The 72,089-nt window shown below is 43.5% G+C and overlaps 1 protein-coding gene across 1 annotated transcript; it reads left to right on the forward strand.

Annotated features, from left to right (window-relative positions):
• The first annotated feature begins 12,573 nt into the window (after positions 1-12,573).
• Positions 12,574-51,748, forward strand: NR4A3 (nuclear receptor subfamily 4 group A member 3). The gene is made up of 8 exons (XM_070595258.1): positions 12,574-13,181; positions 16,379-16,552; positions 18,810-19,774; positions 23,385-23,514; positions 23,978-24,150; positions 34,109-34,308; positions 36,753-36,931; positions 48,489-51,748. The coding sequence occupies exons 3-8, from the start codon at positions 18,812-18,814 to the stop codon at positions 48,734-48,736; spliced, it is 1,893 nt and encodes a 630-aa protein (XP_070451359.1). The 5' UTR covers positions 12,574-13,181; positions 16,379-16,552; positions 18,810-18,811; the 3' UTR covers positions 48,737-51,748.
• The last annotated feature ends 20,341 nt before the right edge of the window (positions 51,749-72,089 follow it).

A 72,089-nucleotide genomic window follows, 5' to 3' on the forward strand; every position in this document is an offset into this window, starting at 1 on the left:
CAATCCAAAAGGCTCCAGAAGAGATGGTGGGTGCTGGCCGGTTCCTTGCTGCTTTCTGTGAAGAACTCTAGTCTAAGGCAGAGCGCCCTGGAGAAGACTGAGACAAGAAGTGGCCAATTAGAACATGCACCCACTTTATGAAGCCAGGAAACAGGGGAGGGAAGGACCCCGATAAATCTTCAGAATAAAATCAAAACCATCTGATGTGACCCTCCTTGGGACAAAGTGTATATACCACTCAGAATGCTTTTGGCTGCAAGTGACAATCACACTGGCTTACACAATAAGGAACTGTATTATCTCTCAGAACTGGAAGTTCGGAGGTAAGGCAGACCAAGTACAATACAATCAGCAGTTCAGAAAGGTCATGGAGGGCTCAGGTTTCTTCTCTCTCTGTTTTGCCATCTTCTAGATGAGCTTCATCCAAAGCCAGTTCCTCTCACTGTCTTAAGCCGGCCTGAGCAGTTCTAGCCATCATATTCAGACATAACATCATCAGAGGAAGAAGAGGCACCACCCCTTTCTTTCATATCTTTTTAGGGACAAGAAACCCTTTCCCGGAGGCACTCTGACCCTCCTCTAGGACTTCCCTTCACAGCTCATTGGCCAGAATAGCTTACAGGCCATTCCCAACCCTTCACTGGTAAAGGAAATGGGATTAACTATGGTTGCTCAGACTAATCCTCTGGGGTGTAATGAATGCTGGCAAGTCAATCACCATGACCATGGGCAATTTAGAATGATGAGTATTACTGTGACATTGTTTTTACTCCATAACAAACCTATAATTCAATTATGCTTGTTTCCATGATCTTAACTATGAGGCAAGTGCTTTGCCTGAGATTCAGATAATTACTCTTTGCTCACATCTCATATTTATCATCATAAACTTATTTATCAGAGATAAAACATTTTATTATAACTTTCTTGTTCAATCTACTATTTTTTTTTTAAAAAAAAAAACCTTAATGCAATATTTTAGAGTAAGAATGGTAAGTAGGTTTGTCTGCCACAGAAACTCCGGCAGATGGAGCTACCTAGCACCCCATCTCAAAGACGATCCAAAGCTGAGTTTGGACCCAATAAGAAATAGTGCCACGACTGATTAGTGATATCTACCACGGACTTGGGTTTGGGCACAAGACACAGCATATTTTTCCCAACTCTGATTTAGAAAAACTCCCTTTCAATAATTCCCCTCCAATGATAATGGATTCCTCTGCTGCAGGGCTTCCTTATTTTTACTGTAGTGGGGACTCTACCTAATCTCCACCCTCACTTCACTCTCCCCATCTAATTTACATACATCTACACATAAGATAAACCAAGTATGAACTCCAAAAATTATTTTACATATAATTTGAGAGTTCCACTAGAATTCTGGAACCGGGCCCCTTTTGTAAGTCCACAGAAAGGCTTGGCAGAATGGCTTCACCCACAAACTGTCTCACTTAAGGGAGGCAGGTGGGGTCTTTGGGGCCCAGGCTGGACGTGAACCAAGCCTGGATTGAGGGACAGAAGGAAAAAGAGAATGGCAATCCACTCCCAGTTAAGATAGACTGGCCCACAGTTGCAAGACAAAAGGCAGAAAGAAGCAAAACCTAATCCTGGACAAAAGTGACTAATCAATAATTGGAGAATGCTTAAATAATGGCAGATTACAAACAGAGTGCAGAGTTTATGTGTATAAAATGCATTTGAAAAGACAGGGAAGGACAAGAGTGGTTATTCCTCAGTGAATGAATTAATGGCTTTTTTTCTTTTGTCCTTCTACTCCTTATCTACATTTTTCCGAGTGTCCTGTACCGCACATGCACTGCCTTTTTAACGAGGGGAAAAAAAAAACAATAAACGAAAATGTTTTTATCTTATCGCTCGATGTTTTGGTTGTTCCAATTAACTTCTTATTGCCTTGTAGTTAAGATCAAGCTTGTCCAAATATTCTCCAATTGTTGGGCAGCTAGATGGTTTTAACTTTTTGACATCACAAGCAACAAAGTGCTCTTGTAGCTGAAAATCAATGTGAAATATAAAAGAAAAACGAGAAAAACTCTAGAAAATGAACCAAAAGTATTTAATCACCCCATAATATACTAAAACTACCACTACTCAAAAACTAGTAACTTAGGATATTCATTTTTTATCAAATCATTGTTTTAACCAAATTGTCCAGTTGACCAGCTTGATTTCAACTGAACCGTATTTGCTCAAAATTGGTTTTGGCCAAAATAACTTTAAATCAAATTGGCATTAGACAAAGAATATACTACCAGCCATCAGGGAAAAGTCTGAAGGCAGAAATAAGAAATAGGATCCCCCAAAAAGGTTCAATAATAAAAACCAGGCAAGATGGCACGATGCTTGGGAAAAGTCTGAAAGAGAAAGATCACTGGGGGCAACAGTTCAAAGGAGAAGGAAGTCTTTTATCAAGGAGCTGTAAAACTAGCCCAAGGAGCTCAGAAAGTGCTAGTAAGGGTATCAAGTAAATTCAGTTTCATCTGCCTGCTTGGACACGCTCCCCTAGGTAGAACAAAGGATAAGGCTGGGGTTTTCCCTATGTTCCCTAGAGGAAAAAACTTAATCTGCTTGAGGTTCAAATTGAGGACGTATGTTTCCCAAATAATTCAGCCACAATCACTTTCCAAGTAAATGAGGTTCTGGAGCTGGCCACTGCATCGTGGGGAATCCAAACCACTTTTCTGGCACATTATGGTTCCCAATCCAAATCAGAGAAGGCAATATCCCACGCTGTCAGACAAAGCAGAGGTGGCAGAAGAGATGAATTTGCAGAGAGGGAAGGAATGTGAATTGGACTGCTCGGAGTGAAGGGCCCAGGCAGTGGACTGCGGGTTCTGCGACAGCGGGTTAGTATGCATGGGGAGCCAGAAGACATCTCTGGGTTGAACAGCCTTCTAGGGAACCTGATCACAGTTAAGATTTCTTTTGGGCCAGTTATTGCTCAATGTGAAATCCTGGAGAGCTCTCCGAGCACCGGGTAATCATTCAAATATTAACTGGCTGCCAGGCCGGTGGTGTTGCCAAGGGAAACGGGGAGGGAGCACGGTGAAGACACCTTAGCCTCTAAGGAAAGGCATTCTACAGGCAGGAAAACAGAGAACTGTGTTTATATTCAGTCACAGCAAAGTAGGTGAGAAAAAAGGTAGATGAATCAAATTCGTCTTGTTTTTGGCAAGAAGCAAAACAACGTAGACACAGACTGCTCACAAATGGTGTTGGGGCAACTGAGTGACCAGGTGGAAAAATAAAGCTGGAACTATCCCTCACACCATACACCAAGAAAAACGGGTCAAAAATTTAAGTGTAAAATGGAAACCATAATGTAGTAGAAGACAATATGAGAGAACTGTTATAACCTTCTAGTGGGGCAGGCTTTTCTAACTTTGACACAAAATCCAGAAGTCATAAAAGAGAAGACGGACAAATTCAACTACATTTTAAAAAAAATCTACCCAGCAAAAACACCATAAGCAAAGATGAAGGACAAATGACAAACTGGGGGCGAAATGTTGCAACTCGTATTACCAAAGGCAGATCTCCATATTATAAACGTGGGCTACAAGGTGATTTTTAAACAACCTCCCCCAAACTAAGCAAAGGATACGAGACACTTCACAGAAAAGGAAATATCAATGGCTTTTAAACATATGAAAAGATATTCAAACTCACTCATGAGAGAAATAGAAATCAAAAATGCTCTAAGATAACATTTTTCACCTATCAGATTGGAAAAAATTCAAAAGCTCAATAAGACATTTTGTTGGCAAGACTATGGATAATCGGGCACACTCATCCATTTCCGGTGGGGGTGTAAACTGTGCAACCTCTATGGAGGGCAATTTGGTAGCATCTAGAAAACTACTGTGAGATATACTCTGTGGTCAGTAATTCCACTTTTAAGAATTGACCCTACTAATATATTTGCACAAATGTGAAATAATCTGTGTAACAAAAATATTTATTGCAGCATTGTTTGTAATAGCTAAAGAGTGAAAACTGCCCAAATGTCCATCAATACGGAACTGGTTAAATAAATGATACTACACTTACACAAAGACGTGGAAGAGATCTCCAAGATATATTATTAAAGTGAAATATATCTTGGATATTTTTCCACTGTTATGTTAAGAACTCCAAGATACACTGTTAAGTGAAAAAAGGCAGAATAATACCTATTAGCTTCCATTCGCACAAAAAAAGGAAAAGGAAAACAGAATTCATATCTGTATTGGTTTGGATATGCATTTACAAACTCTGGAAGGATAGGAATTGAGTAGATGGAGGACAGAGTGGAAGGAAAACTTTTCATTTCTAAACATTTTGTTGCTCGAATCATGTGAAGGCATTACCTTTTCAAAAGTTAAATCTTAAAATGTTTAATAGGTTAAATGTTAGTGGATATAATTCAAGCTCCTAGATTATAGTCTCCATTTGGGCCCTCAGTCTATGAGTGACAGATGGGAGATAAGTGGCTGTCACTTGGAGGCCGTGAATAGTAGCATCCGGAACTGGAAAGCAAAGTGAGGGTTACAGTCGGAAATCTGACGACTAGAACAGGTTGTATATGCCCAGGGCAGAGACATGAAAACCAGAAGGAAGAACACAATCTTGTGACAGTATCATAGCAAAAGTGACACATCAAAATAAAGAGATAAGCCAGAGATTAATTCTTGGGGCTATCTGGGGTCAAAAGGTGGTACAATTCCTTAGGACAGCTGAATTGGCTCTTAGTCCACAACAGACGTCACAGAGCGGTGTAGCTCAGGGGTACTGCCCTCAAAACGGGCAACCAGAAGGCTCTGGGGATTAGGGGCAATGGTGGGACAGGGGAATGTAGGAACAACAGCACGGTGGGGGACAGCTGGCCTTCTCTACTCCTCTCGTATGTCTAACCACTGAGAAAAACTCTCAGAAAAGTTCACCAGGCCACGAGGCTGGTTAAAGAAAGAAAACGGAGTATTCTGAATAAAGCTTCTTGAAAACTGCTTTCACTCATTCATCAAATGTTTACAGAGCTCCCAGCCTGTGCCAAGAACTGCCTTAAGTGCTCAATAAATTCATCCCCCAAAATAAATAAGGCCAAAATAATTTAAACAAAAAGTCACTTTAAAAGATTTAGAGATAGAGGCTTGTCTCAAAAAACTTTTGAAATATAAAGTCACTAAAATGCCAACTGACAATTATAAAATGCTATGAAACTATGGTAAATGGATTTCAAATTGTATCCAGTTAATTCTATTGTTTAAAAAAAAAGTGAAAATAGTGATTTGACATGTGAATTTAAAATAAGACAATCATTTTCAGAAATTACGAGGTAGTTTATCGCAATTTTACTAAGCTTACATAGCATAAATCTTTAAAATATAGCTTCCTATTCTCATGGCTACAATTGATAAAACAGGAAAACATAACTGGAAAAGGAAACAATTCAGAACAGATGTTAGGAAGGAATTTTTCCAGTAGTGAACTATAAACATGCGGAATAAATACTAGAAAATGTACTATGGTAAAAAATCAGAATCAGCTACTAACTACACGAACTAAGCAGGAAACCAGAAACCTAAATATGTAGAACAGGCATTTAAAAAAAGCCCTAAATTAATGGACAAGCCATGTTTTTACTATCCAAACCTGCAATGTGGTAAAGCTCAGGTATATCCCAATGCCTATAAAGCCTGCTCTTATTTATTCATAAGGATGTACCCAACTGCAAACCTAACAAGTTTACAAACCAAATTGATTCCTGCTTGATTTGCCAACATTTTTTCAACTTAATACCTACTTCGTACTTTCCTTTTGACCTGCCTTCTTAATATTTCACTTTCTCAATCTACTCACACTCTAAAAGGCAATATAAAGACCTGCAACCCCCCATCACCAATCCTTCTCTAGAAAACGCAGAAAGGACAGTTCTGCCTCAGCTGCTACTGTCAAGAAGAAATGGCTTATGCCTAGCATGCAGGGAAGACCAGAGAGGAACTGAAGAGGGGCAAACAACAGAATCCACTCCAATAAAGTTTACTACTTTGCATGAAGTCAATTTGTGACTCACCCATATTCGAGTGAATATACAAAAAAAATTCCAAAGCTAAATATAAAATGACTTTTGGACTATCCAGCTTTCTGCCTGTTTCCACGTTATGCACAGGAGAAGGCTGTGAAGCTGGCAGTACATTAACCCTCTCAGGCCACCAAGATCTCACTCAATGACTACAGTTAATTATCATGCAGGCCAGAGCAGTTTAACATAATAGTACTACCATAACGACAAGTGTTACACACAAAAGAGTCAAGAAGCCTCCTGACTGCAGCAATCAGGTAAGAACAGGAGACCAGGCCAGAGGTGACTCAAGATTCACAACTTTTAGGGGCTGGCCCCGTGGCCGAGTGGTTAAGTCTGTGCACTCCGCTGCAGGCGACCCAGTGTTTCGTTGGTTCGAATCCTGGGCACGGACATGGCACTGCTCATCAAACCACGCTGAGGCAGCGTCCCACATGCTACAACTAGAAGGACCCACAACGAAGAATATACAACTATGTACTGGGGGGCTTTGGGGAGAAAAAGGAAAAAATAAAATATTAAAAAAAAAAAAAAAAAAAAAGATTCACAACTTTTAGCCAGCCTAAAAAAGCATTCAACTTTAGAACCTGAAAGAGCCTTAAAGATCATACGGCAAGCACAACCCTATCATTTTAGAGATGGAGATATTAAGGCCCCAAAAAATTAATTAACTAATCCAAGGTTGGGCAGCTTCATGGCAGCAAAGCCAGACCCAGGCCTCTGAGAAACAATCTAGTGCTCTCTGTGAAATACAGCATCCCACTCTTGGAGAAGATGCTGAAGGAACTGAATTTGTACACCTGAGGCAATCTTCTTTTTTTTTCAGAGTTAGGTGAAGGGAAAGGGTTATATGTGGAAAAAGATATTTACTTCATCTATCGACACTAGCTCAAACACAGACCTTATTTCATAGGCATATATAATATCCTGAACAAGACTATCACACAAGACTACTAAGTCTTCTCCCCAAATCACTGTGGTCTCCCAGAGCTTACCAGCGACTGGGGAAAACATGAATACGAAACAATCTTTTTAACCAAAACGCAAGCCTGTCCTATTATTTACTAATGGATAGAAAAATATTAATAAGATTTTAAAATGTTATTAGCACTTACACTATCAAGCAATCTTTCCATCTTGAGTTTTTACTCTTTTCCAAAATTTTCTATAACATAGAAAGTCTTTCCTGATCTATTATATTACTTTTTCTTCGTTAGAGTAAATTTTAGTATTTTAAGTCACATGGGCCTCTCTCTAAAATTTCTAACAAATCATAATCCCAAAATCTCTTTGCCTAGCTTACCTCTGCATATATATACTGCCATACAAATCTATTTAAATATATTTTGGAAGAAGTATGAGATTCAAGAATTTTTATATTTAACTGGTTATACATATACATAGATGGTTCTCAATTTTCTCAACCTTAAGAAATTTTTCAAAAGCAGCTGATATTAACATTTCCTAGCCTACAGCATCCAGTTCATCACTGAAAGTAGCATAAGAGAAAGTGAAAACAGAGGGAGAAAGAAGGTAGAATGAGAGTCAAACCAAAAGTCTATCAGGAAAAAAAAATCATAGCAAATCTTCCTACGCAGATGTAAGAGGCACACACCAAGCTGCATGCAGTTTCCTTGTCTCACCATGCAGCTGTCTGTGCTTGCGGCCGGCTCGCTGACAAGGTGTGTTCATCGGGAGCAGCAGGAGTTGGGGTAAAGAAAACAACTGATGCGTGATCTCATGTGTGTCCATTCTCGCCAAGAATATCCTAGTCCATACAATTTGTTACTTACATCGTGGCTGCTCTCTATTCATATTCAAATTTAGATGTGGGAATATCTTACAGACATTTACGAGCTATGTTAAACTTAGGGGCCACAGAAATCTCCAAGATGTGTGAGGCAGGCTTCTGAAGCTTATCGTTTGACAGGAGAATAAGCTCTGGACATAAGAGCACAGAAAGAAGGCAGCAAAATAAGAACTTAAGAATAACGAACCATCTGAGTTCATTTCTTGAGCTAGTTTTAGAGGACAGGTCAGATTTCAATAAGCAGAGAAGGAGAAGAAGGGACTGCCATAAAAAGGAAAACTAGGAACACATGCGGGATGGTGAAAGAATGTTTGAAGAACAGTGAGGACGCCAGTTTGACTGAGAGAAATTCTGTGGAAATAAAGAGGCCAGGAAGTGGAGGCTTTTGGGTTTTATTGTAGAGACGTTATCCAGCTGCTGAAGAGTTTTGAGCCCAAGAATGATATAACGAAAGTCACATTTTAGGAGGATTAATTTGGCAAGGACAGAATTGATAAGAAGGGATGGTCTGCAGGTGGGTCAGAGAGAAAGCTACCACAATAGTCCCACGTTCCTGAGCCCAGGACCTCAGTGTAGAAGTCAATGTCAACTGAAGCTGCTAAATTTTATACAGACTTCTTCAATATAGTATCGAACTTCTAAACTAATTCTAGAAAATTTGTACTTACACAATTTTTTACTTTTCCTTCCTATTTTCACCTTAGGTAACAACTTCTGGCTTGGAATTTTTATTTCACCCTTCCTCACCCAATCTTTGCATTAAGACGACTCATAGTCATTCTTTACATACTAGCAAAATCAACAGGAGTCTATGTCATTACTTAATCAGAAGAGCATTTAAAGCAATTTTTTAAATCCCACCTAGTTAAATTGCTTTATATCATACACAATAAATTTCCCTCAAATTTCATATTTTATTTTCCAAGAGAAAGAGCACTCTCTTTCTCGCAGACTATACCTGCAAAACCAAAATGAAATGAAAGGTAGCTACCCAGTGAATCTGTAATAGTTACTTCACAGAAAGAGTTTTTAATAGATTGGCTGCCATAAGTATCATGACAGCAGAAACTAACTGCTTTCTTTGCCTTGTGTGTGTAAACTAGGCCACACACGAATGTCCCTCTTCTAGAAAAAGGACCAAACCAGGTAAGTTTTCAACATTTCACAGATTAAGGTAGTCTTATTGTATTTGCTTTCCCAGAAGAAGAGGTTTAATTATAAAGTATCAAGTTTCATTTAATAAAAAAGTCATCGAAAAGGTAATTTAGATTACTGAAACAGACATCTTTCATATGCCTTACAGAACAGTATTATGCCTGATTTCTAGTAAGTCAGACTTTTGAAAAGCTAGCATAGAACAAGAGGTATTAATTTGAAAAAAAGAAAAGAATGACTTATTCAGTTGGAGGTCACCTAAAGAACTGCATATGCTCCAGGATTAAGCAGAGGACTGTGTCCCAGTTTGTAAGACAGCCTTGTCTCTGCTTTCACGACTTTCCATTTGAGTGCAAAAATGTTGCCACTTATCAGTGACCACTGGAACCTCTCCAGCAGGCAGTCCGGTTTCCTACCCCGAGGAGCACTAAGCCAGCTGATTGGCTCAGCGCAACCACACAACAGCCCTCAGCCTAACAGCAGTCAAGGAACAAAGATTGGTGACCAATTCTCAGGAAGGAAAGGATCTAAACGCGGCAGGTGGAGGGAGGGGGAAGCGCAGAATTAACCGACATAAATGTCCAGAAAGACACACCCACTCAAAGAGAGAAAAGCTAAACCTGGAGATATTCAGCCAGGAATGGATTTCTTTTTTTTAAGGTAAACAAGGATATGAATCTAAAAGTGTCACTGAGGGACCCCAGTTCATATGAACAAACTAGGCTAGGAACTTCATAGCACCTTGTGGGCAAGGACCTTAGAAGTACCTTGAGTGGGCAAGGACCTTTTATATACTAACATTTAGAAAATGTCGCTTATTCAACAAATTCATTGAAAGATGTCCTGTTTCCTAAAAACGGTACCTAAATTTAGGGTTCCTGCTTTACACTGATTCCAATTCTGCATGAGAACTCAAGTTGAAGGGGGAATGGGTGAGGTGCAGAACACACGAAATTTTTACAGCATGGAAATAAAAGTATTTTTAAACCTTCTTGGGGGTGAAGCATTGGGCAAGAAGTAATACGTGGAAACTGTCAAGTGCTTCTCTACACACCCACCCACCAGATACCATCGCACCCGGCTAGGGGAGTCTCCCTCTTCTTGCCTGACAGCTTCACTTTCTTTGAGGTCTGGAGCTGGTGATCACACTGGCCCGTCATGGTATTTTCAGTTAACAAAGCAGTTACTCAACAGGGGAAAAAGCCACAAAGGAGCAGAGCAGCTGCTGCTGCACCCGTGATGCAAGTGCAGGATGAGCCCCGGGCCGCCACCGCCGCCTCGGCTCCTCCGTGACGTTCGGGAGGGGTATCCCCGGCTCTCAGGAAGTGGTGGCCGCGGGCGGCTCCGCCCCCACTCGGCTCGGGGCTGGCCGGGCCGCCGGGTGGCAGGACTGCCTGGCCCGCCGGCGGGCGGGGATCACCGTCCGAGACGTGCGCCCGCCCCGCGCGCCCTGCGCCCTCGCCCCGCCTCGTTCGGGCCCCGCGCCCGCGCCTCGCCCTCCTCTCCCGTCACAGCCCGCGCCCCCCTCTCTCCCACGGCTCACACCCACTCACCCCGACCCCCTGCGCCGAGCCCGGCCCAGCGTCGCCGGTCACCAGACGGGGTCGAGCCGAGTCCAAGATGGCGACTCCGCCCCCGCCCCCTCCGCACTCCGGGCGGGGTCAGGGCGCCCCCTCACGCGGCGCGCTCGCGCCCGAGGCCCGGCTAAAAATAGCCGAGCCCGGCTATATTTGGTGCGGCCGGATCCCGGCGCGGCCGCGCGCGCCCCGCCCCGCCCCGCCCCGCCCCGCCCCGCGCGCCCCGCCCCGCCCCGCCCCGCGCCGCGCTGAATGGAGAAGGGGCGGGGGTGACCGAGGGGAACCCACTCCGCTATCTGCGGCGCGCGCCGGCAGCGGGGCCCGGCCAACCGCCGAATTTAGTAACATTGCCTGCGTCAATCACGCGCCTCGCGTGCGTCAGCGCCGCGCGGCTCCAGGTCCTGCTCCCCCCACCCCCCAGCTCTGAATGGATACAATGTAGCAGCGCCCTCCTTCCTTCCGAGGCTGGATTGGAACCAGGGGCAGCGAGCGCAGAGGCTTGGTTCCTCTCTGCCCGGTCAACGTTCGGAGCATCCTCCTACGGTCTTCTCCACACCACCCTGTCTGAAGTGGAAGCGGAGGCGAACAGATACACCCATGTCATATATATTTAGTTTTGTTTTCAAGTTTCTGGTGCTAGCTCGAAGCTTCTTCGATTCTGAAATGTGTGCTGTCGACAATGGGATCCTCCCCCCTACTCTGCCCCCCTCACACACGCAAAGATTGTGACAGGTCAAAGAAATAAAATGTCACATCTGATTCAAGCGAACCACCTGGGGACCCTGTCTGTCTGCATTGCTTCACTCGAATATTTTCTCCGCTTCCCAAATTCATTTCTAAAGGAGGTTGCTTTCAGTCAGATGCAACCTTTGGTACTAGGAGACTTGAACTCTGATAAATTTTTATTTTTGTTTTCGGCAAGAAACTCACACTTAAATTCATCATTTCCAGGAAGAAAAGGCTCTCCCTCACACAGTCGTCCAGGCTTTCGGCACACCGTTTCATGACAAATGTGTGCCAGGAGACCAGAGCAAATTCCCTAGCGAGGGACTAATAAATCCTGTTGATTGATTTCGAAATGTTTAAGTCGGGAGATGGGAGGGGAGGCCAGTGTACAACCATCAAAAAGTGAAAGTGCGAGCTTAGAGTTCCATTTCTGACTGGGGGAGGGGGTTATTTGCAACAGTCAGACCCGCTCAGCTGTTCAACACGTGTGGGTTTGTTTTACACACATTAAGTAGTTTCTGCTGCAGCGCGCGCGTGGATGATGGATGTGCACTTAGCTGGGTTATAATGGGTCCACTTAGGAAACTCACACCTTAAGTATAAAGAAAGAAAACCTTATCTTCTCGGAGCCATCTGCATCCCTGCGCGAAATACGAACCCAGCAAATGATAGGAGGAGGGGGATTCGCCTAGGCGCAGAGGGCCAGAGAGACGTAAACAGCTTTAGAACTGCTGCTGGCCAAAGCGCAGCTGCACCTCAGGGAGTCTTCGGACTGCTGCAGCGGCTGCCAGGTCACTCGGAGAAGCTGGCTGGCGGAGTCTTCCCTTTCGGAAGAGCTGTCCTCTCCCTTACCCCCTCGCCTTGGCTCCCTGCCTCGGGGCAGCCTCGGAGGCGCGCCAGCAGCACTCCTCCAACTCTACTCCACCCGAGCCTGACAGCTGGGCGGTCCCGCCTGACCCGCGGGCGGGCCGCTGCACCCTCTGGCAGACTCGCGCCGGGCCAGCAGCGCCGCTGCAAAGGAGTTGGCAGCGCGGGTCCGAAAGGCCTGCGGGGCCGGGGCTGGCCGCGCGATGCAGTTTCCATTGTGCTGCCCTGAGAATGCCCGGGGAACGCGCGCGCGCGCGCACATGCACACACACACACACACACACACACACCCTCGCACACGCGGAACCGGCTGGGCCAGGGAGGGAGGAGGAGGGTGACGTAGCGTCCCATGGCGTCACATTGACGTCTCGCATTCCAGGCACTCTATGGAGAGGCCGCTAGGGCTCCTGTGGCATAAATGACGTGCCGAGAGAGCGAGCGAACGCGCAGCCGGGAGAGCGGAGTCTCCTGCCTCCCGCCCCCCACCCCTCCAGCTCCTGCTCCTCCTCCGCTCCCCACATACAGACAAGCTCACACCCGCTCCCTCACTCGCACACACAGACACACACGCGCACACACGCTCCGCACACACACTCCACTCTCTCCCGCGCGCTCACACCCCTCTCGCCCTGCGCCCTCGCGGGTGCAGCGCCGCGCACAGCCGGACGCCCCTCCCGGGCTCACCTTGCAACGCTGACAGCGCCGGCGGTGGCCGTGGAGGTGGGAACAGCGGCGGCATCCTCCCCCCTTGTCGCGGCCGGAGCCAGGACGCCCGCGGAACTCCTCGGCGGCGCTCTCCCATGAGTCGGGATCGCAGCATCTCCTGCCAGCCACTCACCGCCTCTGGGAGCCGCTGGGCTTGTACACGGCAGCCCTTCCGGGACAACAGCTGTGACTCCCCCCAGTGCAGATTTCGGGACAGCTCTCTAGAAACTCGCTCTAAAGACGGAACCGCCACAGCACTCAAGTATGTATGAGATTCGCCCAGTTAATTGGGGGACTTGCTAAAAAGTTGGCGCGCTGGGAACCGTCGCTCCTGAAATTGACAACTTTAAGCGTGGGGTTTTCCCCCCTCGGCTCTTCTCTCCGGCTTTGCTCGCCGAGCGGCCGGTGGGTTCTGATCTGAAACTTTTCCCCTGTAGCGGGCCCGCAGGGATCTCTGGAGCTCATGGGATTCCTCCCCCTACCCGAGGAGGCGAAAAGCCTCTAACAAAGAGGAGGACCGGGATTTGTGCAGTAGCAGCTCCAGCGATGTAATTCAGGGTATTTCGGCTCTAGTTGTCATGGTAATGATGCTCTCGGCGGCGGCGGCGGCAGCGGCGGCGAATTGCAGCTCCGGTGATGAACGGCAGTAATTTCCCTGGCTTTTAACTAGGATTGAAAATAGGGGCTGTGGTGGGTCTAAGTTAATATACCTAACGGTGACTCCAAGCTGGTTGCTTGGGGAGAAGCTTGGGAGGGAAGGGGCCTGGGCAGCAGCGGCCGGAGTTTGCAAAGGCGTTCCGAGGATCTCAGGAAAGAGGGCGTAATTGTAGGAATGTGGCTTATTGTATTGAAATGAGCCTGGGGCTCCACTAGGCACGTCTGCCTGGCGTCGCCGACTTGCCCGTTTACACTTTTCCCTCCGGAGGTAATCGGGTGTAATTGTCGGCCCCCTCGGCCGGACACGCGTGGGGACCGTATCCGTCTCCTCCGAGCCTTGGCTCAGGGTGAGAAAGGAATGTTTTCCTTTAACTGACAGAACTCGCGCTTTTGGAGAAGTTACTCCGAGTGTTTTGCTCTTAATAGAAATGAAAGTTCTCAGTGGTGAGTGGAGCGCAGTCTTGCGAGCGCAGTCTGCGGAGACTGGCTTCCAAAGGCACCTCTCGAACCTGTTGGAAGCTTGAGACAGACATGAAAGAGAAAGCATTTGTCCTTTGATTCCAAAGAAGGTTCTTGGAGATTGCTTTTTATTTATGCCTCCAGATTCTTCCGAGGGAAGAGCTGCGAGGAGTTTGGTAATCAGAAATCTCGGGCTGTTTTCCCAGAGCTTTAGGGTGCCAGGAGAGAGGCACAGGGCGCCGTTCGGTCACTTCATCGCGAAGTCAATCCTGAATCTTCTTTTCCCAGGACGGAGAAATATTTTATAAAACTGAGTTGAGGAAAGAAAAAGCTGCCCAACGCGGCTACGGGGAGCAATGAATGAAGTTAGAGTTTATTCGAGTTATCTTAACAAGATGCTCGTAATGCGAATAGTAAAGACTGCTTAGACCGAGCAGCTCCACGACCGCTCAGTCCCCCCGCACCCACCCACCCCCTTCCCTGGGACCGAGCGCTCGCAGAAATTCTCCCCCGCGGTTTGTCTCCTCTCCCTCGGGCTTTCTGAGAATCTCTGTCTTTCCCTTTCTGTCGGTCTCTCCTCCACTGCTCCTGCCCCCGCCCAACCTCCGCCCCCGCTCCCCAGGGTTGGAAACTCCGCGGAGGAGCCCGGGTCACAATGGTGCGTTTCACGGTTTCCTCCACATACTTCACCAAGGGGAGGGGAACACGGGGGTGTTCCTTTGGTCTGCCCACGAGAAAGAAAGGGGCTTTGACAGAGGTAGATATTTCTTCCTAATTTACAACCCCCAGGCTCCGTGCTCCCGGCCCCGGCGGCTGCGAGCAGCAGCGGCGGAACGTGTTTCCAGGCGCGGCGGCTTTGCCTAGGTAACCGGCCATTTGGGGGAGGCGGAGAGCCGTGGGGCGCTCGGCTTGGCTGTCGGAAACGTGGTGTTGCACTCTCCCGCGAACGCTGGGCGCTCGAGGGGAGCCCCTTCCTTGAGGAGACGCGACCCTTAGCCCCTGGAGTCAGAGGCCGATCCTCGGAGAAAGACTTCGCTTGAAAGGCGCCCGGGGAAAGGCGGGAATGTGGGAACCTACTGGAGGAGGTGGTGGGAGGTTGCTGGAGACCCCCACTGAAGATGCCAGGGGGACGGGAAGCACATGCTACAGCGGTGGGAAGATCTTCCCTTGCTTGCGCTAGAGCGAGAGCAAGCTTTCCGTAGGATCAGCTGGGGCTGAGGGTAGCAAAGGAATCCCCTATTTCTCGGCCGTGGAGGACTTTCTGGACCTGGGGACTCCGAGCCCCTCTCTCTCTCTTCCTTCAGGCCAGCCCAGGGCGCAGGGGCGGCGGGGGTCGAAACTTACACGACCTTCTCGGCCGCGCACCAGCGAAGGATTTTGGGGTTTTTTTTTCGACTCCGCGTTCCCACTCCTCGAGCTGTGAGTGGGTCCGGGCAAAGGGGGCGCTGTAGGCCAGAGTTTGGGCCAGTGGGATCCTTCCCCGAAGCCCGCGGGGCTGCACTTCCAGCTACAAAGTTTCGCTGAGGCTGTGCGCAGAGCGCTCGCCCCAGAGCCGCGCTCCGCGTCCTCCGGAATGTGCCCCCTCCGGGCCGCTGGATGGCCCCGAACGTCTAAGTCGCCCACCCTCGGGGATACCGCCCGCTGGGTGCAGAGGGCCTCCCCCCGCCCGCCCCACTGGCCTCAACGCCAACCGCCTTGTCGCCTTGTTTCCAGTGCGGGCCTATTTCCACTGTGCCCTTTTGTTTGCTTGACCCCTGGCCCCCGAAACTCGCGGCTAATAAGAAACGAAGCTCCATTAGCATTTAGAATGAAAAGCGCAGACTTTCTTAATTCCTCGGGGCATTCATGCATTCGTTCCGGACCTTGTGTATTTCCTATGCAACGTGTAAAATTTGTATTGGGGGGGAGGGTGGAATTGGAAAATGGCTATTTTCCGCTCGTGCACACTCACTGATCCCGATTTCGGGCAGAACTCTTTCCTCAAGTGTTCTCCTTTCTTCGGTTTTCCTCACTTCGCGAGCTCGGAACCAATTGTGGGGGCAGAGAGATCAATTTCTGGGTGACGACAGGCTGCGCGTTTTTTAGCCTCGATTCGGGTGCCACAAAACGGCGGTGAACGCACTGGGTGCTGGGCAACCCATACTCGGCTCCCCCAAGGCGGTGTAATGCTTCTTGCCCAGGGACTCCGTTCACCTTAAGCACTGCTTTCTTACCCTTATAATTCTTTGTAATTAACGTAGCATTCCTCGAGGCCCCCACCAACACCCCAACGCGCCCGGCCCAGGCCGCGGTGACCCCGCCTGGTCCCGCTGTGACCTCTGTCCTCTCTCCCGGTGCCCGCAGAGCCCACTGCGGAAGAGCGCAGCCCGGCAAGCCCCAGGCCTGAGACTGGACCCTCGGCAGAGCCGGGCAGCACCGCAGCCGCTTCGCCTCGCCGGACGTCCCCCGCTTCTACACTCTCAGCCTCCGCTGGAGAGACCCCCAGCCCCACCATTCAGCGCGCAAGATATCCTCCAGGTAGGTCTGAAGGCACGACCCCTTATTCCTCGCAGGCTGGAAGAAGTGGGGGAGGGGATGGGCCCTGGGTCCCTGGCAGGGGCGGGCTGGTCGACTTGCCTAGCGCCAGGACAGTGACTGCTGGCCGAGCATTTCACAGCACAGGTGGCTTCTTTGCACGAAGCTCCTCTGGATACCACACCCTGTTGCTACCGAGTGGAGGAGCCAGATTAAATTAAGCGTTGCATTTTTCAAAAATATTTTTCCTAAGAAAAATGCAAATACACCGATAGATTAGGATCTTTTAATACACTGTAATGTCATGTTTGCTGTCCTTTTATATCCGGTTTACGCATTTAAGAGTATTGGGATCATTTTGAGCTCAACAGCATTTATGTTTGTATAAAATCCAAATCATTTGGGTGCAGAAGTTTGGGTTCCTGAAGCTCAGAGGGAAAGAGAAAAAGCATTTGAACTGAAACTTAAGGAGTCAATTTGAGCTGGGCAAAAGAAAGAATTGCAGGTTTGACTTGTAACACCTTTTTATGCATTTGTGAAAGGAATACCAAGTGCCTGGCCTGTGTAGGCACCAAAGACAGGCAGATAAGTAGATCTCAGTCCCAGCCAACTCATCTTCTAGCTGGAAACCTCAGAAAGACACAAAGGAGAGCAATAGGGAAGGATTGGCAAGGAAGAATGACAGAAAAGACCAATGGAGAAATCCTAGAGGTGCTGAAGGGCAAAGGAGAATAGATGAAACATCAGGAAGTGTTCTTTCTTTTAAATGATTAGTCTTTCATTTCACCCCAACAACTGGACAGCAGGATAAGAAATCCTTTAACTTCAAGCTGTGAGTGTGTTTTTAAGGCCCTGCTTGGAAAATAAAGGCTTGAACTGGCCTCTCCTCATCACTGCTTCTTCCAACAGGCCCTCATCACCTTTTTTCAAGTCAAGATTTCATCCCATACACGCATGACTCAGTCAGATTTGGAAATGTGGGTAAGAGAAAGATGTCAAAGGAAATGAGAAGCACTCACTTTTCTATTAGTCACACCTTCTACACCATAGGCTCCAAAGACACGTTAAGCACCTGGTTTTCCTTTGGTTCAGAAAAACCAACCACCAGAAACTGCCCGTTTCACTATTTCTATTTAGCCATAAAGAAAGGGAAATAATTAGATAAATAAATCACCTACCGGAACCAGTAATTCTCAGGGCCTTCTCATCCAGCTCAACCTCTCTTTACAATAGTAAGCTCCCTGGATACCAGGTGCTTTGGGGGCTCAACTTGGTCAAACTGGCAGAGAAACTAAGCCTCTGAAGAAACTGCTTTCTTTTCCAGGGGTACTAATCCTTCTGTCATAAGAAAATATGTAGACAAACTCACCTATTATGATAGTGGGAAAACAGTGTCATAAAACAGCCATGGATATATTTTATGTCAGAATTGGAAATATATATATATATACACTGTCTATGGCAGAGAGCAGGTTTGGTGGGTGTTTTGTTGCAGCTGCTGATCTTTTTCTTTGCAGATGGCACAAACTCCCCCGAGTCCATTTCCTGGGCCTACGTTCCCACCTCGCCACCTAGCTGGCTGAAGTCATCAACAGGGGTCCAGTTTGCGCAGGCTGTTAGCCCTGTTTGGAGGAGTGGGGAGGGGGTGGGAGAAAGCAACCACAACCTGTGTGTGGGTAGCCTCAGTTGGCACTTGTAAAATGTTAGAACGTCACTCTCTCCCTTGGCCAGTAAGTCCCACGCAGGACACCTTTTTTTGACTAACTTAGAGGTTTATAAATCAATGCCTGTGACTTGGGTGACCAGTGGCCTCTTTCCTCAAAATTAAACCAACAGGGCTTTCACTGGCTTTCTTTTTGTTCTCCCACCTGTGGCTGAGGCCACTGCAATTAGTGTCTAGGGCTCAAAACCACTTTGTTAAAACATCCCTGGGTTTATGAGGGAAGAAATCAAATTTCCCACATCTGGTAGAGGATAGGGCAAGGGAGGGGAGGTGGGCACAGAGGCCCCCAGGAGGCCGGGCTTGAGCATCTTGCGGCCCCTTTGACAGTCTGCCAGGGATTCAGCTTTCTTCCCAGGGAAGAAAGGAAGGAGGAAAGTAAGCATGGGGCTTTAAATCTATGCTACCAGAAGGAGGAAAGGCTATCACTTCCCCTCTATTTCCCAGATTAGAGTGCAAAGAATTCACTGCGACCTATTAGCTGGGAAAGAGAGCGCTGACTGGCTTCTGAAAGAGCCTTCCTTTTCCCTGTCCTTGCAGATATGCCCTGCGTGCAAGCCCAGTATAGCCCTTCGCCTCCAGGTTCCAGTTATGCAGCGCAGACCTACGGCTCAGCGGAATACACCACCGAGATCATGAACCCCGACTACACCAAGCTGACCATGGACCTCGGCAGCACCGAGATCACGGCCACGGCCACCACGTCCCTGCCCAGCTTCAGTACCTTCATGGAGGGCTACTCGAGCAACTACGAACTCAAGCCCTCCTGCCTGTACCAAATGCCGCCATCGGGGCCGCGGCCCTTGATCAAGATGGAGGAGGGCCGCGCGCACGGCTACCACCATCACCACCATCACCACCACCACCACCACCATCACCAGCAGCAGCAGCAGCAGCCATCCATTCCGCCCCCCTCCGGCCCGGAGGACGAGGTGCTGCCCAGCACCTCCATGTACTTCAAGCAGTCCCCGCCGTCCACCCCGACCACGCCGGGCTTCCCCCCGCAGGCGGGGGCGCTGTGGGACGACGCGCTGCCCTCCGCGCAGGGCTGCCTCGCGCCCGGCCCGCTGCTCGACCCGCCGATGAAGGCGGTGCCCACGGTGGCCGGCGCGCGCTTCCCGCTCTTCCACTTCAAGACCTCGCCGCCGCACCCGCCTGCGCCCAGCCCGGCCGGCGGCCACCACCTGGCCTACGACCCGACGGCCGCCGCCGCGCTCAGCCTGCCGCTGGGAGCCGCCGCCGCCGCGGGCAGCCAGGCCGCCGCGCTCGAGGGCCACTCGTACGGGCTGCCGCTGCCCAAGAGGGCGGCCGCGCTGGCCTTCTCGCCGCTCGGCCTCACCGCCTCCCCCACCGCGTCCAGCCTGCTGGCCGAGAGCCCCAGCCTGCCGTCGCCGCCCAACAGGAGTTCGTCGTCGGGCGAGGGCACGTGCGCCGTGTGCGGGGACAACGCCGCCTGCCAGCACTACGGCGTGCGCACCTGCGAGGGCTGCAAAGGCTTCTTCAAGGTGAGCTCACGCCCGCTCCGGGCGCCCCTCCCCTCGCCTCCGCAGCCACCGCTCAAGTGAGCGTCTGAGTGGATCCTTCCCGGTTGGAGAGTTGTCACTGTTGTTGCGTGCGTTCCTGTGGCCTTTCCCGGCACCTTCACGTCCACTTTCTCGGGGGCTTTTAACTTGAGGTCCTTTACAGGAGGCCGTCCCTGGGCACTTGAGGGAGTGTGGACCTCCCTACGTGGCTTTACCCTCTGAGCTTTATTCTGGAGAGAGCCTTCAGCAGATTCTCAAAAGGATCTGTGATCTCAGAAATGCGAAGTCCTCTCTGCATTCCTCCTCTGTCCATCCAGCAGTGTCTGAAGGATAGGGTCTGTGTGCCGGGCCTTGGACGCTTGTATCTCATTTAGTCCTCATAGTAAGAGCTAGGACTCTAGAATCAGAACTGAGGTTGAGTTCTGGCCACCCGCTAGCTATTTTTATCAACAGGTCTTGAAGGTGGATATTAATTACCCTTGTTTCATAGATGAGGAAATGGAGGCTCAGAGAGGTTATTCCACTGTCCCAGGACACACACTCAGAGAGCGAGATGGAGGCAGGATGCCAACTCATGTTTGCATGATGCCACCGGGCACACCTTCACAGCTCTGGAGAGGCAGAATATGCAGGGGCAACTGGCTGGCTGCAGTTTGGGGCAGCTCCCTCCATAGAAGATAGAAGCTGGGGTCTCACCAATCCACACCACCTCTGTGCCCCACACACTGTGCCAGCTGTGGACACTGTTCATTATCTCAAAGCCCCAAAGGAGAATTTTACAGTGGGAGGGTCTAGCCTTCCCCATATTTTCCCCATAAGGAAGCTGATGCCTGGAGAGCTGTGCAGCCTGTAAACAGTGATTTAGAGGCACAGGGACAGTTCCAGCTGGTTTCTCCTGACTCTTGAGTTCAGTGCTCTTTCCATCACTCAGGGGAGAGAGGCCTTGCTCTCTTGCTGCTCTGCTTTTCCTCTTGAGTCCCTGACTTCTTCAGACACTTAATTCTGTGCCACCCTCCCCACTCCCCCTTGCCGTTATCTCAGGCGTTTGCAAACCCATAAATGTTCTCCCACAAAAATCATGCCCTAGCTTCCAGTGCTGGGCAGAGTGGAGGGAGAGGGGAAGCTAGATGCTGACTGGATAACTAGGATTTGGGAGGCCAATAGGATGTATCTGGGAGCATGCTGAAATTGGAGTCTGAACGCTCAAATAAGAATCCTCGATCTGTCACCTACCCACTGTGTGACGTTGGGTATGACACGTCTTTCTAGGCCTCGGTTTCCCCATCAGGTGAATAAAATTCAGAGAAAGGCTATGAGTATTAAATGAGATAAAACACTTATGAAAGTACTTTAGAATCTTTAAAGGTCCATAAAACAATAGTTCATTATTAAATGAAAACTATAAAGTATTTGTAAAAATGCACATGTTTGTGGATTGGTATACACACCAAGCAGCAACAGTTATTTTTGATCTCGAGATAGGAATCATGTGACTAATTAAATTCTGCAGATAAATGAGAAAATGCTTGTGGAAAGACTTTGCAATATGTTAAGTGCCGTAAAGGACGTAAGCAAGATTATGATATTTTAAACGTGGAACCCTCAGTTTAGCCACTTTTTTCCTGTCTTAACTATCGAGCTTTACCAGGGTTACTTTCAAGTAACTGCATTCCTTTGGCAGATTTGATTTTTACAGCGTTTCAGTGGAAATGCTGAAGGGCAGTTAAACAGGCAGCCGAAAAGGGGGAAAGGAAGAAAAACAGTTAGGAGAGGTAGGAGTAATCCACAAATATAATCACCCCTGAATAACTGAGTGGACCAAAAGACAGGAGCGGTAATACATTCCTAGTCTGGAAATGTCAATTAAGTGTTCCCCAACAGTGTCCCTTTTCTGCAGCAATCCCTTGAAAACAAATCTATACTTGAAAGGGTGGGGGTAGGCTGGGGGAGAACCACCCCACGGATCTGTTAATTAAGGGAACGAGAGCAGGTTTTACCCAGTGGCTTTCTACCATTAAATTGAATTCTTTAAAAATGTGACATGAAGTGCAGTTAATGATGGAAATTCAGTGATTGAACCGTAATGATCTTTCCTGTCCTTAACCTGGGCAGGCACACACAGATGTGGGGAAGGTTTCAGGTTATTGGGAAAATGCACACCTGAAGCAAAATGCCACCAGCACTCAAATTGGCATACAGCCTTGGAGATGATGGCAAGAAATAGAGCTTTAGAAATTACTGCGTGTTCAATGAAAGAGAGCTTCATTCAGGAAATGGTTTCCTACCCTTACAGACGGCTGAGAATTTAAATGTGGAAACTCAGAAGTATGCTTGTGATTTGGAATTTTGCATTTAAACTAAATGTATCTGGCTTTGTTCGATTTTTAAAGTTTTATATAAGCAGTTTAGAAACTATCTCCTAAAATGAAATTAAAGAGAGGTGAGGATTGCTGAAAACCAAAGATTGAAAGGAAATCTAGAATTCTGGACACAAAATAGATCACTAATCCCAAATTACCTGGATTTATTTATTTTTTTAATGCAGCCAAGGCTTATCAAATAAATTCCAACTTTCTGCTCTATTTGGAGTTGCATAGATTCAGGTAATTCCTGAATGATTTCACTCTACAGTGGTAAATACACATCCATTTGCACAAATGTTTTTAATTTTTTAAAAATGAAGCACTTTTAAATCTGGAGCATAAAATATGCTTAATTATTTCTCCATGTGTCATTTTAAAATTATATGTGATTCTAAATCATACATTTTATATCCAAGTCCAAATGTTATGATGTGTCTTTTACAATATGTCTATCTTGATGTCTATGTCAATAGTCATTTATGAAATAACCTATTAATGGGAATTTTTATTGAGAATACATGGCTCTTATATTTCCTTCTTTCTCTCACCCATTTTTTTTTTTTTCCTTTCTTGGGCGTGACAGTGGTTTTCAGTATCCAATTTTAAGATTTTCCTTTTTCAAATATCAGAAGTGTCTGGTTTACCACATATATTCTTTTAAAGTGAAAATAAAGGACACAGGCTGATTAAGTGATTTTGGGGGGCTTAAAACATTATTTCCTATATGTTTTAACCAGACTAGTCCAGATTTTTGCTCTTTATGATTTCATCTCTGTTGGGGAACAAAGCCAGTTACTGTGATATTTGACTTAGAATAGTGATAGCCAGCAAAGTACATCCTAGATAATTTTGATTTTATTTTAATAAGGTCAGCAATAATCAGGGGAGTGGAACAAGTAGAAAATTGTTCCCAGAGGGATATTAAAAGTGGAGATAATGTAATCCTCCAAGGTATGATATGTTGACCTGGTAATTTCAGATATGATTTTATCACTCAGACTTGGTCGTCTCCTGAGACTTGCTTCAGAACAATCCGAGATGATTTTCATTGTCAGCAGCTAACACTAATAAAATTGTTTTTCCTGCAGGCTAGCGTGTTAGGAAATTAAATTTATCTAATTATACGAATTGCACTGTCGCTTTTCACATTGTAATTAAAATACATCTTGTCAGGTCCTACCTCTTTCCAGAAACTATTAGTTGACTATCTCTGTATTGTATTTTCGCAGAGAACGGTGCAGAAAAATGCAAAATATGTTTGCCTGGCAAATAAAAACTGCCCTGTAGACAAGAGACGTCGAAACCGATGTCAGTACTGTCGATTTCAGAAGTGTCTCAGTGTCGGAATGGTTAAAGAAGGTATGGATATAATGCTTTTTATCCATCTTGCTGATACGTATTCTCAGATATCACTGAAAAAATGTTAATGTTTACGTTGGGGTGGGGAATTTTCCTTGTTTCCCTTTCCTTCCAACATTTTCCTTTTACGATGTATATTTACATTTAAAAATAGCTGAGGACTCCTTATTCTAATTTCTCAAAATCAATAGAGAGCTTGTGTACATACATCTTTGTTCTATTTAAGAAGGAGACTTTTAGGGCTAATTCATTACCAAATGTAAGTATGGGGTGGCTTTTATGCTGCCTGTTTCAACTCTCATTAAATCATTGTGTGGATATTTTTCTCAACTTATTGCCACTTTTAAATGGTTGGTCTCATTAATGATGGCTCAACTGTAAAGTGTTTTGATTCATTTTTGTGATTTATGGCTATTCATGGCTATCTCTGAAGACGTTTCTCCTTGCTTTCTCTCGGCGTCAGTTGTCCGTACAGATAGTCTGAAAGGGAGGAGAGGTCGGCTGCCTTCCAAACCAAAGAGCCCGTTACAGCAGGAACCTTCTCAGCCCTCTCCACCGTCTCCTCCGATCTGCATGATGAATGCCCTTGTCCGAGCTTTAACAGACTCAACGCCCAGAGATCTCGATTATTCCAGAGTAAGTTTTATGATGTCCTCCTTTTGAATGAACGATCCAAGTCTCTATTCATGATACTAGTAATAAGAGTTGTTTGAATGACTTTGCGTCTGGCACTGTGCTGAATAGTTCTCGTACCTTTTCTATAGTTCTCACTTCATTTAGCAATGCTGGTGCATCCATTGCACCAAATAATTTTTGCCTTATTGCATCTCTAAATGCCTTAACAAATGACCCTGACAGTGCTGCACCTGTCGTACCCATTGTTGCAGGATTCCTAGCGGTTGCCAGTGAAAGTCTGCACAGATGAATTACAATTTGTAGATTTCTTCCGTGGTTTAGACAGAGTGACTACTGGTTTTTTCATACTGTGGTCAAATCCTCTGGGTGAGCCTCAAGTTATCTTTAAGCACTTTACCCAATTGCATCACCATTGTTTGACTTGCTGCTTATTCAGAGAGATTAGACCATTGATGGAGGGAGTAAACTCTGGCCTCGACATCATCAGGTGTTGTCAGGAGGACTAGGATGGAGCGCCGCCTCTGCTGCTTCCTGCCTGTGTCACCTGGCTCCCGCTCTGGGCTTTCTCATCCCTACAGTGGAGATGATTACAATATTTAACCCTGGAGGGATGTTTTGCACATCAGTCACACAGGAATGGCGGTAGAGAAAACATTTGAAAACCGTAAATGATTACGGGTGTTGTTATTTAAGTCACCCAAACATATCAACATTTTTATTTCATGTGGGATATAATAAAATAGCCTCGGTTTGAATTCTGAAAATTTCCAGGAATTTGGATAACATGGAGAAGAACCATGAAAAAGGCTTTTCTGAGCAAATGTGTAAACATTACTGGAAGGCATTTTTATAAAGAGTTAGAAAAGCAAACATCTAGTAAGACAGGGTCTCTTCAAAGAAGGAAGGGAAAAGGTCACAATTATTGAGCAATTTCTACATGATTGACATTGTGGTACGTTGTCTCGTTTAACCATTTAAAGAAGCACGAACTGTAGGATAGTCACCGCCACTCTAAGACAAGACAACTTAGAACCACAGTTTGCACACAGATGAGAGAGACACCAGTCCAGGGATCCCTACTGGTCCAGCTGGCTTGGCAGCTACTACCAGATTGCCCTCCCCAGGTCTAATCATTATTTCAAACTCCTGGTAGAACGGCTGGCGTCGAGTGTGAGTGTGTCTGCTATGTACCCCCCTTTTAGGCTGCAGTGTTGATGGAAACGAAGGGGTGGTTGGTGTACCCGCTGTGATCCTCCTTCCCTCAGCCCCATGCTCATTATGGGCTGTGAAGCCTCCTCTCTGCACCTGATCACAAGACTTCACATGAGAAGCATGGTAGACCCTTAGCACCAAAGGTTGAGGACTCTTATTCTGATTACAAGTAGCATCTCTTGACTAAAGTCAATTCTCAAATAGTAGTCTAGCAGAATAATGCAGGGGTTAAGGACTTAGGCTTCGGAACCATGCAGGCCTAGATTAGAATCCCAACACCATCATTTACCTGCTGGGTGACCTTGAGCAACTGTTCAGCCTTTTAATGCCTCAGCTTCCTCATCTGTGTTATGGAGTGTAATATCTACTTCCTGGGGTTGCTTGTGAAGAATAAATAAGATGATACTTGTCAAAGCTTTAGCACAGTGCCCTGTATGTTATCTTCTTGACCTAAACCTCATTCAACCATTTGTTGACTGTTCTGATGAGTAGGAACATTATACGTGTCAGGTGCCATGTAGCAATACCATTAAGATAAGTGTTTTGATCTCTGTTTCACAGATGAGGAGATTAAAATTGAGAAAGGCTGAAGGACTGACTTGCCCAAGGTCACACAACTAATGTGTATCAGAGATAGAATTAGAATGCAAATGTATTGGACCCCAAATACCAAGCTTCCCTGAGTCTCCGGTTTCAGGGAGAGTAGGTGCTAGAAAAGCGTTCGGGGATAAAGATTTCTCCTCCCCGAAGCCACTCTGGCCTCCCTCATGCAATTTGTCTGAGTTAATGAAGTTTCTCCACTCTGCCCACGCTGAGGCTACAGCATACAATCTGACATGGTTCCAGGGCGTTTGAAATCACTATTGATGGTCAGTCCAGAGAATTTAGGCCCCAAAAGTGATTTTTTGGCCCCAGATTATCCAATTACTGGTCTACATGGCCTAATTAGTGATTCAGTGGCGAACCCTCCGCAGCACTTTGAGTTGTCCCAGCTGGGAACTGTTGCCACGCTGAAAAATCAATGCAGCCGGTTTGCTTGCCTCTGCACCATTCAGTGTGTTAGACTAGAGTCATCATCCTCATCAACAAACATTTATCCAATTTAATTGTTAGCTTTGTCCAAAATAGCAGATTGACCACGCCAGCGTCTGGGTCGCATTGATACTACCTTTGGGGCCTGGCTCAATTTCGCAAAGCGTATTTATTTTAATTGCATTGTTTTGGAATCAGGTTGAACCTCATAACTTGGATTCTCCTGCCTAGATAGCTTTACGAAATTATCAAAAATTGGACCCAAATCAATTAAATTAAAAGACTTTTTAAAAAATACAGTGAGTTTTCATTAAAAACTTGGATGAAGGCATAGAAGCATGCTGATCACATTTGCAGATGACAGAAAGCTGGGAGGGATCGCTAATATGATGGATGTCAGTATCAACATTCAGAGTGATTTCGACAGGTTGGAACAGGATGGGCTGAAACCATCACGAGGAAAGTTAACAAAAATAAATGTGATGCTCAGCATTTAGAATTTTAAAACATGGGAGAGCCTTAGCCTGTCAGTGGTTCATGTTAAGAAGATCTCGGGAGTTTATTCCACACACACTCCATGTGAACCAACAAAGTGTACGTTTGGTGGGAGGGAGAGATGCTAAATTACCTGAGGCTGCAGTAGTAGAAGTATGGGACCAGAACCAAGTGGGTGGTGGTCCTACGGACTCTGTCCTGTCAGACCGCCATGAAGTCCAGCTCCAAGCTGGGGTTTAAGAGGCATGTGAACACATTGTTTCTGGAAACTTGTAAGGTATGGTTGGAGGGAATGGAAGTATGTAGACAGGAAGGGGGAAAGTTTGGCAGGTTTAGGTCACTCTTTTGCCCTGTGGCAAAGAGGACTGTTGCTCCCAAGGGCAGATCTGGAGGGAGAGGGAGGGGCCCCTTCCAGTTCACTCTGAAGACAAGGGTGAGCGCTCTCAGCCACAAGAGCTGCTGTGGGAGTGAGCCCATCCACACAGGAAGGAACTAAGGAGGGCACGCGACAGGGTTTCTCACAAGCGGAGAGGTTATTCTGGATAATATTAAGTTCCATCCACCTCTAAGATTTTATTTATCATCATATTGTCCCTAAGCGCAAGTGATTATATATACGTATACAAATAAGGATATGTGTTAAGTATCATGTTAGTTAACAAGATTGAACTTGCTTTGTTCTCTAAAAAACACATTAACATAAAGTGAGTGAAGCGTAATGCGTTTATTGAGTGCTTATTTTGAGCTAGGCACCATCACATACATTCTTACATCATTTCATTTAAGCCCTAGCTTTATGTGGTATAGTTTCTGGTTTCAGCAATTTTTTTAAGAATGTCATTCATGGAAACTCAATTTTCATAATGGCCTCTCCTCAAAGTTTTATATTTACAAATTCAAAGCACTGGAGGTGACCTTGAGATTATCTCATCCAACCCCCATATTTTCAGAGGAATAAAGAAAGGCTTAAAGGGGTTCCTTGTGCAGAGCCAGGGCTAGATCCGAGTCTCATCAATCAAGGTGATATGTTTCTACTTCTTCTGTGTAATGGCAGTTTACTAGCTTTTTTTAAAAAATTGAAGTTTAGGGGCCGGCCTTGTGGCTTAGTGGTTAAGTTTGCGCACTCCACTTCAGTGGCCCAGGGTTTGCAGTTTCGGATCCTGGGCACAGACCTACAAACTGCTCCTCAAGCCATGCTGTGGCAGCATCCCACATACAAGATAGAGGAAGATTGGCACAGATGTTAGCTCAGCGACAGTATTCCTCAAGCAAAAAAAACAGGAAGATCGGCAACAGATGTTAACTCAGGGCCAATCTTCCTCACCAAAAATAAATAAATAAATAAAAATTGAAGTTTATTAGATTTTTAAAAATTAAATAATAGCAATATATACCCATTGGTTTTTAAAAAGGCAAACTATTTAGAAGTGGATAAAGTGAGAAATGAAAGTCTCCTCTTCATTTTTTCCTGCCCAATCCTACTCTTCAACAGTAACGGATGTTAACATTTTAGTGTGTATCCATAATTTATTACGTTTTAACTAAGAATTTGCCCTGTCAGGTTTGAGTCAGACAGTTGATTTGAGCAAAATGATTTATTAAAGATGCTAGCTTCCCCCAGCGAATCAGGTCAATAGAGAAATGATAAAATATTTGCTGCCAGACAAGTATATTTTAATCTTCTTGTACCAGCATAGGTGCCTTTAAGGTAGGAAGCGAGCAGTTTTCCCTGTTGGTGGGAAAGGGAGGTGGGGCTGTGTTCCAAGTCACAGAGGGAATGAACGTTTTAGAGGCCAGAAAGCAAGCTCCTCGCTCTGTGAAGCATTCCTGGCTCGGGGACCTTCAGTTCTCCTTTGGGCCAAGCTTCTCCCCTTCAAAAGTGAGCTCAGATCGTTGTATATCAGTGCAGTCAAAACATGTCACGTTTGATTTCTTTCTCCTCAAAATGTTGCTATTCTCTGCCCCACAGTTGCTTTTAATTTAGCAATACATGTATATATAGATACCGGGCTTGGCTTCAGAACCTGCATAATTGCTAATGAGAAAATATTCTGCACATCCTCATTAGTTGGTCATTTCAAGTATTTTTCAGCGAACTATGATGTTCTCTGGTAATTGGTGTCACTTAGTGTAGTAACAGACTCCAAATACGAGAGATATTGCTCAGATAGAACCAGGCACCAGCAAATGGTATTTAAATATGTTAACAAGATAGGCAAGAAGCAACGTGGCTAACGCGTGTTAGACCTACCGAGCAAACGGCATAAAGACCGCAAAGAGAGTGGTTTTGTGAAGCTGCGCAGAAGACCCTCTCAAATTGCCACCAATTCACTAGATGATCTCAGGCCAGTTCCTGGCCCTCTGTGGGCCTCAGTTTCCTTGTCTCAATGGGGAGGAGATTGGACTAAATGCACTCCCACGATCCCTTCCAGCCCTCTCATTCCCTGACCCTCCGGCCATTATCCGGGCTGTAATTCCACTAGGTGTGCAGGGCAGCATTCCCCAACGTGTTGGGCCCAGATGCCTCTATCAGAAAGAGCCAGGGTGTTTGCCTAGAAATGCAGATTTCCGGGGCCACACCCAGACTACTGGATCAGAATTGGGGGTTCCGGGGGAGGCGGGCAGGCATCTGTATCTTAACAAGCGCCCCGGAGGATTCGTTAGCACACTAAGGTTTGAGAACCACCCATCTAGTTCAATAAGAACAATTCAATTTTACCTCGAATCTCCTATTTCCCAGCTTTTCTGGAGGTTGAGAAGGAATGAGCAATAGAGATAGATTTCCGAGAAAGTAATTAATTCATTTAGCAAATATTTAGTCAAAGGCTACTGGGAATTATATTCATTGCCAATTTTTAAAGTGTCACTTTTTACAGTGTAAGAACCTAAGAATATGTATATATAGTTTGGCTCATAGAACAATCATGTCTAAAATACAAAATATAAAGACCCTGGGAAAAGTAATATTCTAAGGGGAGATAAAAATGGTCTTAGTATATTTTACATATTGATCCTGGAGTGACAGTGAGACAGAGCAAATGTAAGATTCCACTCTGCTATGAAAACATCACATTGCTAATATTTTTAGGGCTGGTGTTCACCAAGGCTCTCACTTAATTCCCATTCAAATAACTTATTTCCGGCCTGGGCTGTTGCTGAAGTCTGACTTGTACAGCTGTGTTATCACCATATAAAATGTATAGGCTCATCTTAACTTAAATAATATCCATTGTTTGCAGCTCTAGATTCTCATTCTAGGTGCTTCAGAGAACTCTCTACTAGGCATTAACTGTCGGTAGATGTCATACTATGTCTTTGACTAGTGGTAAAGCCAGATTTCTGATGGATCAATGATCCATATAGGCTGGAATAAAAAATTAGCATAAACAGGAAAAAAGATTCATTTGTAGAGTCTTTCTCTGTTTGGCCTATGTTTGATTGGAATGATCAGTAAACAAGTATTGCTAGCTTTTCATTGATAAACCGCAAACCCGCCTAACCCAGAGGCAGAGTGAGGTAGGGGAGCACAGAAGCAGAGATAGGGGTCTGGGTCTTCCAACTCCAGGGGCAGTACTCCTTGGTGAGGTTTTTACAAACTGCTAGGCCAGGCAGAGAAAGAACCGAAAATGTTTTTTTTCTGTCTCTTTAAATCCTATGCTCAGTAGAGGGGACACTCAGTCCGTCTTTTCCCCCAGCATTGGATGCTGACCCTCCAGTCACCCTCTAGTTATTGGTGGCTCAGGCTGAATCCGGTTTGGCTCCCGAATTCTGGAACGTGGACCAGAATCACTGCAGGTGGAGCCCAGAGGGGCTGGCTGGAGTCTGGCACGCCGGGCCTGCTGGCTTCCTCCTTGCTGGACTCCATCAGAGAAAACTGCACACGCAGGGGAGGCGGGGGCTGCATTTCCCCGTGTGCGGGATACATGAAACGTGAGCCCCGCAGGCGCGGAGGCCTGCCGAGGACCCTGGGTGAAAGCTAAGCGCTCTGGAGGATTCTGAGCAAATATTGGAAGAGGGGAGATTGTTGAGTTGTGAGCCCTGGCTTCAGGGGGAGCTGCTAGGTCCCGCTCCCAGGGAAAAGTTTGCATCCTTTAGTCTTTTTCTCCCCATTTAACAAACTATTTTAAAACAAAATAATACTGAATTAGTGTGAAATTCTAGGCAAAAACATCATACCTGGTATGATTAGCAATGTTTAGAATCATCCAATGCAAGAGCCATTCCATGGAAGATTCACCTGGACAGACGATAATCTGGGCCATACAACACACCCTAACAAACTTAAAAAAATAGTGGGCTGGCCCTGTGGCTGCTTCAGTGGCCCCAGTTGGCCGATTCAGATCCTGGGCGTGGACCTCCTCCACTCAACAGCCACACTGTGGCAGCATCCCACATGCAAAATAGAGGAAGACTGGCACAGGTGTTAGTTCAGGGTGGATCTTCCTCACCCAAAAAAAAAAAAAGAAGAAAAGAATAGAAACCATGCAATGTGTGCTGTCAAACCACAGTGGAATTAAACCAGAAATCAATAACAGAAAGATAGCTGAATGCAAGAGCCGGAAGGAATCTTGGGGATCGGCTAGTCTAGTCACTTCCTACTTCAGAGACAGAAACAGACCCAAAGAAGTTAAGTGACTTGTCTAGGGTTGCACAGCAAGTCAGTGCCAGAGCCCAGAGAAGGACCCCATGACCTGCTGCCCGAGCCAACTTTCTTTCCTCTGCTCCATATTCTCACTCACTTGGGAGTCTCACATGTAATGCTGGCAGCTTTCTAGAAGTGGTTCTGCTCTTACTTTCATCCTGCCCTTGGAGAACATATGGAATTAGATTCATAGAAGGATAGAAAGTAAAAAATTAAAATAAAATCTCTTGTTTACACTCTCCTCCAGTTACTACTGTGTGTGCTGAAAGGAGGTGGTGGCAAGTGTCTGTGACACCCTGATCCTGCTGCCGTCCTTGAATATCCGTGGAGACGACAACTGTTTCCTTCCCCCAGTACTTTGCTCCCGTGGTCCATGACACCACAGAACATCCAGGGCTTCGCAGAATCTGGGCCCTGGGTGGGGTTATTGGGAACAGGGGAGCCAGGGCTCTGACCTGGACCTGATGTTACAGGCTCCTAGAAAGTCAGGGCTGAAAATTAGTGAACTTCCAGCTCAACCCCTTCCCCCATTTTATAAATGTGGAAGCCAAGGGACAGTGATGGCTCCAAGTCTCATAACCGTTATCAGTATCAGCACTGTCATCGTTTGTTAATGATGTTAATAATGACACGTGTTCTTTGTGTCAGGCCCTTCACATGTATTATCACATTTACTCGTTGCAACAAAATGTCAAGGAAGGTATTGTCCCCATTATACAGAGGAGAAAACTGAGGCTCAAAACAGTGAAGTCATTTATCCCAGATAACTAGTAAGCGTTAGAGCTAGGTTATTTCACAAATTAGGGGCCTGGGCAAATCTAGGATTAAAGTAGCTGACCTCTTGTCTCGTGTTTCTTTTGTTGTTTCATGATGCCTCTTGGGAAAGCGCAAAGGAAAAAAAGACACAGTAAAGACAAGTGGCTCATTTCCTCACACCTGAGTAGTGCTACGATAAGCACCTGGCTGCTCATTTGCTGTTCCTCTCCAGCCAGGTTAGGGCATTGAGGCAAGCCTAGGCAGGCCTTCGACTATTTCATTGAACAATATTTAACGACTATTTATTGAAGGTCAATTATGTGCCGGTCACCTTGCTGCTGACGAAAAATGGGACCAAATGAACACACCCCTGCACACCTCCAATTAGAGCAAAGCGAAATGCTTTTTAAAACTATCCCACAGGCTGCCAGCTGGTAACGTCAGACATGCTAGCAGCCAGGAGGTGTAGGACCGGAAATCACAGGGCCGTGTTTAAGTCTTGGCCATACCGCTGTTGATTATGTAATTTGGGAGAGGCTTTTAGCCTCTCTGAGCCTCAGTTTCCTCACCTGTAAAATCAGGATTAAAATCTGTTTCCCCAGAAGATCAGTGGAGAGCAGGGATGCAACCCTTGGCTGCGTTGGTGTGAAGGAGATGATGTGCGTGTTTACGTGACTGTCTCTGCGGATCTCTTAAGCCTGTGTTGCTGGTTGTCCTTGACTGTTATCTTGCTGTATCAGTCTTCCTGCCTGAAGCAGGAAAGATTTTCCTCTGGTGATTTAAGCAAAACCCTGACTCTACCAGAGTATCCAAAAGCTGGGCAGAGACTTTGTTCCCACTGTACATTTCTTCTCTGGGGACCCTCTAGATCAGTGCTGTCCAATAGAATGTTCTGCAGTGATGGAAACGTTTTACACCGCATGTGGCTATTGAGCACTTGAAATATGGCTAGTGTGACCAAGGAACTGATTTCTAATTGTATTTAATTTTCACTAAACTAAGGAACCACAAGTCCTGAGTTTGATGGCACACAGCTGCCTGGGACCTGCCCCAGAGACATTCTCCCCACCTGGTTTGTTTTATCTCACAGGAATCCATCTACAGCAAGCAAAAATCATTGTCCTCTTCTATTGGTTAATTCTGTGACTCCAAAACTTCAGTGTGCATAAGAATCACCTGGACATCTGGATAAAACAGTTTCTTGGGCCTACCCTCAGAGTTTCCGATTCTGTAGCTCTGGGCTGGGACCTGAGATTGTCATTCCGAGCACATTCCCGGGTGTTGCTGATGCTGCTGGTCCGGGGACCACACTTTGAGACCCATGGGCTAATTAAGCATCTTGTTTGGAGATAGCTGTGCTTTGGTGGCATGAGTAGATCCTGGAGGCCCACCCAGAGACAAACCCCTGAGGTGATGGTTCTTAACACTGGCTGCCCTGTGGAATCACCTGGGGGGGCGCTTAAAATTCCTGATGACCAGTTCCCATCCCAGACCAGTGAAATTAGAATCTCTGTCGGTATGACCCAGACATGAGTGTGTTTTAAAGCTCCCCAGATGATTGCAATCGAAATTGAAAACCGCTGCGCTAATGGGACTTAAGCATATTTCTTTGTCTTTTAAGTGGTAACAAAATTCACTCTATTTATATCACAGGACCATTGTGAGAATCAGATGAGACTGTGAATGCAAAAGGGTTTTATAAACTGTGGGACCTAAGAGTAAGGACTTAGGCGTTGCCAGTCTTGGAAGAGCCGATTTGCAAGAGATGCTCTTCTTGCTGAAGAATTGAGATAACGCTGCTCTCCACGGTTTGCATTCTAGTACTGCCCCACTGACCAGGCCGCTGCCGGCACAGATGCTGAGCATGTGCAACAGTTCTACAACCTTCTGACAGCCTCCATTGATGTATCCAGAAGCTGGGCAGAAAAGATTCCCGGATTTACTGATCTCCCCAAAGAAGATCAGACATTACTTATAGAATCAGCCTTTTTGGAGCTGTTTGTTCTCAGACTTTCCATCAGGTAATTCCTATTCTTCTATCTTGCGTCAGTCCACTCCTTCCTTTGAAGAAGTTGGTAACCTGCTGTGTTTGTTACTGAGTCATTGGTGAAAAGTTTGCTCAAGAAGGAAATGGGAAATATGACCAAGCATTAAAAAACTGAGCGGTGAGCAGAGCGCTGGACGGGTTGCCAGGAATCCTGGGCTCTAGTCTCAGATCTAATACGGACTTACTGTAAATCCCTGAGCAAGTGACTTGCTTCTTGGGAAACTCAGGGTCCTTTGTGCAATGAGGAGGTCGGACCTGGAGACCTCCGAAGCCCTTGCAGCTCCCACATTCTGTGAATCTGGAGAGATTCTCACGGTGCATAAGGCATTCCCAAGGAGCAAGCGTTCGTCTTGAACATTGCATTTACCTCCCAGTTTCTATTTACAGGTCACTGTTCTGGTACACCAGGTGGGGCTCTAAAGAGTTCCCACAGCCTCTCAAACCCCAATGTTTACTCCGAGAGCGTAGCTTCTAGATCAAAAGATTTGGTTCAGCCTATCACGCTCGGTGACACCAAATACAAAGAGGCAATGATTTCTTAAAAAGCTAGAACCTGGGCTCTAAGCTCCTCTCATAGAGTCCACACATAGCATTTTAAATTCCATCTTCCTTGCAGTTGTATATTTTTAGAAGATGGTACCTACATGTCACCAAATATTATAGGAAAAAGCATCACCTTTTTCCTCTTTTTCTTCCCTACCTCCCCCTCCCCAATCACACGCTGTGTTACCAGAATCTCTCAGTTAAAGTACAGATTCCCACGCCTCATTCCCAGCTGTTTTGGTTTGGAACCACCTCGGAGGAAGTCCAGAAATCTGCGTTTTTAATTCATGCTCTGGCGATTCTGATGCTCGAGGTTTGAGGTCCAGGTCTTAAACTCTGAGGCTGAACCATTGTGTCCTGTGTGCACCTCTAGGGGGGCATCTGTGAGAGAGACAGAGGTGGAGTTACAACTAGAGTGCCAGTAATTAGCATAATTACAACCAATCCGGGAGGTGTGTGCAGGAGCCAGGCCAGCAATGTGACTGTCATCCATTAGACAGGCAACAAAAGATTAAGTAAGCAATAAGCTCCATGCAGGCAGACACCATCTTTGCCTTATTCACCAAGTTTTCTCCGTGCCTGGCTCCTGGAATGGCACATAATTAGTGGTCAGGAAATGCTAGAGTGAATGAATGAATATAGCTATTCATCTAAGAAGCATGGTTAAAGAGAGATTAATTTGTTAATGCAATTGGCTATAAGAGAGAAATATGTGGCAAGAGATATTAAAATTACAGGAAAGCTAAAGTTAAGGTATGGACCACATAGAGTTCAGAATTAGTCACGCCTGATACTCATCAAGCTCCTCTTGTGTACCAGGCACTGGGCGTGGGCTTTCAAATCTTTTACTTTACAGTCATGCATCACTTAACAACAGAGGTATGCTCTGAGAAACGCATCATTAGGTGATTTTATCATTATGCGAACATCGTAGAGTGGACTAACACAAATCTGGACGGCATAGCCTACTACACACCTAGGCTCTATGGTACTAATCTTATGGGAGCACGGTCGCATATGTGGTCCGTCGTTGACTGAATGTTGTTATGCAGCACATGACTCTATTTAATTCCCACAACGATCGTAGGAGGTAGCAATTAGAAGTCCTGTTTTATACATAAGGAAAAGGAAGCCCAGAGAGATTAGAAGTGCCCAGGGCCCCTTAGCTAGGTGGTGATGTTTCACCAGAAGTTTCAGGGTGTCTTTCATGAGAGAGAGAAGAGTGGGATGATTATGGACATAATATAAACTATCACGGCAGATTTAGAAACAGCCCTCCGCAGCCCCCCTGTTAAAAGCAGAGAGGGTAATACAAAATAAGCTCTCTTTTCACTTTAAGGCGCTTGTCAGTTTCTGATTGACTTCTGGCGGTCGCAGTGACTCGGTGGTTTTAGAGTCTGCACAATGGAATTGTAGTGTCTAGCGTCAGGCCTTATCAGTTTCTGACATTCAAGGAAATGAGGGGGAAGTCCTGGTGAGGGAGCGCTAAAGAGAACAGTCTCAGGTTCATGGCAGAGGCCACGCACTGGGCTTCACTTCCACAGTCTGTGAGCGCCTGCTCCTCTGTGTCCCGTCCCAGGGGGAGCCAGTAATTGACTCTAGTAATAAGAAATCAGGTGCCCCACCGCCAGCTTCCCCGGGGGCTGATGCTCAGCAAGAAAGTTAGCACAGACGCCTGGTGGTGGCTGTGCATCCCTGGAGTACCCTCTTCTTCCTCGAGGGCACCCGGGCAGATTTCACAACACCACACTACTTCTGAACGCTGCCCCATGGCTGTGCGGGTATCTCTGTGGTGTGATGGTGTCCTGTCCGACAGACCGAACAGACCTGTCTAACGTATCTCCATCCTCCGCCCCCCACGACTTTGTCTTGTAGGTCGAACACTGCTGAAGATAAGTTTGTGTTCTGCAATGGACTTGTCCTGCATCGACTTCAGTGCCTTCGTGGATTTGGGGAGTGGCTCGACTCCATTAAAGACTTTTCCTTAAGTTTGCAGAGCCTGAACCTGGATATCCAAGCCTTAGCATGCCTGTCAGCACTGAGCATGATCACAGGTGAGCACCCCCTGCTGTCGCCCCAAGCCACCGTGTCCCCCTTGCTCTCCTCTCCTGGGTTAAGGTGGATTTGGCTGTCACACACACCAGAAAATTAGGAAAGTGACTGTCACTTTTCTGAAATTTGCTGAGCTTAACCTCATTTAACCAAAGAGACATACATCTGCAACTTACTGCCATGAACTTCCAGGAAAGAGGGTTCCTAGTCTGTTGAATTATTGTTGTCAACAAACCAATGCATGAAAATCTAAATTTCCACAGGAGCTCTGTGGACAGTTGGACTGCTTCAGGGTTATTTTTACAGGGGGTTTTGAAGGAAGTTGACCTCAACCTCCTGTTCCTGTGGGGCAGAGGGGCAAGACTTCCCCTCTCCCCAGTTCCTGGCTAGTGAGCCAAAGTAAGACCACAGAACTGCGCTCATAGAAAACATGTCGTTGTTTATTTAAATACAGCTTCATTTAACAACTTTGATTGGCAGAGAACTGAGAAAAATGGATGTTTGTGAAAAGCAAAAATGGCTCAACTCAACAACTTCTAAAAATTAAGAACCAGAAGCCTAAAACATATTCAACTTCTATATCATGCCTTTCTCCCCCTAGATGTCTCTCCCTTTCTATCTTTTGGGAGATAAAGGATCCCAAGGCAGAATGAAAGAGAAAGAGAAAGAGAAAGAGAAAGGCATGTTGGGTAAGAGAGGGCATGCCATCTCCAGTAGCTGCACTAACTCCCTTTGCCCCTCCCCACATTCAGAGTTTCCTGTTCCATCTCATCCTTCTCGGTCAGAATGAGGCCTGGTGAGTCTGTGACAGCAGGGGGAGGCCCCAGAAGAGGCAAACCAGACCTGGGGCTCACCTCCCATCCTTTTCATCAGACCAAGCACAGGCTAGGCTGTTGGACTGAGAATTAAGTTTCAGCTTTGATATGCTCTTGGCTGTAGAAAACATGTTTTTCAGGCAGGTAATGAGTTTTGCAGGGGACCAAATGCCTCCTTTTGTGCAGCCAGACCCTTCTTTCTGATGCATCAGAAATGTGGATTGTTTACATGCACCTTCTTGGGACATCTTCTGTTAGCTAAAAGGAGATGTGTCTGAGTGCTTCAGAGGTCAGGCTGGTTCATTGTTTAATGGTTTACATCGCAAAGAAAAGTAAATGGCGTGTGCTACGGTAGGAATCAGACACCAGCATGTTCCCTCCGTATTCCTAGGGGAACCTCACTCCTCCTGATCTTTGGTCCAGGAGGAGAAACTCCCGTCTTTTGATGGGACTGCCAGAGACTTCCAGGAGCCATTAACAAAACAAAAACAAAGGCAGTGTCCACGAGTAGGATTCAATTTAGAGGGCTTTCAAATGGCTTATGGGAGCACCTGAAGAAAATAAGCACATTTAAGGCAGAGGCATGTTACCCCAGCAGGACTACAGTGAAACTGGTACAAAGGCTACCTTTCAACTACAGCTCTTCAGCTTAATTTCAAAACCACTCCGCTCTTTCTAGGCCAGTTACACATTCAAAACTAGAAAGTAATGAGGTTAGTTAATTTAAAAAAACAGAAACAAAAACTAGAGCCAGCTTCGGCTTTCGGTAAATAAAACCAGTACATTGCTGCATTTCCACGGAAATGGGTGTTGAGGCTAGTTAATCAGCAAGGGCTCACTGATCTAGGCACTCTGCTGCATGTCAGTGGGTTTTCAGAGATGATACACGCATCCCCGGAGGAGATAGAAAATGCAAACTAAAGCATGTGGGGCCAGGTGTGGAATGCCGTGGTGGGGATCTGGAAGTGGGTACGGAGTGCCGAGAGACTGAAGGTGGGGTGGTCTTCTCAAAACAGGCAACATGAGTTGGTCCTTGATAAAAGCATAGGATGTCTCCAGGCTAAAATGGAAGGAGTGAGAATTCTAGGCAAAAATAAAAATTTGCTAAGGCCATTGAACATATGGTGGTTGTAAGTTTCAGGAAGTAAATGGCTAAAAAAATGGCCGGATGAGAAATGAGACTGATGTGATAGGTAAGGGTGGAGCAGGGCTTGAGAACCCTTCCCACCTAGGTGAGGAGCTGGGAGCTTATCTTGAGAGCAGTGGGATCCAGAGACAGTTTTGACCAGGGGAGCATCCTGGCCAGGCTGGCATTTTAGTAAGATCTACCCTGACAGATGGTTTCGAGTGCAGATTTTAGCAGGAAAGAGACTAAGAGGAAAAAGTCCAGTCTGGGTGTGAGAGCTGTGGTTTAGGAGGAGGGGGGCTCTGAGGCTGATATCTTTTTTCGTTTTTAAGTAAAAGTTAATAGACAACTCTGGCACGACGACATGTGGGTGCCAGCAGTCCCAGCCTGGAGAGATTGGCAGTTCAGTGCCGAGAATATGTAGTAGGAATTAGGAGAAGGTGGTGCCAGTCTGGTCTCTGCCTTCAATTTGCTGTGTGTCCTGCAGTTATTGCTCCTCAGCCTGCTGCCCATTACGTGGAGACTGGCTCAGGGAGCAGGCAGTTTGGCATGACAGAAAAGGCATGGACTTTGGAATCCAGCACCCCCAGGCTTTAATCTGGGGTCCCATATTTGATAAGTATGTTCTCTTGAGTAATGCATTTCATTTCTTTGAACTTCAGTTTCCTCATCTGTAAAATGGGCATAATAACATCTATTCTGGAGGCGGCAGTGAGGATTACAGAAAATTAAGTTTGTCATGTAGCCAAACTGGATTCAGATTTGGCACTGAATCCACCTACATTCCGTCCTGAAGGGATGGTGACAGGGACACCCTCAAATTAGGCACATGCCTGCCCCTTCCCCTTGGTAACCCTAGGTAGTCCAAAATCAAACTCAGCGGCATGAGGAAACAGGTGGTGGCTTTAGAAGGCAGTATGTTTGGTGAATATCTCCTTGGATGCTTGAGAGAGAGGCTCAAAGAAGGACAATGAGATTAAGGAATTAAGCTGCCCTTAGGAACACTTGTAATGGGCCAGCTCCTTTATGGGGTTGTTTCAGTTCCTGCCTCCAGTCCTGCCAGCCTGTGCAGAGCAGGTTGTTATAGGCGTCGTGGTTCTAACCCATAAGCCCCTCATCTCTCATTTCTGGACCCCACAGTACTCTCTTTGTGATTTGCTTTTGGGAGGGGATTTGAAATGTGCGAAAGCATCAGGAAACGGCAGAAAAGGCGATGCCTGGGAAACAGCAGCATCCATTGCTGTGGATATTACTTCTCATTTGAATATGCTCTCATGAAATCTTGACTTCTGAGTAAGCTCCAGTGATCATACAAAGTGATTGTGGAATATCAGTTGGGCCATTGGCAGCAGAAAATTCATCCCCAAGTTGTCTGCTCCTAAACCTCATGCAAAGGAAATGAGGTCTTAGAAGTTTAGCCAGTCTTGCTTCCAGGAAAATTAGTAAGAATCTGGACAGTATTGGTGGTTTGCACAAACATGCCTTGTTCTCTAATTCTTTTTTTTCTTCTTCCTCTAGCTCTCTCTATGTGCCCTCATGAAAAACTAGGTAGAGAGGTAGGGCAGGAAATGGTTTCTTTCAGATCTCTCTCCTTTCCTACAGTCAAAGGGACTTCCCCACAGTTGTGGTTGTCGAATGTTGAGTCCCCAGTTCATCTGCCCTAACTATTCCCTTTTGTCAGTGCCACATCCTTGACTCAGGAGTAATGGAAATGCTTTGCTTCTGATGGATTACCCATGATATCTAGCAGCAGTTAATTATGTTTAATAAATAAGAAACCCCCAAATAGAAAGTTAGTGTGGAATTACCATTTTGTAAGTATCCGTTCATTCAGTAAATATTGAGGGCCTACTCTATGTCACGCACAGTGGCAGTCCCTAATGCAAAGATGAGCATGTGTGAATTCTGCTGTCAGAAAGTATATAATCTCTGAGGAGGTCATATATGATAATGATGTAATGAACTCGACGTGTGGTGGTTAGCACTCAGGTGCTTAAAAGGGATAGATTCAGTGCAGGGGAAGTCCAGATTACTGCTAGCATTTTTGGGGTAAAGAAAAATGGAGGTGCTGGTCATGAATGGCTTCCCAAGGAGGTGGCATCTAGACATGAGAAGATACAAAGGAAGGACATTCCAGATCAAGGAAACAGCATAGCAAGGGCATGGCAGTGGAACACGTCAGTGCTTTCTAGGGAAAAGCAGGTCCCGTGGAGTTGCACTATACATGTGTTAAATCACACATATAATCTCAAGAAAAAGAAGAGAAAAATTAAAAGAGTGTGCAGGCTGTTACACTCAATGACTGTTCTGGAGTGAGCATGAGAGAGAAGACAGGAATCCACTGTGGGTCATGGCCTCTCTGCTTCTGGTGGTGGATCCTTAGATCATGTCCCGGACTTTGGGGAAATTCGAAGGATTTTCAGGGAAAAAACTTATTCTATGTGATATTTGTCTTATGGCCTGGTGTTATGACCTAATCTCAGAGTAAAATACATTTCCCACATGGTAAAAAGGTAAATAAGATTGGAAAGGTTTTGGATCAGATGGTGGAGGGACTCTCGAGTGCCCAAATGACATTTTGCGGATCACTCACTACCTTAAAAGAATGTTTCGCGTGGCTTTCTTTTGCCTACTCAGGTTTTCTGTAAGGTGAGAAGGTGACTCCTTTCTCTTCCACCTGTGGTCCTTTTCCTGATCTTATGGGAGCATGAATTCTAAGACTGAGGAGGAGGAAGGAAGGAAGGCAGACCCAGGGCAGAAAGCAATGAAACAGTGATGTAGCAGGACCAGGCAGGTGGCTGATCCTGCCACACCATCCACCACCTGTCTTCCTAGAGCTCCCTTCGTCTCTCTAAATGGTTACCTGGTTACCCTGTTTTGTATCATATATAGCGATCAGCTACATTGCAAGGAAATATAAGTATAAAACCTGGCAGGGCAATATACTTCTTTGAAAAGGCATGGGGGTTGGGGGGCGGCGGTTGTTATAAGATTTGGAAGTTGGAGATCTGAGTTCAGGTCTTCACTCTGACTTTTCCTAGCTATGCAATCTTCAGCAAGTTCCTTATGCTCTCTGAATCTCAGTTTTCTCATTTTTCACAGGGATGATGATGTCTACTTGCAGGTTTCTTGTAAAGAGTGAATGAGCTAATGTGTACTTTGCAGAGAAAAAAATATTAGATAAACCTTCATTATTATTATCCCAAATATTATATGTCTTACTTCCTGGAAGAGCTAGCTGTTCTCCTCTCTAAAAACTCATAAAAATGTTCATGCATTCATACAATTGCATATACTCATCATATTAAGTGATTTCTTTGTGTCTTTGTTTCCAACTAGACTGGGTTTCTTAAGCACAGGGAGAGTCTTATTCATCTTTATAATTACTTTAGCATTTAAAAGTGTCTGGCACATGGCAATTATTGGTTGAATGAATGGGTTAATTGTAAATATCAGAAAGTCTCCCAAATTAGGAAAATCTGAATTAACTATTTTTAGCCCACCACTTTGTTATTAGAAAATCGTCCGAATTCCTGTGAACTGCCTTATTTCAATTCAGATTCATTCAGTAAAATTTATTGAGCATCTGCTATATGCCAGGCATACAATCCCTGACCGTCAAAGAGTTTGTGGTCTTGCTAGGGAGACAGACACCTACTCTAATAAATCAAAGACAGACAGACTGAAAAGCACTATGACAGCCTCCGCACAGGCTGCTGACCAACTTGTAGCTCCTGATGGGCGTGGGCTCAGTGTCTCTGGCACTGCCCATCAGTAAAGAATGTCTTATATGACATGAGAAGTAGCAGCGAGATGACATCTCAGAGAAAGAAGTGGAGCTGATGGCAGGCAGTCCTGTTTGTTGGTGTTTGAGTTACACACACGTCTCCCCCGAGGAGCCCTCTTCTCCTTCCCCTTTGGCTGGACCTGCATTATTTTTGTCACTGGGTTGGCCTACGCTCTAAGACCTGCTCAAAAGGAAAAGGAATTGCTTTTCCTCATTGGGGCTCCTGTTGGCTACCATCACCCCCTTTCCTCATCCCCTGCTCTTTGCCGTGAGGAAGAGAATTTCGGGTTTCTTGTATGGGCCTAAGAGGGAGAACTGGGAAATGTAGGAAGGCAAAATTTAGCTCAATATGAAAAAAACTTTCTAATAGAAGTATTTGAAATCGTAATAATCAGTGTGGGAAGGGAGTTCCTGCCTTGGAGAGTGAGTTTTACAAGCAGAGACTCGATGAACAGTAGGTGTAGACTGGCTCAAGCGTCTTATAGGGATTGACTAGAGCAGAGCTTCTCCAGCTTTCATGAGTATGCAGATCGTCGGGCATCTTGTTCAATTTCACATTCTAATGAGGTAGGTCTCAGGCAGGACCTGAGATTCTGCATTTCTAACAAACTTCTAGGTGATGTTGATGCTGTTGGTCCAGGGACCACATTTGAGTATCAAGGGACAAAGGAATCCATTGGTAATTAGGACACCATGAAATTAATAACAGCTACCATTTTTAAATACTTAGTACCAGGCACTGTGCCAAGGGCTCTACTTGTGTTATTTTGTTTAATCTTGTTTAGTAAATAGATTTGGAAGTACTTGGGATGGATTGCAGCAGAGATGGGAAGCAGAGAGACCAGTCAAAAGCTATTAAAACAGTCTAGGTAACAGATATTGAAGACGCGGTCCAGAGGCAGTGAGATTGAGAGGAGATAGAGGCAAGGAGCATCACAGAGATGATAACCAAAGTTCTTGAAATGGATTAAATATGGTGGGCTGGGGGAAGGACTTGTTAGAGATGGTTATGAGAGTGATGGCGAGGATTGTGGAATCATTAACAGACCAACTCAGAGAAGTGGCTGGTTTGAAGGGAAAGTTAATGAGTTGAGTTTGGGACCTAGAGGATACTTGCTAATATTTATTAAGTACCTTCTATATTCTAGGCATTGTTCCAAATACTTCACATGTATTAATTCATTTAATTCTCACAGCAACCCATGAGGCAGATACCATTATTAGCCCTATTTTACAAATGTGGAAAGAGGCCCAAAGTCACCCAGCTAATAAGCAGTAGAGCGAGACTTTACATCCAGGAAATCTGGCTCCAAAGCTTCTGATGTGATGGGTTTTAGAGTTTGTAAAATTCTTTCTGTTGTTAGCTTCTTAATAACTCCCAACTTGTATATCTGTTCTGAGCAACCTACACAGTTAGTATTCATTTAATCATATTTTAGAGGTCCTCAATCCTCCATTTACATATTCATTTAACAGATATTTATTGTGTGTCTCCTATGTAATAGGCTTGGTGCCAGAGATACAATGGTGAGCAACTACAGTCCATGCCCCCAGGGACATGCACTGTGTCTATGGCATGGGTAGCTAAAGTGCGCAAGAATCTGACAGTATCTTTAGATACTCACACCACACAGGTTAGGAGTGTGACTGTTGTCTGTTTTGTTCACTGCTCCACCTCCAGTGGCTATAACGTTGCTTGGCATGGGAACAGGTACTCAATAAATATTTGCTGAAAGAAGTAATTAACCAATTAGCAGATTAGGTACACAGAAAGTAGGAGGGAGTTACAGAAAGGCTGAGTTCCTCTCAGGATGAGGAGGAACATTCTAACATAATGTTCAGGGCAGCCTGGTATCATAGAAATATCTTTGGACTGGGAGTGAAGGAAATTCACCACTTGTTAATTTTGACCGTGGGCAAGTCGCTTAACTCTCTGAGACTTAACCTTCTTATCTATTAAATAAAGTCTTTATCCTGCCTAATTCACAGGGTTATTGTAAGGGTGTGATAAAATAATCTAAGTAAAAGAGTATAACATAAAGTGCTATTAAATATATTTTTATTATCAGAGTGAAATAGTGAACCCCAGTCCAGCTGGTGCCGGGCACTCTCTCTGTAGTATCTTGTAGTAGAGATTCTTGGCTTAGGTGGGAGTTTGAACTAAATGACTCAGGTTTTTTCTAATTCATATATATTATGGTTATGACACATAAATTCATTACTTAACCATTTCTATAAGTTGTATTTTAAAGTTTTGAATACGTCAAGCCGAGTTAAAATACTGAAGTATTGTATAAAAATGATGGAGATCAAAATGCAAGAAATACTGAGAAGTTTGTTTTGTTTCATGGTGGACAAAGATCTTAAACTAAAATCTGTGTATAATTCTCTAGGAAGGAGGAAAATCCACATGTCTGATTTCCCCCAGAATTTATGAACTCTCTGTATATCGGCTCTGCAGCCATGTTGACCAAGCTACAAGAAGAAAGGGGCTCCCTTAAACTAAAATGTCAGTGATTAGGGTTTTAAGGAATTTCAAATTGCTAGGAAGGCCCCTGATACTTAGTGACTCCCTAGTGATTTGAAAATCTAGCTGGCTGCTGGCAGTAGTTTGCATGGAGACTGAATTTTATCTCAGCCCTTTTGAAAAAGTAAAGAAGCCACAAATCCAGCAGCTGTTGAAAACAACAAAGAAGGTGCCTTTGGCTTCTAACAGGAGTGTCTCTGAATTCCTCAAGGAATTCCAGGCCTAGGGTTGATCCAGCTGGCAGGAGGTATCGATCTCCACTTGAATTCACTGAATAAATAATGGTTGCCATAGTTATTGAGCAGTCACAACTGGTTGGGGAGCAGGGAGAACTCGGAGGCACCTTCTGTGAGTTTGGCCATGAGAAAGTCTGGTTACAAGATTCCGTTATCAACCCCCTCCCGAAATCCAGCCAGCACGTTGCTCAGTTTCTTTATCCTGACAATGAATATGGGATCTTGAATATAATACAAGACATGGAGCACTGAAAGGAAGGGAATGCTTAAATCAGTGGATTGGTATTTTATTCTGAGAAAAGCATCTCTCCCTGGGTTATGAACCTAGTTTGATATGTCTCAGTATTAATAGAATTTACTAGAATTTACAATCCACAAGATGACTGCTGGATCATGTTACAGCCACTGGGCGTCTTCACAAAGGACCAAATCCCAGTTTTTTCTATGTTAACATTGTTTGTTTATTATACAAATAGCATTAACCTGGAAATTGTAAAAGATAGGAAGAGAGTTATCTGACAATCTCATAAATATTTTCACTTTTCCGTTTCCTTTCATCCTTCTCTATGTGCAGAAATAATTTTTGCATAGATGTAATCACAGCTTAGATACTATTTTACATTCTATTCTTTATTTAATGTGATATTATGTATTTTTCCATGTTGCTTCATAGCTTTAGCATTTATCCTCTTTAATGTCGACAGAATCTTCTATTGTATGCATGTACCAGTTTTTACTTAACAGCTCTCCTGTTCTTCCCTCCTTTATCCTTTTTGTAGTAGATAATGCTACCCTACATGTCTTCATGCATACAGTTCATTCTTCTCTTGAATTTTTTCTTCAGATAAATTCCTAAGAGTGGGATTACTTGGTCAGGGGCTATGAACATTTTATATCTCTTGCAATTTACTGCCAAATTTGCAGTCTGCTTTTCTGCTTTTGGGGGGAAAATAAAACTTTAGGCAGCACACCATTGCAGGCAGGATTTCTCTTAAAGTTCACTCTTCGGTTCTTCTTCGGAGACTGAAACAAGCAACTATCCAGACATTTTAGTAAAGATAAACCCTAGAGGACAGGTTTGCACCTGGGCTGATTAGCTGATAGTTTCCTGGGGAAAGCAAAATCGTGCGCTGCAAAGCTTGGGAGTTAGGGGGCTTTTCCCTTTTGTTGGAGCTTTCCAGTTGCCATTCATTTGCCGTGTGTCGGGCGCTGTCTTAGGTGCTGACTGTACCATGCGTGTAGCGCTCTTCGGTTGGCAGAATGCTTCCATGTAGCATCATCTTAACTGAGCCTCACCATAACCCACGGAGGTGGGTTTTATTATAATCGCACTTTTTCTTTTCATTTATTGTGTAATATTTAAGATGCACAGAAAGGAGTGAAGAAGAATGCAATGAAGACTTGTGTTTCTACCACCCCGTAGTCCCCATTTTCCTCGGAGGACATTGAGCCTTAGAGAGATTAGGTTACATGGCTAGTAAGTGACAGAACCACAACTGGAAGCTGGGTCTGTGTGACTGAAAGTCCAGTGCCCTCTTCTTTACAAGATGCTGCGTTGAGATGGGATGCCTGCAAGTTACAATCCACTGAGATGCTGCGGACGGTTTTCGTGGTTGGGACTTTAATATAATTATAACACATCAAAGCTAGAAAGGCCCTTAGAGGTTATTAAATCCAACCTCCTCCTTTTAAGATGGGCCCTAGAAAGGGAGCGACTCCTCCAAGTCATATACAACTAGCCAAGAAAGAATGTAGATCTCCTGTTCCCTGGGCCTCCTTTTATTTAGGGAAAGAGAAGAAAGAAAATGTCTGGATAGTTGCTTTGTTTTTCTGATGACTTTTGCTTTAAGGAAATAACTTTTCCAGCAAAAATATTCCCAACTAAAAAAATTAATGTGGGAAAAATTAGAAACTAATATTGGATTTCCCATTGGATGGATGTCTTCCATCTGTCAAGAATTACTATTTTACATGTAAATATGCTGAGAGATGAAAACTTTGAGATAACTGGGGCCAAGCTCTTCCCTCGGGAAAGAAACTCTGATATCTCCATGCTAAGAGAGAGCAAAGTGATTTATACTAGATGTCAGGCTCCTTTCTCATTACAGGAAGATGCCACATCACTCTGAAGCAAGAGGACAGAATCAGCCTCAGAAGCCTGGGTTCAAATCCCAGCTTTTAACAGCTGTGTGACTTTGGGAAAATCACTTAACCTTATACATAAAATAAGAAATCATAGTATTTAACCAGGGGATCATTTCATGTGTTGTTTTATAAAATATAAGATACTGGTGTTGATGTCTCGGTACATCATAACGTCCCTGCACCGCCTCCTTCTTGGCTTCCTCCCTTCTCTGTGACTGTTCCATCTCCACAGCAGAAGGACATGTGAATTTTGTACAGGGTGCCTGGTGTAGGTCAATAGGTGTTTCAAGGGGGTAAAAAAACAAGGAAAAGAAAAGCTGGATTCTTCACAATGCTGGTTAGCATGAAAACACAGGAGTGCGCTTTGTATTGGGTCTTGCAGGGCAGCCCTTGCATTAGCAAATGGAACTTACAGCCTCTCCCAAGAAGTGAGTCTGTCAAGATGGAAACATTAATTCATTTGCCCGGTTGTGTTTTTGTGTCATTCTCAAAAGGAGTTGCTTCCTGACAGGGCTTTTGTAAGACCTCCGTAGGGTGACATGGGCCAAATAATAACCATCCTGTCGTCATCCATTCAGAGTGGCTATGGGCCAGGAGCTGTGTGCTTATCTGCCTTACTCACCAAAGTTGGTCCTCCCAGAAACCTTGAATTGGGTACAATAATTATTTTCATTTTATAAGGAAATTGGGGCTCAGAAGTGAAGAGACTTACTCAGGGGCACACGGTGAGTAAGTGACAGACTAGGATTCAAACCCTGGTGCTATTTAATACCAAAGGCCATCAACTACTACTAAGAGGGAGGACACTTTGATTGTAAAACGCCATCTCAACCGACAGAACAGGACACAGGCCTCCATTAGGGATTCGAAATTTCTTAAGATGTAACTGCCTCCTAAACTTGCCCTTTTCTATCCCTCCACAGAACGACATGGGTTAAAAGAACCAAAGAGAGTGGAGGAGCTATGCAACAAGATCACAAGCAGCTTAAAAGACCACCAGAGCAAGGGGCAGGCTTTGGAGCCCACGGAGCCCAAGGTCCTGCGCGCCCTGGTAGAACTGCGGAAGATATGCACCCTGGGCCTCCAGCGCATCTTCTACCTGAAGCTGGAAGACTTGGTGTCTCCACCTTCCATCATCGACAAGCTCTTCCTGGACACCCTGCCTTTCTGAGCAGGAGCAGCCTCATCTGCTAGCACCTGCTTGCTAAGCAGCAGAGGGATGGGTCTGGACACCTACCATTTTCTGTCCTTCCTTAAGAGAAAAAGCAGCTCCTGTAGAAAAGAAAGACTTTTTTTTTTTTTTTTCTGGCACTTTTCCTTACAAGCTAAAGCCAGAAAACTTGCAGAGTATTGTGTTGGGGTTGTGTTTTATATTTAGGCTTTGGGGTTGGGGTGGGAGGTGGGTATAGTTCATGAGGGTTTTCTAAGAAATTGCTAACAGAGCACTTTTGGACGATGCTATCCCAGCAGGAAAAAAAAAAAATGGATAATATAACTGTTTGAAAATTCTTTCTGGGGGATACAATTATAGTTGCTTTGTATTTAAAAACAAGAACAGCCAAGGGTTGTTCGCCAGGGTGGGATGGTCTTGAGATGGATCCCTTTAGCATACACTTCCTGTATCAAGGGTACGTATGTGGTGCAAACAAGGCAGAAATTCCCTCTTCTTAATTTCTTTATTCCTTTTTTATTTTAACAAATAGTAAAAGATGGAGGATTACCTATAAATCAGACATAGCAAAATGATAACGGTTGCTCGCGTCCATATACAAGTGCAATTTTTAAAGTGCTGTCTTACTAAGTCTTGTCTATGAACTCTCCTTTATTTTATATGGAAATAAAAAGGAGGCAGTCGTGTTAGCAAATGACACATGCGAATTTTGCCAGCAGAGGCTTTGTCCACCTACCCTGTAGAGCTCTTCCGAGGTATGGTCCATCCAAGATTTTAGGCCTTTCTTGGTAGATCCGGATCTCTGCTTTGACTCCCAGCTGTCCTGAACGGGGCTCAGCTTATAAGATGGATTGCATACCGCTGTTTTAGTTGTGTTCTGTCAATCCAGTGAGAGTTCCCTAAACTTGCTTCAGTTATAGCAACTGCCTAACACATTCGTTCAGAAGCCCCACGAACGTTCAGTGAGTCTCAAGTGTTTGGCCCCCAGAGGAGAACGTGCAAATAAGTAGGAACTGGATCATACAGGGTAAGCACCAGGGATAATAAGTTTTTAAAAATATATATAATTTAATTTTTGTTATTGGTTAAAGAGACAATTTTGGAGAGCAAGCAAGTCTTATTAAAAAAAATAGTATGAATGTGAGTACTAGAAAGGATTAGTGGGCTGCGTTTCAACATTCCGTGTTCGTTCTCCTTTTGTATGTTTATACTGTTAATGCCATATTATTATGAGGTAATTTGTTGCATAGTGTCCTTATTTGTATAAACATTTGTATGCACGTTATATTGTAATAGCTTTGCCTGTATTTATTGCAAGACCACCAGCTCCTGGAAGCTGAGTTACAGAGTACTTAAATGGGCGTGTTCACAGTGACTTGGATACACCAATTAGAAATTAAATAAGCAAATATATCTATAAATATAACAGGTTACATATCTATATTTATAATGTGTCTTTTTCTTAACCATTTGTACAATAAATGTTACTTTCCATGCAGTTAGTTTATGGTTCATTTGCAGTGACTTTTAAGGCAGTACTGTTTAGCACTTTGATATTAAAATTTTGCTTATGTTTTGCTAAATTCGAATAATGTTTGAAGATTTTTAGGTCTAAAAGTCTTTATATTATATACTCTGTATCAAATCAAAATATCTTTGGCCATTTTGCTAAGAAACAAACTTTGAATGTCACACTGATGTCACAGTAGTTTTTGTTAGCTTTGAGTCATTTTTGCTTTAGTGTTTTTAAAGGAAAAATAACAAAACTATGCTGTTTATATTGTCATTAAATTATACAATCAAACAAATGCCAAATGAATTGCCTAATTGCTGCAAAGGATAACCCAGATAACAAATCATATATCTTTTTTTTTTCCAAGAGTCGTTCTGATATTCGATCATGTACTATGTTTGTATGAGCTTTTGTGAAAGATTATTATTTTTATATCAAGATAATAGGATGTGGAATGTTAGGATTTGGGAATGTTCGACCTAGAAGGGGCCTGACTGGTCAACTAGTCTATCCTTCTGAAATTCATAGAGGAGAAAACTGGGGCCCAGCAAACGGTAAAGAGTTACCCAAGATCAAACCGCTAGTAACAGGATCAAAACTAGGACCTCGTTCTCCTTTCCATAGTCTTTTATTCAACTTACTGCATCTATAGGAAAACAGGCTTTTAAAAATAACTATTCGTATTTACATTTTACCTGACAACAACCATGAGTAAAGTGGTACTTTGGCATTAATTTTTTGAGCTTATATGCAAACATAATAAACATTATTAAATATCAGAAAAGCTAACATTTCATACAACGTAGCTTCAGACCAAATTCAAATTGAATTTGAATAAATTAGAAATACTGTGCATACATAACCCTTTTGTGCACCATTAGTATTGGAAAGTTAATACTTGTTTTTTTGTCATGTCTGTAAGGAAAAACAACGAAAAGAAAAAACCAGAGCCCTAGAGAAATGCTGTTACTTGTTATTTTCACACCCATCAGATTTAAGGAAAAGACTTTTTAGCCGTGCTATCGATTGTTTGGAAGGAATGAAAGTTTTTAGTTATAGGTCTAGACGCTAGTGCTGAAAATAAAGATTATAGCCAGTGTTCTTCTGTCTTCCATAGTTACGACAACTATGAGAGCCTCCCAAGTCATCTGTCAATTCAACTCTCTTTTTTGGTCTTAATGTTGACACACGAGTTTATGCAGAGTGGATGACCAGACTAGCTCAGAAGAGGACAGCAAGAATTCAAGCAGGTGATTCTTCCTTTGCGGGAGAGCTCTCTTAGTAGGAACATGCCTTCTGCGGGCGGAAATCAGGAATCCACCAGCTGTCAATGGAGAGTGCCTTGCTTTCATTTCAGACAGCAGAGTTTCCCAAAGTTTCTCTGCTCCTCTAACAGCATTGCTCTTTAGTGTGTGTTAACCTGTGGTTTGAAGGAAATGCTCTTGTACATTAACAATGTAAATTTAAATGATTAAATTAAATTACATTTTATCAATGGCTACTGGTGTGTTGAATAAGCGTGCTTCCTTGAACAGTATTCTCTGAATCATTTATATAATAGTATTTGCTGTGATCTCTTAAACACATCCCCAAATGGATTTTTTAAAAGGCTTACTAATGCTGAAAAATTAATGGGCATTCTGAATTGGAAATATATTAAACCTCACTGATTGGGAAGAAGGACATTCTGAATTCAATAACCATTTATTGACTATGTCCTGCGGGCAGAGCACTATTGGGTGCTTTGAGGAGATACAAACTCGCAGTATATGAAACTGTTTTTCTTTCAACTGTATATAACTTAAATGGAGCTAACAATTTGTTGCCTAAAAGTATTCTTTAGGGATATGAAGGATTTATTTCTGTATCAAGGTGATGGGCTATCAATTGTTTGTGAACCGGAATTTACAAGAATCAAGGGTAGAATTCTCAAAGATGGATCAGTACTCTCTGCCCTTTTTCTGAACAGCCATTACTACTGCATTTCTCAGAAACCCCTCTCTGTGGGCAATGCAAATGCAGCTTTTATTCAACTCTACCCCAAATATCATATATTCTGAATTAGTGCAAATATTTAACATTAGTGCAAATGTTTTTTGTGGGCGTTGATGGCTCAAAACAAGAAACGTAGAGCTCTCATGATTTACTTCATCAGTTCATGCATAAAGTATTTTCTGTGACATTTAAATGCTATGTGGTCTAGGAGCCAAACCCTTCTTCCTGCTTCTCAGCGGTACTTCATTTCCTCAACAATAAAATATGATTAGTAAGAAAGGAACGAGACACATAATGGAGCATCATCTTGCATGTGAATTCAAACATAGGTGCTTATCCAAAAGGGAAAAAAAAAAAGGTTAAGCTCCTTCTCTGGGGACTATAGGGGCAGAAGTCTGGTTTGAATGGGGAGGGAGGCAGGAAGTTCAAGCATATGCCAGCAGGTGAATTTCCATAAGTTAAATGCCCAAAGATAACACAAGAAGCTGATTGTTGACTTTTTTAAAAAATTGTGGTAAAATACACATAAATATAACCATTTTTAAGTGCACAGTTCAGCGATATTAAGTACATTCACATTGTTGTTTAATCAACATCCAGAGCTCTTTTCATCTTGCAAAACTGAAACTCTATGCCCATTAAACAATAATTCCCCATTCTCCCCTCCTGCAGCCCTGGCAACCACCATTCTGTCTGTCTCTGTGAATCTGACTACTTTAGGAACCTCATATAAGTGGCATCATATAGTATTTGTCCTTTTGTGTCTGGCTTATTTCACTTAGCATAATGTCCTCAAGATTCCTCCATGTTGCAGCATGTGTCAGAATTTCCTTCCTTTTTAAGGCTGAATAATATTCTATTGTATGTATAGACCACATTTTGCTTATCCATCCATGTGTCAACGGTCATGTGGGTTGCTATCTCCTTTTGGCTATTGTGAATAATGTGGCCATGAACATGTACAAATATCTTTTCAAGACCCTGCTTTCAATTCTTTTGGCTACATGTTAACTTTGTGCTTAAGTATGATGTAAGTGCTTTTCAAGGATGATCTTGATTATATGTGATTTTTTGCCGTAGGCACTGATTTCAGACCCTCCCCCTTTCATTCTTCCAGGAGGCACCTGAGGTTGCTCCAAGAGCAAGGCTATTTATAAACCTTTGTTCTAGGGCTAGCCTAAAAACAGAATGAACTAAAATCTAAGAGCCTTAAACAGTCTGTCATCTTAACCAAAGACTTTTCTTTGAAAAGGCCCATATTTTTCCCAATGAGTTGAAAATCCCACCAAGTTTCAAAGAGGGTTTTTGTACTTTCTAGGACCCCTCACCATGAACAAAATTCTTCCTCAGAGTTATCTCTGAGTTGCCCCGTGACAGACATGGACAATTCTTTTTGTTTGTGCATTCTTTATGGCTTGTGTTACAAGCACACTGTCACTCCCATTTTTGTTTTCCTTTGTCTCTGCCTGTTTCATGGCTCCATCAGTGAGCCCATGGGTCATCGGCCCCTTTGCTGACTACCTGCTGTGATGCTGGCCATCCCCCATGCTGGGCCTCTAAGGGTACTTGATTTGAGAGGAAGAGAAGAGAGACTTAGCATTTATTAAGCATCTACTGTGTGTGCCAGAGACTCTGGTAAATACCTCACACATGATCTCATTTCATGCTTACTACTTCTAAGAAGGTGGTGTTATCTCCAGCCTGAAAATGAGGAAAGAGGCTGAGAGAGGTTAAATACCTTACCTAAGATACTTTAAGTAGAAAATGAGGTTTGAACACATGTCAGTATGACTCCACGGTCCCTGGCTGCCTTCCTGGAGTTTCCTCCTTAGACCCCTGCTCCTCTCTGGAGTACGAAGACCATTTACCCTCAGCTCCTTGCTCACCAGCAAATGGTAAGGAACGCCACCCGAGCGCCAGAGCTACTAGCCTTTGTATACACTGACTCAACCTCATTTTCCCTTCCTGTCTAACTTATCACCTGTCCTCCTAACTCCTCAGACTCCCTGACTCGATACCCCACCGTTATGGCCTCGGTTACTTTGTCCCTCACCAGCCTTAGACCCAGAGGCCTTTATAATAGCAAAGCCCTGCTCCACTTTTGGAATCCTTTTCTGGTGCTTCCCCCTCTAAACACAAACGTGCTCTGCCCTCAGGGTGGACTTGAATCATTCAACCCCTCACATCTCTTTCCTGCCTCCAGGAAAATTTCCAGATGATTTAAAACTCCCACTCAGGCTCTATAGTCAACAGCTTCAAAATCGTCCTCCTTCAGACTCTATAAACCACCTCTCTGCCTCTGGCCACGTTCACTAAACTGACAAAGACCATCCTCATCACCCCCAAATCTGCTCTCTTTGTGCATGCAGAAAGATGCTGGAGCAGCATAGAAACCAGGCGGTCCTTGACCATCTCAAAACTGTTCTCTTCCCAGCAGCCTGGCCTTCATTTTGCCCATTGCATCTGTGTCCCATAACATACTTTCTACCTTTTATTCCTGAAAATCCTAAGTTCCTCCCCGGACCACCTAATCCTTGCTCATTCTTTTCTGCCAGTTTCTACCCAATCATTGAGAATCATGCAAAGGTGTTTTTAAGTAAGACACACACGCACGTAAGAATAAGCCTAACATACCTGCTTTCATATGTTTCATTGTCCATATATACAAACTTAGGGTATTTTTTCTTATTTTAAAAAATAAAGAGTAGTAGATCCTTATATTTATATTTTTGCTTTTTACATTTCCAAGATTCTATGGGAAATTAAAATAGTATAAAATCGGAAAAATAAAACTGATTAAAAAGAAAAGAGTAAAATATTTCAGATATACAAATAATGAAACTGATTTAAAAGCAAAAAATAATTGTAAAGTGATTTATACATACAAAACAATAATATAACAAACATCTATCAACTTACCGCCCAACTCAAGAACTGTTGGAGCCCCTAGGTTTCCCCAGTCATATCCCTCTCTTCTCCCCACCAGCCTGGCTTTTGGTTTATCATTGCATACGTATATGTCCCAAAATAATTTATTGTTTAGAGTTACATTTTTAAAATTTTATATTAGTGGTATCATAAAGTATATATCCTCCTGCAACTTGTTTTTTTCTTTACTCAAAATTATATTTGAGATTTATCTATGATGTCATGCAGCTCTAATATTAACTTTCACTGCTCTATAGTACTTCTTTTAATATACTATAATTTCTTTATTCCTTTTCCTGTCAATGGATATTTAAGTTGTTTCCCATGTTCTTGTTGTTACAAGCTATAATATTAAGAACATTTTTGTACATGTCTCCCGATAAACATATGCAAAAATTTTTCTAGGCTAATGGTTCTCAAAGTGCGATCCCATCACCTGGGAACTTGCTAGAAATGCAAATTCTCAGGTTCCACCCCAGACCTACTGAGTCAGAAACTCTGGGGGTGGGGCCCAGCAATCTGTGTTTTAACAAGCCCCCTGGGTAATTATAATGCACGCTGAAGTCTGAAAATCACTGCTCTAGGCTTACTGAGAATTAGAATTGCTGGGTTATGAGGTACGCAAATCTTCTTATTTATTAGATATACCAATTTTCTTCAGAAGTGGTTGTGCCGATTTATACTCCCAAAAGCAATGTTTGAGTGCTCTACTGTTCTAATTGTCCAACACTTGGATTGATCAGAATTTTTTATTTTTGCTAATCCAGTGGTAATAAAATGGCATCTTGTGCTTTAGACACGTATGAATGGAGCCACCATAAACATTTACCTACAGGTCTTTGCGCAAACATTTCCTAGAGTAAATACCTAGGAGTGGAATTTCTGGGTAGGTTTAACTTTATAAGAAGCTGCCAAAACTTTTTACATAGAAATGGAATATTTAGCCAGCCACGTGGCTGCTCAGGATAAACACATTTCTCAGACTTCCTTGCAGCCAGGAGTGGTCTTGGCACTATGTTATGGTCAATGGGATTTAAGATGAAATTGTCATCTGGGTACTATGTCTTATATGCCACTCTCTCCTTCCTGATGACGTTTGACAGTGGCCTTCTAGAGACAACATTATTATTGTCTGTCCCCAGAAAGTGGATCTATGGGAGGGAATTTCAACTTGGAGAAGAATCAAGAGTAATATGATAGGTGATATTTTAGGATGGCTTGTACCTAGGGCTGATTTTGAAGTGTGTCTGTAATCCACAGGTTGGCTGGGGCCTCTTCTCCTTAGCATATAGAAGGGATTGTTCTGAACTCCCTATTGTACCCATAGGGAGGTCCGAAGACCTCCTCAAGGTAGCTGAAAATTCTGCCAATTTTTCCATTAGCTCTGGCTTCAAGGTCTCACTTCTGTTTGCTTGCTGCTGTTAATGGACTGTCTCGCTGTACTTTTGGTGTCATTCCTATTTCTGTGTCGCCCTAGAAGTAGAACTCAGACCTTTCCTTAATTTCCAGACCTTTCCTAACTTTCCCAGGTTCTAGAAACCTATTTTAAGCAACAGCTGGTGTATTTTGTCCCTTCTTGCTCATCCTTCTCTCCACCTTCTATTAAGAACATGGATGCTACCTTAGACTACGGAGAGAAGGGTACCTTCTAGGGATTGTAGAAAAGTAAGTTGGAAGGAATTCCAGCCTCTTAGAGTTTTGTGGAGGGCAGATATACTATCAGCTCCAGTTGCTTATATCTAGACATTCCATTTAAAAATTCCATTGTTCAAACCACTGTTATTCTGAGTTTTTCCAGAGCTCAACGCTGAACTGTATCTCAACCAAGACAAACAAGATGCAAGAAACATAGCCCGTCTGCAGCAGAGGTAAAAATAAAAGAGTTGGGAGTATTAAGGATAGTGACTCAGTGTGAATCACTCATGTTATGAGGCTACCAAAAAAGCCAAAGGCATCTTAGGTCACAATTATTTGCTCATTGATCAATTCCTTGATTCACTCAACTTTGAACTAGGCCCATGTTTCTGCTTCCTCATAATCTCATAGACCCGACACTGCCTGCCCCCTCACAGTCTTAATTCTTTCTGTCTTGTGGTTTCTGTCTTATCACCTTCTAATTTCACTTTTACCGCTAACCACCTTATTCAGGGTTTTCCAATTCTTATTCCTGAGAGAGAAAAGCTAATAGGTTTAGCTCAACTTTTCCTGCCAGGCCAATTGTAGGTCCCTGAACAATCTGTCGACTAGGTGCCCTTGGGTCATCTCTGCTCCAAACAACTGTGGTTGAGGAAGATCGTGCATTGACCCTTCAGAAAATATTGTGACTTGAATAGTTCCACTTTGGAGGGGCTGTGGGTATTGTGGTCCTGAGCCTATCATGTCTAGTATAGCAGGAAGCTTGACTTGGCTCACGGAGCTGATACTGGAGGGCAGCTTTGGTAGAATCATTCCTTCTTGATCTCCTTAGTGCCTAGCACAATGCCTCGTTCCCTGGAAACCCTTGGAAAATGCTTGTTGAGTGAATTCAAGTTAGATATTCTTTGATGGGTGTGGGAGATGGAAAACATCAAGTTCCCAAGAGATAGACCACGTCATAATTTCCAAAGTTGGTATCTAGAGCCGAAGTGTCTAGTTTCATGTTTTTCTGAACTTCAATGCAAAAAAAAAAAAAAAAGAGAGAGAGAGAGAGACAGGGAGAAAATCGACACAACCCCAAGGAAGGTTTGTTTTTTCCTTTCCTTTAGAAAGCAGCTGTCAGTTTAACTTATCCCAAAATACTGTCAGTGATGAGCATGACTGAAAATGCGTTTTATCTGTAATTAGAGAGATTACATTAAACACTATTATTTGCAGACACACATTGAATTAACCCTAATCAAGGCTAGCAAATAGTAGAGCCTGCCTATTTTTCGCCTCAAAATTTTTAGAAAACTGTGACAGTTGACACACGAGGGACAATGCTGACGAGATTTCTTTCCATCAAATGCCAGACAGTAATTGTAATTGCCTTAAAAAATGTTTTAAGCAGTTTTGTTAGTAAATCAGAAGTTGCCACCCATCATGCTGATAGTTTCTAAACATGGGGGTTGTTGACTGTGCATTCCAATGTGAGTTTAATGAATTGATTTTCGAAGGAATTTAACTTTGCATCTGTTTTCAGGTATAATTAATTCACTCCGATTAATGTGATTAGCATGGATATCAGTGGATTACACATGATGCCCTTTATTTATTCACTTATTTTTAATCTGCCACACTGTCCATTGGGAAATTATATAAGTGTTTTTTTGGGAAACATCTTGCTGGTGGCTCTGATGACATTGGATGTCTGCAAAGCAGAATCCTGGTAGGAATTCACTGGTTATTCACATGCTGTGCAGAAATGTACTTTTGTTTGAGGGACCTATTAAAGTTTACACAGTCCCTGTCTTTAAAGAGCTTACAATCCAGGGGGGAAGATGAGAAAACATTCCAATGCAAGTCCCTCACAAGGAGGGGTGACTGTCCTCAGATTCTTCTTTCTCTGAACACCTCTTACTTAGGGTATGTCAATGGTGCTCCTCTTCTCTCATGCTTCCCGCTATCCTGGGCAGTCTTACTCATGGCTTCAACTACCACCCGCAAATCTCTCTAAGTCAGTCCTTCCCCATGAGCTCCAGACCTGGAGGCTCCAGACGCCTCTGGAGATATTCACCTGGATACCCTACAGGTACTTGAAATTTAACATACCAAACCCAAATCCGTGATCTCCATCCAAACTTGCCCCTCCTATCTGCCCAATCTCTGTAAATGGCTCCTCCATCCGCCCAATCATCAAAGCTAAACTACTATTGTGAGTCTCAGGACAGGAAGACATTTATTTTTTCCCCACCCTTCTCAAAATTTAACATTAATCTTTAACGTGCATTGAAATCATCTGGAAAGCTAATTAAAACAGTTTCCCAAGACTCAGGCCCAGAAATTCTGATTCAGCAGTCTAGAATGGAATCCATGAATTTCCATTTCTAACAAGATCACAGGTGACACCAATGCCATTGGGCCAGTGGCCACATTTTGAGAACCACTGCCCTAATGAATGAAAAGAACACAAGCAAATTTCCATGAGCCATCAAATCACTACTATGTGAGTAATCATTGCCGGAGAATGAAGGCCCAGGATGTAAATCTCCCCAGGGGAGGGCATCTCTGCATCAGCCAAAGGCAGTATGAATTACTGAACCAGCACGTGATTTAATTATTCCTTCACCAGCCAACTATGCATTGAGTGCCTACTCTCTGCCAGGCACAGTGTAAGGCACTGAGCTAGGCTCTGAGATACCACGCTGAGTAAAACCCTGACATAATCCATGTTTTAGCAGGTGAACTCAGGCACTCCATTGAGACTGAGACGTCTCATCTGTAAACCGGGGATAATAATGCCACTGTACAGTCTTTACGAGAGATATAAAATAGAGGACTATAATAAGTGCCTGGCACACTGTTTCTCAATAAGGATACTTAATAAATGGTAATTAGTTCTTATTTTTATGTGAGAATTAGCCACTTTAAAGTGCTATGTTAGTTGGAATTACTGTTAGTATTCTTTCATAGACTCCCTCAGTGAGTTTACCCACGTAGCTGGCTAGGATTTAACAATGTGAGAAAAGACCCCAAACAACTGAAGACATAGGGGAACTTTGAGGTTGTAGAGCCCAGAATCTCTTTTCTTCTTTAAGATTATTGGGACTTGGGCGTTAATAATAATTTCCAACTTCCCTCCGAAAAGATTTTTTCTACATCAGCATACTGTTTGATTAATTGTAATTCTTCTAGATAAATTGGAGTTGGCGCAGAAGCCAAGAGAAACAACAAAATCTGATCATTCTTACTAGATTCTAGGATTTTGCATGTTGCATTGTCTGAATGTAGGTGGATATGGAGATAAAAAGAAAACTCATATTTGCCATTAAAGACCTGTTATTAATGACTTATTTGTTATTAAAGACTGAATGAGATACAGTGGAATGCTACAAAGGCTTTGAAAATGGTATTGATTTGAATTTATTGATATGAAAAAATGGCAAAGACAGCAGCACGTATATCATTTTAATTTAAAAAAAGAGTGTTGTTTTAATTTGTTTATGTGTATATATATATATATATATATATATATATATATATATATATATAAAATAGGTCTGGAAAGATATATACCAAACTGTTAACAGTATTTATTTCTCTGTGGGATAATTATGACTAATCTCCAAAGATTAATCTGTATTTTCTAGAGTTTACTCAATGATGGCATATGATTAGTGTAATAAGCATTTAGGAAAGAGAAAGAATAAGTCCACAGGTCCTGGAAGGAACAAGTGAACGTGTGGAAGCCCTCGGCCAGTGTTTCCGAATCTGGGCTGCGTATTAATGTCACCTGGGGAGTTTTTTAAACATCTACTGGCCAGGCTGCCCCCAAGACCAAAAGACTGCTTCAGCGGTGTTTAGAGCTCCCCAGGTGTTTTCAATGTATAGCCAAGGTTGCGAACCACTGCCTCGGGAGAACCTCTCCTGCATTTCCTCGCTCTTGGTAGGCCCTGGGGGCCCTGGCTTTTGGGGGACCCCATGAGTCCCTACAACCAAGCTAGTCCCCAGGAAAGAGATCAGTGTTCCTCGGCTCCCAGTATCAACATAGTTTTATTAAGATTTCAAAATAATTTTGAAATGGATCAGGGCTAGAAATTACTTTGGCCAGTGGGAGAAACAGTGGAAAGAAGATATGAGTTAGAATATCTGGGATCATAGTGAGGTCTGCCATCTAACAGCTGTGTGATCTTGGACAAGTTACCTTTCTGTGAGCCTCAGCTTCCTCATAGCCCCGCCTCTCTGGGTTACTCTTAGGATTAAATGAACTAAAACACATGAAAAGAGTTTTGTAAAATGTAAAGTAATATATAATTATTATTTGTATTACTTTGTAACTAATATGAAGAATGTGCCCAGGGAGAGACGATACCTGAAGAAGACACGAGAAAGGTTGACTTGACTTACACTCCCACAAGAGACCTAGGCCTCTGGATGGACAAGGAAAATCAAGTTCAAAGAGAATTAAATAAGGGGCAAATCCATGGACTGAAATTAAAAGCAACTTGACAGGCCTAACAAGAAACACTTTCTCAGAAATCCAGAGACGAGACTCTAAGCAAGATCTCCCCTTTGCTTCTCTGATGGCTTCCAGGAATTTATCCCAAAGTGGTGATGTCCCAGAATAAATTGGTTTTCCTCTCATAATTAAGCCAGAAGTTCTGGGAATGGGCTGAGCACAATGCTGAATTCATTACTCAGATTGCTTGCAATTTAATTCAGGTCCCAAGGAGGTGGTCCCTATGTGTCACTGGAAAAGAATCCTTGCATCTAGCTTTTTAAATTGGTAGTGGTTTTCCAGAATCCCTGCATCTAGACAACAGCCTACATACATCTCTAGATTGACTTTTTCTTTTCCTCTAGACTTAGTCTCTGAAAATCACAGGCCCTGGGAGGAGCTTTACTGAACACTGTCTTTGGGAAGAGCTCAGCATTTGATGAGGCCATCTGAGATGTCACTTGACATGGGTAGTGACCAAAGAAAGCTGAGAGCCCCTTAAGAATAGGGACCATGACTTTCATCTCTGTATCCCCGGCATGTCACATAGTGCAGGACTCAGAAAAAGTACACAGTGAATTGATGCCTTGGAAGCATCTCCTGCAGGCACAGTTTCTAGCTCATGATAGGAAATTAATAAGTATCTGTGGAATGAATGGCATTGTCACCAGGTCTAACATACTGAAAATGTCCACTGTTGTGTTTGCCTTTTCACCTTCGCCCATTATTGGCTGCTACTTCTCCCATAAAATGGATTTATTGCCCAACAGTCTCAGGATTATATATGAGTCTACAAAGGAGACAAACCGTAGCATCTGTATGGTACATTCTAGTTTTATTATTTAATCGGATTTTCACAACTTCAGGAAGAATGACTGTTGCAGTAATTCAGGCAGAAGATAAAGGAAACCTAAACAAGGAGATCACTGTGGGAGGGAGAAAAGTGGGAAGCCGTCAATCCAGGTTCTGGCTTGGACACCTGAGTGGATGATGGTGCTATTTACTGAGATATGAAGGAGGTATACGAGTTTAGTTATGGACATGCTCAGTTGTAGGTCCCTGTCTACCAGCCAAGTGGCAGTGATGAGTAGACCATTGGACATGCAGGTATGAAACTCAAAGGGGACCTCTGGATAGACACATTCCTGAATGCCATCAGCATACAATAGTAAGAGAAATCCAGAAAGAATGAGTAGAGGGAGAAGAACAATGACAGCAGTTTTGGGAGGAGGATGTGATAGAAGCCACTAGCAGAGAATTAAGGAGAAAGGTAAAAATAGACACAGCCAGCATGAAAGAAGAGAGGGTAGTACGGAAGGGGACATGAGTTCAAGGAAGAGACTTTTAGAGATGGGAAAGACATATTTAAATGCTAATGGGAAAAGACAAAATGGACATGCTAGTCACCTCTGTATCTATCCCTCACCACATCGGACCACAATAACCCTCAGAAAGGAATGGTCTTTCAAACCTAGCACAAGTTCCTCTCTTGGCCAGCTCTGACTCAGAATCACACAGAATATGGAATGCTAGGAAATGTAGTTCTCAGTTGGATAAACTGAGTTGAAATATCAGAATCCACACAGTTCCTCCCTTGTCAATTTGGGATCCACACACACTTCTTTAACCATATTTAATCTTCAAATAAAAACATCAACAAGAGCATGCTTTTGTATAACACAATTAAACTATCTTCATACAACTGAAAATATGCTAACCTTCTCTGAATAAAAGAACACACAAAGTCCATTTCACCAATCCAGAAGGCAAAGTTTTGTCACCCATCTGGTACTAAACTGAGTCTTCAAAGGCTATTGCATAATTCAGTCAGATCAGCTGCTTGCAGGTGACGGGAAGACTAGTACTGCACCCATTCTCTTTAAAATGAGCTCCCTGGTCAGAAACAAGGCAGGATGGGATAACATGCGGGCAAATAAAGCATTCTGTAAGTCCATAGGTGGGCGGTGTGGAAGAAACACTGCAGGAAGGGAAGGCAAATCCATATCCAAATCAAGTTTCTATTCTAACGAGAACAATGTTCTTCTTCTTCTCTGGTGGAAACGGTCCAGTGGAATCAGCCTGATGCCAAGTGGCCTGAGAAATAGTGCTATATCTCTAGTTGGTGTTGGTCTTTGCTGTTGGCAGTTGAGGACTCAGCCGTGGAGGTAACCAGACTGGCTTTGGTGAGAGGGAGGCTGGTTGCTGGAAAATCTCTAGCCCTGCAGCCATGGCCACTTTATCCACGAGTGCACTGGGCAAGGACAGAGTGGCTAGGGAAAGAGGCTGACTGATATCCACAAAACGGGTCATCTTGTTCATTTGATTATTAAGATCCTTCTCTGGTAAGGTTGTTCTGTGGTGAGCATTCACCTGGGACACAAATATCATATTCTCTGCTCATTCAAAAAGGTCTGTCCTCATACTTATTCTCCAGAACTCACTGCCTCTGATTCTTCAATCATCTTCCTTCCAAGTCCATAATCAATCAGTCGAACTGTTAGTGATAATGAATTAATGTAGATCCATACCTTTGGTTATCTCTTCTTCCAGGAAAATTAACCAACCAGGTACACGGCTTCGACTTTTGCTCACTGAGAAGATTTCTCTTCAATACTGTCCTTCATGGCCACACTTGAGTGGGGCTGTAGTGCTGGTAGAAATATCTATAAACCTGATCCATTTTTTTCCTTCTTCAGTCAACTGATCATAAAGACCCTCCCTGGGCCACACGTGCAGATTGAGAGAGGAGAGGCAATGTAGCACAAGTGGGTTTCATGGGACTCTATGCCATTTACTGATCCAATTTCTTGTGTCTTCAGGACCTGCTTGAGCCTGATCTCTTACATATCACTCCCACTTGATGATGAAGTGATGCTGTGCATACTCAACATTGCAGCTTATTGGGTCAGACATCACTCACTTTGTGGTGGGCAGCTCAGGTTGCATGATAACTTGGTGGCCCATAGTCAAGGGTTTAGTCTCTACCAGGGTGCAGTAATAAGCCAGAAGCTGTTTCTCAAAAAAAGGATAGTAATTGGGAAAGGATGGCATAATTTTGCTTCAAAGTCTCAAAAGATCTGTGTTATGATCCACCCACAGACGCTTGCCAAATGTTCTATAATGCATCTCTATCTGCCAAGACACTCCAAGAACCATTGGATCTGCTGAGTCAGACAGCTGCTTCTGGTGGCCTTTATTAATGGGCATTGAGAAAAAAGCATTTGCCATGTCAATAGTTGCCAGAGGATATGTTGTTCTGCTTCAGCAATGAAACCACATCTGGAGCTGCAGCAGGGTAAGCAGTTAGGAGGAAGAGCTATTGGCAGAGTGGAGGAGAGCAAGGACAAGGTGGGACTTGCTGGGCACTGTGCATCTGTCCATCACCCCATCTGACTACAACGCCCCTCTGAGAATAATGGCTGCAGCGCCACTTCCACCTTCCATCTTTGTGCAAGTTCCTCTCTTGGCCAACTCTAACCCTGAGTCACAGAGTGAAGACAATACTGGGAGACACAGTTCCCAGCTTAACCAAGTTGGTCCAGCATAATCCAGCACATTGGGTTTTGTTATTGTTATTGTTTTTTATGCTTTAACGTTCATATATACGTTATGTTTATTCTTTTGCATGTATGACTTAGTTCATAATGTAAAAAGATTTTAAAGCCAATTTAAAAATGGATGTATTGAAACTCTTGCAATAGAGATATTTGTAACAAAACAATTATTTGTGACTGGGAAAAATTATATTTTTTGTATACCATACACCAAAGCAGAGATTCCTTTTCTGAGTGCTAAGATAGGTCTGAGGATGCAAACTGGAGAGGGAACTATGAGATGGGGGTGATGTGACAATTTGGGATGAGAGGCTGAAGAGGAGTGTGAGTTTGGAGAAAAATTCTGGAGGGAGGCGGAAGATTTTTGAAGAGAAAAGAAACTGCTATCCACAATGGAAAATTGGGAAAAGAACAGAGATATTAAAGGAGATTTTACTAAGGTTTAAAATGTGATTTTGCAATATAAAATTTCTTCCCCTAGTCCCACGGCATTTCCAGTAAAGTGTGCATTTCTCATCCATGCGTGGAAGAGGTGGGCCTGACTGGGAACGTGTCAGACTCTGAGAGCAGCCTCAATAGTAGGTCTGGAGCGGGAGGGATGGCCGCTCCCAGGAAGCCTGCTACACCCCCAGTTGTACTGGCAAAAAGACAATGCAAAACACTGTTATTAAATTGCTGTGAGCAGTTTCTGTCTTGTAAGAAGACACTCTGAAGCAGACTATCCTTTGTTTCAGGGGTACAAAGCCCTGTATTGGCCCTTTAGTTAGACGATTATGAAACAAGCTTCCACCTATAGTTCTTGGGAAGATCTTTGATGCAACCTGAATGCAGATATTTTAGCTTAAAAACCTAAGTGACCGTGGTATAATATAAATTGTCCTGGCTAGGTTTTTGCAGCCAAAATTATGCATCTACAGACTTGGTGGCCTCTTTGGGAGAAGTGCTTGTTTTCTTTGTATAGAATTAAACTAGATATTCTTTACCTAGAAGCAGTTGCTTGTTTCTGTAGAGATGTATATGTCCTTATGTGCAGAAATAAGAGGCTGTAAGGAATAGAAGGGCGGGAGGGATGTGTAGGCAAGATCTTCACCTCACTCTGGAATAGTCTTTTAGAAAGCTGGGCTCAGTTTGATGCATACCAGCTGTTTAATGTCCTGTACATGAGACATGTGGTTAAGAGCATGGGCTCTGGAGTGAGACCACCTTCATCTGAAACCCCCGCTACCATTTACAGACTGTGTTGCCTTGAGCAAATTACCTAACTTCTCTGTTCTTCATTTTCCTTACTTTAAAATGGGACGGATGATAGTTGTTACTCTATAGGGTTGTTGAGAGGATTAAAGGGATATGTAGAGAGTTTAGCACAATGCTTGGCAGATAGTAATATTTCAATAAATTTTAGAATACTCATATTGGGCCATCAATGATGTAGTTGTCTTGCAGGAACAAGCAGGTGAAGCCACACTCCTTTGGGTAGGTTGGAGTCTCTTCAGAAGAAGTAAAATTCCCACTGGCACTCATCCCAAGAAGATGTGGATTCCAGGGGTAGATGATAGAAGAGAAGCCAAGGATAGATAACACGAGAAATGGGCCAGAAATGAGTGAGACATAAATATTTACAATGAAGTCCTAGATTGCCTAGGAAAAATGGAGAAACAGTCTCTGAAATTAATGGTAGGGCTTCTGGGATGCCAGAAATAAGACCCTCAAAAACAGAAGAGATGAAGACTGCTCAAACCTGGTTAAGAAAGATGCTTCAGGATGCTAAGAAACTTATGTACAAAATAGAGGAGAGTTGGGATCTGCACCCATCTTGAGGTACTCGCTCATGATTTGTGAGGAAAACACTGACTAGGATCCTGTTTCTGTTAGTGTTGCTGTATAACAAACCACCCCAAAACTTAGTGGCGTAAAACAACAATTTTATGATACTCATCTCCTCTGTGGGTCAAGAGTTTGGAAAGAGCTCAACAGGGATGGCTTGTTTCTTCTCTCTGATGTCTGGGACCTCAGCTAGGAAGGCTTGAAAGCTGGGGGTGACCTGACGGCTGCTGTTTAGAATCATCTGGAGGTGTCTTCGAAGTTGATGCTGGCTGGGGTGGGGCCCGCCCCATGTGACGTCTCTCTAAGAGCTAATTTGGGCTTCCTCACAGCTTGGTGGCTGGGTTCTAAAAATGAGCATCCCAAGAAAGCCAGGCAGAGACTTGATCACGTTTTAGCATCTAACCTTGGAAGTCACATAGTGTGGCTTCTTTCAAAGTCGCAAACCCACGCAGTTTCAAGGGAAGGGGACACAGATTCCACTTCTCTATAGGCGGAGCATCAAAGTCACAGTGTAAATAAGAGCAGGTGGGATGGGAGTTATCCTTTTAGTCATCTTTGGAAAATATAACCTGCCATAGATGGATGGTGCTACTGAAGTGCTCTCTTGCCTGGGCTTTGGGGGATTTTTTTTATATCCCTCCATTCTTGGGACTCAAAAGCGAAATGAGCAAAGTATTGCTCTACTTGGGAGTCCAATAGGACAGGATTCCTTTAAAAGTTAGATTAGGAAAAGTTGGCCGCATGACGCATTATCTCCTGGAAGGAAAAATCTCTTCCAACACAGTGAGTGGAAGACTAGGGACAAAACATGATACTGGAAAAGTCAGAAGCAATGGATGCAGATCCTGCCTGGAGAAGCAGTGGAGAACAATGGTGGCAGGAGGAAGAAAAGGGAGAAATGGCAGACCAATGAAGGCCACAAAAAAAAGGAACAGTTTCTGAGAAATATAAATAAACATTGGGCAAAATTAGCCAATCCTAACTTAAAAGGAGTAGGCAGAAACTGTTTTCAATTAGGGGGCCATTAACTGAGAGAAATTTTGTTGTTAATGTATATTAACACTAAGAATTCTGCCGTACTCAGGAGTGACAGCTCAAATGGGGACCATACGTCTAAGAAATGGTGACATTTCAGAACTACGTAGTAATTCATTATTATTACTCCTTATAAATTTGTTATAACAGGTACATCACATTCATTTCTCATTATATTAAGTTGGTTTTGTTTATTTTTAAAAGTGTTATATCTTTTATTTATTATGTTAAGTATCCAGCATCCTAATTTGTGTTACCTCTGAATCTAGGTTTTACTTTCTGGAGTTTGTCAAACTATTTAGTCATCACTACCTGGAACATTTTAGCACCAGGTGGCAGCAAAATCTGAGAGCTGAGATAAAATTCTTGGCAGGAAAGTAAACACCTAATTAAGAATTTATCTCAAACCTCAGGATGGTTAATAAGGAGCAGAAAATGCATTGCTACCCCACTCCCCTTGTTTCTATTTAGATCTCTCTCATTTTAGTGAGTGATTATCCAAATTGTGCATACACCCTCCCCCCAGCCCCCATGCACTCACATATACTCTTGCAGACACAGAGAACAGCCAGCCGGCCAGTCATGCGGCCTGTGCTGAAAGTTAGCTTCAGAAAGGCAAGAACTAGGATAGCCCAGAGCAGAGAGAGCCCGCAGAATAAACCAAATGGGCACGTGTTAAGAAAATCCAGGGTCTAAAGGAGCAGAGACCAAGTTCAAACACCAATTCCAAAGGGCCAAAAGCAGAACCAAAGTCAGGCAGCTGAATGAGACAAAGAGGAGACGGAAAGCAAGCGCAGTAAGAAACGGAACAGGAAGTTACTTTCAGAGAGCAGTGAGGGCAGGTGCTTGCTTATCGTGAGCAGGCCTAAAGAGACAAAGAAGAAACTAGAGTCATGCTCTCTTCTTAAGTGTACCCAAGAGTTAACTACGTCATCTCTACAAGATTCTCCATTCTCTACGGGCTGGCCAAAGAACAGAGTTCTGGGATCCTTTTCCGGTTTTACCCCTACTTGCTGGGTGATCCAAATTGGCTGTTCCCAAGCTTGAGGTGACTCCCTCCTCAGACGAGAGTTAGTGCTAATCTAGTCTTGCCAGAGGAGATGGTAGTGATTTGGGATGGCAGTTCCAATTTGCTCTTATTTAAGAAGCGCTGCCTTAGTCACTTCAGATTTTATCTGGCTGGGGCCTGGTTCTTAAGCTGTCAAAATGGATAGAGATGCATACTCTTTAAACACAAATACAAAATCATTTTAAAGTCCATTAAGCAGATTTTTTAGTTGGAGGATAACTCAAAATTGCCAAGCAACTTTATTTTCAGATGCCTCTTTAATGATGATATACTTCCAAATAGTATTTTTCAACAACTATATTTTGCAAGCATTTTTAAAATATGGGTGTTAAGAGCTTTTAGGCATTTTTAATCCTTTTTCCTGCTTGTAAAGGCCCACAAATCAGTCCTTGGAACATGCATCAAACTCTCAAATTAGACACCATCGCTTGAAGAATCTCTAAGAGGTTTGGAAGGGAATTTGTTGTAATCTTTCTTTATTCCTGAAGCTTTCCATACAATTGCCTATTTCACTGGAAAGCTGTAAAAATGGATTTTCGTGTCATACGTCTAAAGAAAAAACAACAGTCTTTGTTCTGTGGAGCATTTCAGAAGATTCACAGGTGTTAACAGGTGGAAGGATTCTAGCTTTTGCTCTTAAGAGGAAAAGATTATTGTGGTCAGTAACTGCCTCTTTAGAAGTAGCTATGCTTATTTCTGGCCTTGAAAACCAAGAGGTGGACTGTCTTCACATAGTAGATGTCCATGAACAACTAGCAGCAAGACGAAATCAAAGCACCCCATGGTGAAGAGCTGCTAGGTGCCCAGAGAGGCCCAAAGGGGCAGTCTCCTGGTGTGATGTCCATGTTCCAGGGGTTACACCTTAGGAGCTTGATTTAGCAGGATGGTGAGAGTGGATTTCTCTCTCTCTTTCTGTGTCTCTCTCTCAGAAGGACACCCACTAATAAGCTCTGATGTATAAACCAGAAAGCTCGTTTATTAACTTGTAACTAGGGACTTGGACCCTCTGGTAAGTATATTCTTCATCTATAGACAGACATACACAGGAAGCCAAAATATTATCAAAAGTCTGCTGCATATAAGCATAGACACAGAACTAGAGGAATTAGCACGATTCAAGCGCTACCTATAATATAGCCCAATGTACTTGTCTTCATAAGGAGCAAAGATTAAATTCCTCTCTTGTTTCTTTATGTAAACTTGATCTAATAGCTTTTCTAGTTCTGGCATTTTATATTCAATCTCAACTTGATATCCATTTCTTCTGGTGCAAATGGAAACAAAAGGGTCAGATGAACCACAACCATAGAGAACTATGGCTCAAGATACATGAGGAGGAAGAACGAGTGCCCTTAATTACTCTGTCTGACTTCAAATCTCTAGACCTAGATAAATTCTATCCCATAATGTACAAGAAACACAGACACTGATTATCATCCACTGAGACAATTTGAGACATCATAGAGAGGAGAAGAGGTGCTTGAATACTAGAAACAAGCATATGTTCTGTTTTCTAAACAGAGAAATGATTTGAGCCTAAAAAGACAAGAAAAGTAAATCTAATGTAATTTGGAAATTTACATTATAATGTAATGTAATGTAATTTGGAAAAGTATAGGCAAATTACTGAGCATGGAAAAGAATGCACTGATCCCCAGGAAGCAACATGAGTTCACTACCACTCAGCCATTCAACCAGTTCGTCATTTACATTCTAGGCTGGGTTATTAGCGGACATTTTTATTTACTGGTTGATTAGATTTAAGATCAAACTTAAATCATTAAATCAACTAGATGGTATTTAATTTTCTTTCTATGCTCCAAATCAGTTAACGAAGCAGCAATTATTTGTTCACCAGAAGTCTGGGTGAAACTCTGCAGCGAGTTCATCCTGACCATGTGCCCATTCTACATCCCTACTCACCCTTAAGGCAACGTTTTAGTTCTAACAATGTTGTCTTTATTTGAAACATCTCTAAATTCCTCTTTCAGAACTCCCTTCTGAAGTTTACTTTCTATCTTTACAGGTAGAAAGTCATTTTCCTTTGGAGAATGGATTTTTAACTTTTTCATAAACAGTCAAGTCCATTAGAAACAAAAAAAAAGATGAACTTTGAGCAGCTGCTCAATTGAATGAGGGGTTGGGGAAGTGAAGAAGCCAAAGATTCAAGGTATATGCATAAACCAGGGAAACTGATTTAGTTGGGGGTCTTGAAACAGGCCCTGAAAGCAATCTCTAAACAGGGTTTTTTTTTATGGAGGAAAATGTCCTTAATAATTTGGAACTCTCAAAGATTATCTTGCTTTCAAATGTTTAAAAATGCAAGTTTAAAATAATAAGGGAGACAATATAGGAAGACATACAGACTTTCTATATCTACCTTTCTTCTTCTGTTCTAGCAATGTCATCTGAGCATTACAAATATCTTTTAGTAACAGAACGGGTTTCATTTCGTTTCGAAAGCATTTTTATATGTATGATTTTTTTTTAAATTGAGATAGATTTTATCTTCTAATGTTCTGATAGGCTACAAATCTTAGCTCTTTGGTTAAATTTAAACATAATTTTTAAAACATACAGGAACAAAGATTTAGATTTAAGTTTGTATCTTTAATTCTGTTGAAAACAAAATTCAAACTTTAAAGGCAAAAAATTCAGTTACCAATAGATTCACATTATATTCAAGTGTTACATTTTACATGACTATAACCAAATTTTAAAAGTTAAGAGATCAGCAGTAGTACTAGAAAGTAACACCTGTAATGTTACTTTTCCAAGATGCTTCATCCATGCAAATTTCCCCCAGGAACATTTCAAATAATCTTCACCAGATTAAGAAATAAAAAATGATCTTTATCTATTTAGAATTTATACTTATTCCAAAAAGGATTAAAGATGATTTACAAAACTACATATAATTCAACAAGATTTTTTTTTAAAGCAAGGAAAAGATTAAAAAGAAAATGAATGTGGGGAAAGAAAGCCAGAACTGAAGTGAATATTCACGTTGGTGGTAAAGTCCTATATACTTGCTAAATTTGTCTTAGGCTTTCTAACAGCCATTGCGAAGAAGGAAATAATCAGTTCCATGATTCATAAAGTTTAAAAAAATAAAGTCTGTTTCAAGGGGGACAACATTTTATGCTCTGACAGTGGAGGAGCTCAATCATTTGCTAACCAAAAATATTTCCTGGTGTTAAATTGGGTTGAAAACTGAAAAGCAGAATTATGTAATTTGTCAGGAGTACCTGAAATGCAACTAAGGCCATTTCACTTCCCGATCTAAAAAGTTCAGGAGCTCCCCACTGTCTATAAATTAA

The sequence above is a fragment of the Equus przewalskii genome, chromosome 26 (genome assembly GCF_037783145.1).
Source record: "Equus przewalskii isolate Varuska chromosome 26, EquPr2, whole genome shotgun sequence".
In the NCBI taxonomy this organism is placed as follows: Eukaryota; Metazoa; Chordata; class Mammalia; order Perissodactyla; family Equidae; genus Equus; species Equus przewalskii.

Bases quoted from the DNA above. Each gene is read 5' to 3' on its own strand.
- NR4A3 (XM_070595258.1), top strand. From the start codon at position 18,812: ATGCCCTGCGTGCAAGCCCAGTATAGCCCTTCGCCTCCAGGTTCCAGT. The intron at 24,151-34,108 runs GTAAGTTTTATG...TTTGCATTCTAG, and splicing joins GAGATCTCGATTATTCCAGA to TACTGCCCCACTGACCAGGC. The intron at 34,309-36,752 runs GTAATTCCTATT...TTTGTCTTGTAG, and splicing joins GTTCTCAGACTTTCCATCAG to GTCGAACACTGCTGAAGATA.